The sequence below is a fragment of the Hyaena hyaena genome, unplaced genomic scaffold (assembly GCF_003009895.1).
Source record: "Hyaena hyaena isolate Hyena2069 unplaced genomic scaffold, ASM300989v1 scaffold_2017, whole genome shotgun sequence".
Lineage (NCBI taxonomy): Eukaryota > Metazoa > Chordata > Mammalia > Carnivora > Hyaenidae > Hyaena > Hyaena hyaena.
The window spans coordinates 61,475-128,423 of record NW_024082655.1 but is presented as its reverse complement, the minus strand read 5'-3'; the positions used below and the strand labels follow the sequence as shown (position 1 = coordinate 128,423).

General features: G+C 34.3%; 1 pseudogene; it reads right to left on the bottom strand.

The window, feature by feature from the left end:
- Positions 1-19,809: 19,809 nt before the first annotated feature.
- On the bottom strand, positions 19,810-52,201 carry LOC120227150 (annotated as a pseudogene).
- Between the last annotated feature and the right edge of the window lie 14,748 nt (positions 52,202-66,949).

Sequence of the window (66,949 nt, the reverse complement as noted above, 5' to 3'; positions counted from 1 at the left end):
AAAGCAATATCCTTGTTAACAATGTGTTTCAATGAAGTGATAGTTTTTCCTTTTAAAAATAATGTAGTCAGGAGCAATGATTTTTTCATACTTTGGGTATAGATACTTTTAATTCTATATCTTAGGTATTTTTTATTTTTATTTTTTAAGTTGTATTTATTTATTTTGAGAGAGAGAGAGAGCAGGAGCAGAGGAGGGGCAGAGAGGAGGAGAGAGAGAGAGAATCCCAAGCAGGTTCCCCACTGTCAGTGCAGAGTCCTTTGCAGGGCTCAAACTCACAAACGATGAGATCATGACCTGAGCTGAAACCAGGAGTCTGAGGCTTAACCTACTGAGCTACCCAGGTGCCCCAGGCAGTATTTACTATTAAGAATTCATGGGGTGCCTGGGTGGCTCAGTCAGTTGCGCATCCGACTTCAGCTCAGGTCATGATCTCACAGCTCGTGGGTTCGAGCCCCATGTCAGGCTATGTGCTGAAGCCAGCTCAGAGCCTGGAGCCTGCTTCGGATTCTGTGTCTCCCTCTCTCTCTGACCCTCCCCTGCTCACACACACTCTTTCTCTCTCTCAGAAATAAAGAAAACATTTAAAAAAAAAGAAGAATTCATTACCTCAATTCTTGACCTCTTTGAGGAAAAGGTGAAAAATAAAAGCTACTGTTTTCTTCATTCGTCCACTCATTCATTTATTTTTAAAAGTATGTACATATTTTTATGGGTCCTGCTTCTAAAAGAGTACTGTTTATGAAGTTTGTCACAGTTTCCACTTAAAGAAACTCATGACTTTGGAAACACTGCTGAAGAGAAAATTCTTCCACTTCATTTTCAATTTTAAGAGACATAAATGATTACATTATATTTACAAATTCTTATTGTTTGAATTTAATTTGCATATGTTGTATATTTAATAAGGTTGATTCAAAGAAAGAGTATTTAGGGATTTGGTAGTACAAAGATTGCTTATTTCTGCATGGAATTTTTAATATAAGTATACAAACAAACATAAGAAATGTTTACACCAAGGCATTGCAACAGTTATTAAGCAAAAATAAATTGATTGCATTTTTATATCCTCCAGCTCAGTCAGAAGTATCATTAGATTGCAGTTAAAGATGAGATAAATTGATTCATTTGCAAATGAAAAGAAGAAAACATTGAATAAGAGAGAATTTAAAAATTGCAAACTGTTTGATCTCTGTAAATAGTTTTTTTTTTCTTCCCAGTCAGTATTATAATAGTTTAATGTTGGAAAAATTCCAGATATAACAACAATGTATAAATTACTGTACATTTTAAATTTTAATAAATTTTAGAAATATATGTTTGAAGGCCATATATTTTGAAAAATTTTGCTTTTGTTTATCTTTACTCTCACTTTTCCCTTCCTTTATATAATTTTTTCTTGCATTTAACACTAGAATAGAAACTATTCTTGTCATTTACTCTTAGAATTTTTCCCTTTCATTTGAAACAAGGCCCAGAGGGATTTTCCAAAAAAATAGATGCAAAAGTATATTAAAATGGGGAAACCACATTTGTTTTTGCTGTTGTCATGAAAGGCTGAAAACAAATGGGAGAGGCAAAAACTCCTACTTGCCAGTATGACTTACTTAAGTGTCCATATAGGACTTGCAAATGAGGTTTTATGGTCCTTAGACCCACAACCAACTGTAAGCATAAAAACATTTCAGGTAAAGATGCCAAATAAGTAACAGTATATTTGAGTAGCTTGTGTCTATGTGTGTGTGTACACGCCTACATTGTTTAAACCTTTGGGTGTGTATGTTTTCTTTCTTCCTTTCTACTTTGTCTTGCTTTAAGCAGATGATTGTGTGTAATCTGTATTAAAAATAACATTATTATTACACAGAATAGAGGGAGTAAAATATATTTTTTATTTTCAAACTGTAAACAATTCAGTTTAAAATATGTAACGACTTAGAGTTGCTGGAGTAAACAGTATCCCCGGGTAAAAGAGCTGGGATTGTGTACTTGTATTTACCAGGTTGTGTATGCTCAGAGTACACGAATACAGTCATAATTACTGCCTCCATCCAATAAACTTACAGAAATTGAGTTTCTGAATTTATCATTCTATTTCCACTTTTACCAGTCAACACAGACAGTATAAGACCAACACTTAGGCAAAGTACCCATTAAAGAAGCTTACTACTTTGAGATATATATACACACATATATATATATATATATACACACACACACACACACACATATATAAATATGTATATATATGATATATACGTATATATATATACACATATATCTATATATATACACACATATATCTATCAAATGTATATATCAAAGTATGTATATATACTATTTTTTCTGCCCTGGTCCTCTCCTCCTCCCTACAATCCAAGCCACCCTGCTTTGTCATCCAGAGTCAACTCTATTAAAATCAACCAACCAGCCAACTGATCTATTTCACAAAGAAACACACAGCCAAACTCCCTGTGTCACTTATGATAAAGTTAGCTGTGGCAGCAAAATTAACTCTAAACCTTGTAATAGCAAAAATACAATTCATGTTTATTTGTTGTCAATATAATGGTATCAAGTAACCAAATTGGTGGGATAGTTGTCTTCCATGAAATGATTCAAAGGCCCAGTGTGACAAAAAGCTCTGTCATGTTCACTAAGTGGATTCAAATGTACATAGATGGTATCTTCACTCCAGTGAGATTGCCAGAAAATGAAAACATCGTGGACAAATAAGCACAGGGGATGTCATCTGCCAAGCCCGGAAAGACATATGACTTCACCTCCAATTCTCATGCTAGAACTATGATTCTGTGCAATCCTTTATTGCAAATCTACCGAGTAAATCCAATCGTGGATTTATGATTATGTGGACAGCTCATTCCCTGCAATAAGTTGACATAGGAAAATTGATAGAAAAATCACATTCTCAGAGAGATTCCCCCATTTTCCTCACTTTAACTGAATTCTGACTTCCCAATGAAGACACCATTTCATTTTGACACTTTCTAGGGATAGAGTGCAAAACTTTGTCAATTATTTCACCACAGAATCAAGAGGTAAGTCTTGGTCCTCATTGTTCATTGTTTCTTTAAGGCAATTACTATTCTATAGGGTTTTATTTTAATATATGTAAAACAATAGCCCAAAGAAACTTTATGTTCAACTTTATGTTTAACTATGATGTTCAGCATCACTAATCATCAGGGAAATGAAAATTAAAATCAAAATAAGATACAAGTTTACACCTGTCAGATGTCTCAAACCAAAAAAAAAAAAAAACAAGTAATAACAAGAGTTGGAAAGGATGTAAGAAAAATGGAGCTCTCCTGCACTTTTGGTGGGGATGCAAATTGTTCAGCCACAATGGGAAACAGCATGGAGGTTCCACAAAAAATTGTAATTAGAGTTTGTAAATACTCCAGTAATTCCACTACTGAGTATTTACCTTAGAACAAGAAAACACTAATTTGAAAGAGTAAATGAATCCCTATGTTTACTGCAGCATCACTTATTATAGACAAGATTTGGAAGCTATCCAAGTGCCTCATCAACAGATGAATGGATAAGATATGATATATTTATACACTGGAATATTATTCAGTCATAAATAAAAGAATGAGATCTTGTCATTTGTAATAGCATGGATGGACCTAAAGTTTATAATGCTACGTATAATTCGTCAGAGAAAGACAAATATCATATACTTTAACATATATGCAGAATTAAAGATACAAAACAAATTAACAAATTATTAAAAAGACAAAAAATAGACTATTAAATAAAGAGAGCAAACTTGTGTTTGCCAGAGGGGAGATTAGGGGAGATGATTGAAACAGATAAAGAGGATTAAGAGTCCACTTATTGTGGTGAGCACTGAAAGATGTATAAATCTGTTGAATCATTATATTGCACATCTGAAGCTAATCGTGTACGTTAATTACATTTCAATAAAACCATAGCAGAAAAAAAATTAAAACTCACCTCTAAAAAACATATATGTAAAGCAATAAATGAACAAATAATAAAGTAAAAGTAATGAAGCAATACTTAAGCAAGTAGTAAAGCAATAAATTCATAAAACATCCTTTCTTTCCCCAGAATCTAACCACTTGACGCTATTATCTTTTTCCTCTTCGTATGTTTTTTTATATGTTCATCTTGTAACAACTTACCTTCTTACTGTCATTTTTACTCCTTACCAAAATTGTTGATATTGTCAACGGTAAATCAACTAAAACCTTGAACCCAGTTACTTTGATTGTTTTGACTATTTGGGCTTGAGTATCCTTATCCTTTACTTTATCAAATTCATCCTGAAGCAAAAATCATCTGACCTACAAACCACTCAATCAAAAAATTTATTTTCTGCTCACAATCTAGTGTCCTCTCAGCTGGCTTGTTTAAACACTCTTGCAGTTCACTACTACAACAAAATTATTATGTATACATATATAATTATATACACATATATTTATTGTATACATATGTATTTGTATGAATGTATGATCTATATGTATGCAAATATATAAAATTTACATATGATAGTAATTTATGCATAAATTTCCTTGCCATTAATCTTATTGTTTTTCTTCCATTTTGTGATTTATTCATTCCATTCAAACTATAAATCTATATTAATCCTCTTAGCCACCACCTCTGTGGTAAAACTGCCATAAGGCAATCATGGGAAAAGACAGATTAGTGTTACTACAAATTTACTAAATTTCAATTCTGCTTTAAATAAACTCTAAAGATTTTACCCATTGCCATAACAATTACAAAACTTCTCCAAAATGCTCAATATCTGTACCTTTCCAGTTAACTATTCTTTTACTTTAAGCAAACACTTCCATCCCTTACCTAACAGAGAGAATGGAATATAAGGAGATGCATTATTTTTCTTGCTGTTCCAAACAAAGACACATATAATTTTTAATTCATTTTCTTTTAGTTTCTTCCATTTTCAATGAAGGAAATATAATTTGCCCACCCTCTACTTCTATAAAGATTCTTACACAATCAATTACTCCTTCTCATACGTTTGAAAGATTATCTGCTGCATGATGCTACCTATCAAAACCCAAACAGGATTAAATACTTACTGCACATGCAATAAGAGTAAAGGCAAAAACAGTAAAAAAAAATTGTCATACCTATTCTCAATTTAGCTAAAATATTATCTCTCTTTGTTCATAGGCAATTTTAAATATACCTGTTTACACTGAAATTTTTCAAAATGCCTTCATGTCTTGCCCACTCATAAGTCCTTCCCAAGGTCGTGACTCCCCTCATCAATATCTGAGTACAGCATTGGTGAGTGTATCTATATTGTCCATGTCAATAAAGCCAACAGACTTTCATATTTTTTTATGTTATTTGATTTTTCAGCAGCATTTGAAACGGTGTTCTCCTTTTTGAAACACATGATTCTCGGCTTGCTTGATATTATTATTCTGTTGTTTTTATCTTTTCTCCTCACTTGACTAGGGAGGGCAGATGTACACCCAAGTTATATGACGTTGTATTGATGATACTGCTTCAGATCTTAGTCACTCTTACACCAAGTAACATAATGTCCAGAAATGAGAATGAAAAACAGGCAAGAGTTGTCAAGGCAACTATTGTGAAAGTCAAGGAACAGATGAAGAAAGAAGAAATCATCTTATTAGAGAAAAGAAGCTTAAGATGTGTACAGAAGATAATTAAGTTCCTAAATTGATTTCATATGCATCTTTGATATCTTTATTATAATTCCGAGTTTCCCACCCATAATGACCTAGAAGTAAATGTGCAATTACATTTTAGCTGGCTGAAAACAGTTGATGCCTATAACCTACCTTGGAGTTTCTATTCAGTGGATTTAGAATAAGGTCTAAGAATAGATATTTTAAACCAGTTCTGTGAGTGATTTTTATGAAAATGGTTTGAGAACTGGTGTGTGGGGTTTGTGTTTTGTTTTGTTGTTTTAGAACTGGGTGTGTATAACTTGCAAAAGATTATTGGAACATTGTGATACATTTCTCAATTACTTGAAAGTCTATGTTATGGGAAAAATAATAGCCTAATCATGTATTTCCAGGTGTATTATAGCAAATCTTACTAGTAATGAAAAGGTATATTTTGAGATTATTATAAGAAAGAGACTCCTAAGATCAGAGACAGAAAGCAATGAAAGTGGGTCATTTAAAAAAACTGAGATACCTTGGGGTGCTTGTGTGGCTCCGTCTGTTAAGTGTCCAGCTATTGCCTTCGGCTCAGGTCATGATCTCATGGTTCCTGACACTGAGCCCTGCAATGGGCTCTGTGCAGACAGCGCAAAGCCTGCTTGGGATTCTCTCCCTCTGTCTCTACCCCTACCCCTTTGTGTACATTCCTTCTAAACAAATAAATAAACTTTAAAAAATTGAAAATAGAGATATCTTTAAGATCTAATAAATTAGGATAGACATAAAGAAACATAAGAAAGTGATTACAGTCAAAGTGGTGTTTGCATTTGAAGAGAGGAGAAGGGCTGTCATTAGGATAGAGCACATGACTTAGACTTAGAAGTGTCTGTCATAGATTTATTTCTTCATCTAGGTAGTGGTTACAAGGGTAGGAATCTTTGTTTCTTCCTTATAATAATTCTTTAAGTTTATATTTGTTTAATATGGTTCCATACATATTAAATATATTTGTCTTAAGACAGAATGACTGACCATTGGTAAGAGCTATAGTAGAAAGATCCAGGATGCATATCTAAGGAAACTTTTAACTCAGATCTTGTAATCCTGATAATCAAAATGCATGCTTAAAATTTTGAAACTGTAAGGTACCTTGAGAGAAACATATTGACTAAAGACAGAACCCCTACCCGCCAAGCCCTGACCCACAGAGTTTATTCATTGTGCTTTCAGTTATGGTCAGTGCCTGATTTCATAAATTGTATTTTCTCACATACAGAATTTTGTTTTTTGAAGACTGCATTATGTCTTCAAAGTCAACAGGTTCTATTCAAAAGGATTTTAAAAGTGTCTTAATATTTTCAATAATTTATATGAATGAAAACATAATACTTTAAGTCATTAACATCTATAAGAGAATAAAGAAAATGGTCTAAGGAGAACCATCTCTGGAAATATAAGTTATCACATGAATTTAACATTGGTAATGAGAAATATTTTATAAATGCCAGCAATTAGCAAATTTATTTACAGCCTTTGACTTTGGGAGACCTATTCAGACTAGTAATTAAATTGTATCTATTCTTAGAAAAGTATTCAAGAAATGTTACTCTGTGTGTGGAAATAAAATGTAAATAAAAGACTAGATTGAAAGAAATCTTAATGCTGAGGACCCTTTTGAGTAATTGAGAATCTTTGTATATTGATTGAAGAGCAAATTAAGACACTATGAACAGATGAGTTCCTTTAAAACAGTCTGTTCCCAATTTTGGTATTCCTTGAACTTGATTGTCTGTATTATATTGCACATTGGTTTACAGAGCCTAATATCAGAATAAAGTAAATTGCATTGAATTCTGAAGCACTTTCCTTGTAGACTTAAAGATTAAGTTTCTCTCTTATGTCTGTAGAATGAGTATTGCATCTTCAGCTGGTTAATCCTTATAATCTATTGGCCAATCTCAATTCCCACAAAAAATAAAAAGCTTGTTAAAAGAAGATAAGAAATTATCATCTCACTGAGGAGTAATTCTTGGTTTCTGAAAAAAGTCATACTCTAGTGAAATTCTCACGTAAATTAAATTAAAGGTAAAAATGCACTTAATAAAGACAAGATAGTTCTAAGGAGATTAGTAGTGAATTGAGATCACCACTATGTCCCAGTTAACTCAGCTGGAGAATGTCATTTATGAGGCCAAGGTCACATACAGTTGTAGCTCCCCACGGGCTAATTTTGTGCAGAGAAAAGTTGTTTCTTCTTAACTGACTTCAATAGAGTTAACAGTTGAATAAACATGAATCATTTATTACAAATAGGAGGAGAAATAGTTTTAATAGATTTCTCTATATAGGTGATTTTTAAATCGTTTGGGGTAACAGAGGTCAAAATATGATCTGACAAATATGTGATTTTGTGCCTAGAAAATCAAATTACACTAAATAATGCATTCAATTTCATAAAATCCACAGAACTCTGGAGTCCATCCATAGGCTGCCTGCTGTTTAAGGTTCAGAGTAAAAATATACTGGAAAAAATCCACACAATAGAGGAAAAAATATATGAAACAAAATTAGAATATCTATTAAGTTTGGAGTAGTTTTATTTTCATGTATAGAAAAGGGCATATTAATCCATATTATTTATTTTAAAAGTACCACAAAGGCTATTGAAGAGTTACAACACTTTCTTGAAGATCAATTGAAAAACTACCCAAAGTGGCAATTTATTCATTTTGATTTATTTCATTCAACAATTTCCCTTAGGCTTTAACACTTGAACAGATTTTAATAAGAAATAACTTTCTTGAAATTAAACAGTTGGAAACCAAAACAGTGATATGAATTCCCCAAGTATCCTCACAAAAAACAGTATCCTGACCTATATGGTGCTTACCTCATGAGAGTATGTCTGCAATTTGTTCTCTGTTATTCACACATCACCTTACCTCTGGCCTATCAGAAAATCAACTCTTAATCAGGAGTTCTTTTTATTTGATAATTAATACTTCATTTTCCTAATTAGTAGGTAAGTATGATAGAATGGCACACCAAAGTCTATTTCAACTTCCAAATGTACCGTCATGGACTACAAAGGCTAGAAATCCATTAGCGGTATTTCAGACCCTCTTCAACTTGGGGTTTAGATTATCTCCTTGCAACTCAGGCTCTGGATGCTTTTTGACCATCAGCACAATTTATATGAACCGTGAGTTCAGAACTTAGTTAAACAGTATGTTAAATCTAGGCCTCCAAAAGGGAAACAAAAGCAAAAAAAAAAAAAAAAGAACTATTGGGACTTTATCAAGATAAAAAGCTTCTGCACAGTGACAGAAACAATCAACAAACCTAAGAAGCAGCCTACAGAATGGGAGAAGATATTTGCAAATGACATATTGGATAAAGGATTAGTATCCAAAATCTATAAAGAACTTATTAAACTCAACACCACCACCTCCCCCAAAAAAACCCACAAATAATCTAGTTAAGAAATGGGCAGAAGACATGAATAGACATTTTCCCAAAGAAGACATCCAGATGTTTAATAGCCATATGAAAAGATTCTCAACATCACTAACCATCAGGGAAATACAGATCAAAACCAGATGAGACCACCTCACACTCTGTCAGAGTGGCTAAAATTAACAACACAGGAAACAGCGGATGTTGGCAAGGATGTGGAGAATGGGGAACCCTCTTGTACCATTGGTGGAAATGCAAACTGGTGCAGTCAGTCTGGAAAACAGTATAGAAATTCCTCAGTATGTTAAGAATAGAACTACCCTGTGATGCAGCAATTGTAACACTAGGTATTTATGCAAAGGATACAAAAATACAGATTTGAAAGAGTACATGCTCTTAATGTTTATAGCAGCATGTTTATAGACCTGAACGTCCATCAACTAATGTATGAATAAAGAAGATGTGGTATATATGCATAATAGAACATTACTCATCCATCAAAAAGAATGACATCTTAAAAAATAAAAGTATGGAATCTATGGGCACCTGGGTGACTCAGTCAGCTAAGCATTGACTATGATCAGGTTATGATCTCATGTTTTGTAGGTTTGAGTCATGCATTGGGCTCTGTACTGATAGCTCAGAACCTGAAGCCTGCTTTGGATTCTGAATCTCCCTCTCTCTGTCCCTCCCCTGCTTGCACTCTGTCTGTCTCTCGTTCAAAAGTGAATAAACATTAGAAAATAAAAAAAAAAAAGAATGAAATCTGGCCATTTACAACAAGGTTGATGGTGCTAGAGTATGTGATGCTAAGTAGAATAAGTCAGTCAAAGAAAAATAAATACCATATAATTTCACTCATGTGGAATTTAAGAAACAAAACAGCATTTATAATGATGGGCACTGCGTGTTGTATGCAAGTGATGAATCACCCAATTCAACTCCTGTAACCAATACTGCACTGTATGTTAACTAACTAGAAATTAAATAAAAATTAGAAAAGTAAAACTAAATAAATCTAGGCCTCCAGATTGTAAATGAGATTCTTAGGGGTTCCAGCATAGTTTTGGAGCTAACGGAATTCAACAAGAAGGCTGGGATTTCCTGAATCCAGATTATAGACTACAGATCGCTAAGGCAGAGCAACCTTGGAGCCAGCAGCCATGATGGCTCTTGTGTCTCTGGTTTTCAGATTCTCTGGTGTCTGAATGGCTCAAAAATAGCAGCTCCCCTGGCAGAACAATTCTACATGCTGTTCAAAATGTATCTATACATTCCAGCCTGGAGTCTCTTTTCTCTGTCCATTCCAATATCTATGTAGGTGTCTACATCTTTGCATTAGCTTCATGTCCAGTAAATTTACCAGTTTATATTCTCTTATGTTCATCAAGCACTGACTGATACATATGACCTAGAAGCAAAAGAAAACAAACTAGTGATAGCATAATAAAGAATGTTGACATTCCCAGCCTGCCCTAACAGAATACCAAGGATTGTGTGGCTTAGGCATCATTTTCTTTTCTCATAGTTCTGCAAGTTGGAAGTCCACGATTAAGAAGCTTGTAGGTTTGGTTTCTAGTGAGATATCTCTTCCTGGCTTGCACAGACTGTTTTCTCTGTATTCTCAAATTTTCTTTGTGCATATGGAAAGAGAGAGAGAGAGAGAGAGAGAGAGAGAGGTTTCTGATGTCTCTTCCTCTTCTCATAAGGACATCAATACTTTCAGATAAGGGACCCATACTTATGAATGTATTTTATCTTTTTATCTGATTTACTAACATAAAAGCCTTATTTCAAATGCAGTCACATTGGAGATTGGGGCTTCACTATATGAATTTGGGAGAGGCCCAATTCAACAGCTTGTTTTCATATTTTATACCATATGATGCTTTAAACGTGCACACACACTCTCTCTCTCTCAACCTAAAGTGTACAAAAGTAGAGACCACTAGCCTCTTTCATGAATGTCAATCATTGTTTAGTACCCTTGACACTGGAGGGAGTGAATTTTCTCTAGATGGTTCTTTGCTATAAACTCTGATGCCTAGAAGTGCACCTGGTATTTAATATATGCTCAACAATATTTGTTAATATTGATTGTCAAATCCCCATCTTCCTATCTAAACTATTTTCCTTCTATATCTTTCAACAACTTTCTTGTTTCTTCATATTAAGAATCTGTCAACACTGTAGCACCAACATAGTTAAAAATAAAGCAATCATATTACATTCACTTTTATCATAGCCACCTTTGGGATAAATATCAAGACTTAACATTGCCTCTTTCTTTTTATGCAAGAACCTGACAATCTGTTCACAAATTGCATCTCAGTCCTCTTTTCCAGTTGCTTTTGGAGCTAAAACTAAACAAAAACTTTAGTATCACTTAGCCTATCTGACAATTTTGTTGCCTCTACTTTGAAAACATTTGTAATTTATCACTTCTAACTACTTTTTCAACCACCCTGTTTAAACCCCTATACCTTCTCTGTTGTCAATGCAACAATCCCCAAAAAAGTTCTCCCTGTTTCAGCTTGTCTTCCAATTTTCTTATCAAGAATAATACCATTAAAATTAAGTCCAAACACATAACAACTTTCCAAAAATGTCATATTAATTACCTTTCTCACTCGTATTAAAAGCCAAATCCTTACTGCACTCTCCCACCCTTCCACTATGCGGCCCTGTTAATACTCTGACTCCAGCCTGATTTACTGCCTATACCCTTAACTCTTTGCACCTAGTCATCATGGGCTCCTTGAAGTCTGTAAACGACTCACAGTTACTGTGATTGTTGATTCCATTACTTACAAGTTTCTACTTGAATAGCAACTTTATATTCTTCACGGTTTGTTTGAAAGCCATCAGTCATTAATAGTCTTTATCCCTGTAAGACTTCATTGTTATAAGGAAATTTTGCTTACTTCCTGTTTATTATTTATATTATTTGAATGCTATTTAAGATGGTCCAACTACATCTATGTCTCCAATTGTTTTGTGTAAAATTTTAAATATCTAAAATGATAATATTAATGTTAATTTTCTTCTATATTTATATAAAACATGTTATATTTCTATAGTAATAATTATACAAAGAATACAGTACTTACTTTCCATTTATCTAGAGATAACTTTTTGCTAAGCTAACATAATTGTATTAACTTTAGATTTGTTTTTATGGTTAAAGTCTATATATTTTATTTTAAAGTACAAGTAGGGTTACTTTATATTTTCTTTTATTTCTCATCATGGGTGTCATAAAACAAGTTAATCCAAATATAATCCATTAAAATGAGCAATAAAACAAGTTTGGGATGGGCCATGTGCAAAAACATGACTACAGAAACTCAAAATGCCAATAAATCCCACTTACATCCTAATATTCATTGAATAAAAGCATGTGGAGAATGGAACCTTTGTCTTAAAGAATTTAAACAAAATTTCCCTGTCATTAAAATGTCCTATGGAATATGAGAGACTTATGATGGATCCAGTAATAAAGAATGTCATTTAAATGTTTGTATCTATTGAATATAGATATTTTATATCTCAAATCACTTGTTTGGTTAATGTTGAATATGTGGTGTGTTTAAAACCAGTTAAATAATATTCAGCATCTTAAATAAGGATGCCTATGTGGAAGTTGATTTCTGAAAGGACAATTTTCTGACTTGTTCTTTATCATTTGTATGATTTGAATTCTATGTAAGATTGTGTAACTAATAATAGCTATCATTACCTTGGGTTTTGCAAAATTTTAGAATAATGTAATGTACATGAGGATTAGAGTGTATAAAATAGAAATGTTCATAAAAAATACTTGTATTAATATTTGACAATCTACATTTTAGTAAAGGATTCTGCGTAGGAAAAGAATAAAATTATTTTGATCATTTTATAGTAGTAACATCCGTGAAAATTAAAACAGAGTTACTATTAGGTGGATTTGTTTTTCACTCAGTTATATATCTTACAGAAATATGCCATCATGTTTGTTCAAAATGAGGCGGCATTTTAATGCATTTTGAAAATCTTACATGCTAATTGTCCTATATAAATTATGCATTTCTGATTGGCCAAATGACTCCTTGCATCCTGCAGTAAAAGAACGTATTACATTAATTGGATTATTATTGCTAATGTTTCCCCTAGTCCAAGACACAACAATCATATAGCATGTCCTTCCCTTAACGAGGGCCCAGAGTTGAAATAAGATAGAAAACAGATAGGGGATAACTTTTGGTGTTGAAGCCCAAAGGAGGTAAAATAATAGAAATATCTTTTATGGAAAATTTGCCAAGGGAAATAAATCTGAAGATGTAATGTGTTATAATTACTTGGCATTAAGGACACACACACACACACACACACACACACACACACACTATTTATTTTAGTTTGTCTGTTCTCCACCAATTTACTGCTGGTTTGAAATGTGAACCTGGATACAGTATAAGAACTGACAATACACACTAAAGACTAAAGAAAATAATAGAGAAGAAGAATAGAGACACTAGAGAATTTAAATGTTTAAGGATTATTAAAAGAGGGAGAATACAGGGTTCTACAAAAACAAATACATCCTACCAATAAGAGGAAAAGCCATAATCTGGAAAGAAGGACCTGAGAAAAAATACTCTTACTGACTTAGGAGTCAGGGCAAAAATGGGACTAAATCAATGAACCAATCCAATATACTGACTCTTATTTGAAACTCTATACATTCGAAAATGTAATTCACATCAATAGAAAGGAGTGTTTTTGTACGTTTTTCTGGATTCTGCCCATGAGGAATCAGCTAACAGTAACTGCCAGTAATTGTATTATCTCATCATCTTGTGTTATAACCAAAGAGTGATTATCGTGAAACAAAGCGTCCCATCACTCAAGGTAAAATCCCTCAGGAGTGTTTCTTCTGACATCCATGGTAGTGGAGGAAGTTAATCCTACTGAAAGAGATTGAAGAGCATTGGGTAATAGAGATAGGTTTAATGGACTTTAAGCACAAATCCTATTATTTAATTGGCAAGCTGTTTTGTTATATTCTCATGCATCTGACTTTCCTTTGCCTCTAATTCCTAAAGCTTAGTTATGGTCAAGACAAACCTACTTACAACTCCAAATCACTTCCTCTGCCTGTTAACTATTGGGCAGCTACATTACAGTTTAATTCTGACCTCTCAACAAGAATCTTAGTTCAATTCGAGAGTCACTCAATATATAGCTGCTTCACTTAGCACTTGTGTAAAAGCATAATTAGTCACTGGTACAGAAAACTAGAATTGTTTATGCTGCTCCCATGAAATGATTACCTTAAAAATATATAGAGAGAAATAATAAATGCATAGTTTATTGACATAACCTTAAACCTATATTTCACAGAAAATCTAAAAATAACATTGTAGAGAAGTGTGACACTTTTACACCCTTTTAAATTTGCTACCAAGATTTCATGTTACAATTGATTAAGGAAAAAAGAGGAAAAAAATAAAGATTTCTCTTCAACTGAAGTATTCTGCTTCATAGGTTATACTGAGAAGCCACATTGAAACTCAATAAAAACCTTTATGAAAAGCTCTGGAGATAATTCTTAAACTGTACTGATTGTATTAACAGATAAAAGTAACTTCAGAATGAAGTCTCTTCAGTAAGGGTTTCATAGGTATGTGGAGCCCATTATAGGTGAGATACCAGAAAACAAAAACCTTTAGTTCTGCCATTAAATATCAGGATGACATGATAGAAAAAAGTCTATTGCAACAAATCAATCCCAGATATCTTTCAAAGAAAAACTGGTATCTCAAAACAGAAAGAAAACCCTCATATTAGATACTAAAGTATGGACTACCTGTTCAAATAGAAACATTTTATTCCTTTTTAATGGCATACACATACCTGGTTATTTCTACAAAAATGAACTATTCGACTATTAAGGTCAGAGTGTGATGGGTGCATTTTTATGGTTACACCAAGAGTATGGGACAATCATCTACATGGTTACACCCAGCTAGATGTCTGGCTGGTGCTAGAACATTCATGATAGTCTCTCAATCTCTCTGGCTCTGTGTTTTCCCTCTTAATTCAGTGGTAAATCCTACAACTGATTTCTAAAAGGGAACATTCCTAGAGAACACACCCCAATGTGCCAGCGCTTATCATAAATGTGCCTATTTACGCTTTCTAATTTCCCAGTGACCAAAGCAGGGAAAATCGCCAAACTTAATCATTGTGGGAAATGACTAACCAAAGGCAGGATAATGGGAGGTATGGTACATTGGCTTAAGGAATGTAAGTAGTTAATCGCAATGTATTTATTTTAATTTAATTTAATTTGCAATGTTTTCATTACTTTCTGTTGTAAATTGTTAACATGCTTAATTCATATTCAGTTATAAAATTCACTGTCAGGCTTCTTTTTTGAGTGTGATTCAATGTTTTGTTGTTTCTGATATTGTTTCCTTATATGTTTTGTGATTTTTTTTAATGTTTATTTTTGAGAGTGAGACAGAGAGGAAGTGGGGGAGGGGCAGAGAGAGGGAGACACAGGATCCTAAGCAGGCTCCAGGCTCCAAGCAGTCAGCATAGAGTCTGACGCGGAGCTCGAACACAGGAACCATGAAGTCATGATGTGACCCGAAGTCAGAGGCTTAACGGAGTGAGCCACCCAGGTGCCCCTATGTTTCGTGATTTTTAACTGGGAGCCTATTTCCCATGGAACTTTATATGTGGAAATTCATTTGAGAATGCAGACTTCCTTCAAATGACTTTTATTTCCTCTGGATCTTATTATTTTTTTCAACCAACCAGATGATCTGAATTCAGCATGAAGAATTATTAAAGCTAGTTTATCATTATTAATTCTCAGCAAAAGTTTTTTTCTTCATACCTAGCTCTTCATTTTGAGAAAGGCATGTTTTCTTTTTTTTTTTTTTTTTTAATCTAGCATGGGGTGCAAGAAAGTGACCTTATATTTAGTGCACGCTTACCCTGCAGTCATAATTTCAAGTCCCAACTGTATTTAGAAGTTCCACTAAAAGGCTTTCTATCCTGAGCCAGTCCCAGAAATACATAAAAAGTAAACCCCAATTTCCTTAGGTTTTATTTTACAATGTCCTCAGGGCAAATAGCTTGTTCTAGTAAAATGCCATTTATCTTCCTTCTTCCTTGTTTTAAATTAGTTTTTGGTCTCAGGATTCCCTATTTCCTTGCTAGCTCCTTAATGCAATTGCAGGGTTGGTCCACATTTATTTATTTATTATTTAATTTAAACATTTTTATGTGATATTTTTAATCCATTTCAGCAAAAGGGTGGTCATGTATATATTCTAGCCTGAGGCTGGAAATAGAGGATAAGATTACTTCTTTTAAAAAATGTTTCTAAATTGGGCACCTGGGTGGCTCAATTGGTTAAGCATCCAACTTCCACTTGGGTCATGAGCTCACAGTTCATGAGCTCAAGCCCCACATCGGGCTCTGTGCTGACAGCTCAGAACCTGGAGCCTGCTTTGGATTCGGTGTCTCCCTCTCTTTCTGTCCCTCCCCCAGTCACACTGTGTCTCTCTCTCTTTCTCAAAAATAAATAAGCATGACAAGTGTTTTGAAATTATTTTTTTAGAGTAAAGATATATAAAAGAAGAAAGAATAATTTTCTGTAGAGTCTTACTGAGATTCAATCATTATAAACATTTTACAATATTGCTTCATCTCCTCACATTTTCTGAAGTATTTTCATTTAATTTTTACTTTATTTTCAGACATAGTGAGAGAGTATATGCATGAGTGGAGCGGGGGCAGAAGGAGAAAGAAAGAGAGAGAGTCTCAAGCAGGTTCCAAGCCCAGCAAGGAGCCTGAGATGGGGCTTCATCTCATGAATGTGAGATCATGACCTGAGCTGCTATCAAGAGTTGGAGAAGCACCTAGGTGGCTCAATCAGTTAAGTCTCCAATTTTGGCTCAGTTCTTGATCTCATAGTTCGTGAGTTCGAGCCCTGCATTGGGCTCTGTGCTGACAGCTCAGAGCCTAGAGCCTGCTTCTGATTCTGTGTCTTCCTCTCTCTGCCCCTCCTCTGCTCAAGCTCTGTCTCTCTCAGGAATAAATAAGCATTAAAAACTGTCTAAAAAAAGAGTTGGATGCTTAACCAACTGAACCACCAGATGCCCCCAAAATATTTAAAGAAAATCCCTTACCACATATCACTTTACCATATATATTTTTATAAGCATCTTGTAAAAATAAGGGCTTTCCTTGAAACATAACAGTCCTCTCTGTAACAATATTAAAATTGACTACTTTGTATTATCTAATATCATGTTTATTTTCAAATACCCTCCCTTACCTCAAAAAATGACTTTTTGTAGTTTTTTCAAAACAATCAGTGTTCACGTTATTTGCATTATAGCTCTTATGTCTTTTAATCTAAAACTGCCTCCATCTTCCACATTTTTCTTCTTTGTCTTGTTAAAGATAGATATTTTTCTATTAAAAAAATTACTATTTTTGTTCATGCACTTTTTAAACAACTTTAATCCTGCATTTGTGTTTCTCCATATCTGTTCGTACAGAAATTGCCATGGATCACATTTTGCCAATCCATGGAGGTTTCTACTTCCCCATCTTGCCTGACCTCTGAAGAGTGAATGCACATTTATGGAGAGACTGATCAGCGATCACCCCCGTAGTGTAGGCTGACATTGAGTGAGAAGTGTGAGGTGAGTGTGAAGATCAGAAATTACAAAACAGAAAATATACTGAAAACAAAGAATACAATTTTCTCAGCTAAATATGATGCTGTGCAAACATATAACACCCCATGAAACCAATTCAAAATGCATATTGCAAAAAAAATCTGATCTATGAAAATCACCAGTTTAAATATGTAGCTTTGTGTTAATCTGTGTGAAATATACGATGTTACATACATGTGAGACATTGGTAGAGGTTAATTCATTTGAACTATTTATAAAGAGCTTAGTTGTACATAAAACTCAGTATTGATGATAATAGAAGTCATCATTTATTGGAAACTACTAATAGATTCACTGATGGTGATGAATAATCCAACAATGTAATAACCATTTCCTCCTTTCCAAAGTCCAAAATGTTAATGACTATATAGTGCATTATATGCATATATATATGCATATAATGAATATATTGCACAGACACTGAGTGGAGGACATAACATTTAAACCTTGGCTGGACTGCAGTATGTCTTTACTATTTTCTGAGGACCTTGTTCTTACAAAAGCATTCTAATTAGAAGAAAATACCAATAATTTCTTGCAGTACAGAAGAATTTTTTTTTTATTTTTTGAAGAGCAGTTAAGTGGTGCCTGGGTGGCTCAGTTGGTTGAGCAATCTTCTTGGGCTCAGGTCATGATCTTGTGGTTTGTGGGTTCAAGCCCCACATGGGCTCTGGGCTGACAGCTCAGAGCTTGGAGCCTGCTTTAGATTTTGTGTCTCCCTCTGTCTCTGCCCCTCCCCTGCTCATGCCCAATCTCTCTGTCTCAAAAATAAATAAACTATAAAAAATTTTTTAAAAAGAAAAGCAATTAATTTCCAAAATATCTTTTTTAATTTTTTTAAATTTTAAAAAAAATTTAATGTTTGTTTTTTATATTAGAGAGAGAGAGACAGAGAGACAAAGCATGAGCCGGGGAAGTTGCAGAGAGGTAGAGTCCGAAGCAGGCTCCAGGTTCTGAGCTGTGAGCTGTCAGCACAGAGGCCAATGCAGGGCTCAATCCCTCAAGCACTGAGTTCATGTCCTAAGCTGAGCCACCCAGGCAACCCCAAAATATCTTTCTAATTTATCCAGTGTTTCTTAAATAGTTACTGAAGAGAAAACTTTTCATTTTCTGTTATCAGTTTTGCAATCTGGCAGGTAAAATAAACTAGTTAGATTTGAGTAAATTAGCCTGGGAACAGCATCATTCTTAAAGAGTGTAGAGGTAATGCACAATAATTTTTGTTTAAATGTGAGGCTTCAATAACATTAAATTTAGCGATCACAAAAGTAAATGAGTCTAAATCATCTATTTCCAAACAAAATTTTCTTCTAAACTGAGCTAAGAGACAAGAATCCTCTCTTTTTTGTTGATGGCTTCGTGAACATAATGTCCACCTTATGTGTGCCATTCTTTCAATTACAGCTGCCTTTCTTCCTCCTGACCTCTTCCCCAGTGAAAGGAACATGTAATACAGCAATGAACTTGTTCCAACTTTAACTGTCTTTACTTCCTTTGAACCAAAAGTGATTTGGGAATAAAGAGTTTTTGACATGAAAGTTAAATCCATCCTAGATAAGTGAATTGACTAGGCATAAATTGTTTTAGGAAAAATCAAGGTCAATGAAAATGGGAAGCACATTAGAAATATTTGAAAGGAACATTCCCCATCATTTGTTCTATATAAACGTCACTTGTTAAATGCATTTCTTACACCTTAAACAAAAGAAGTGTATTTGATTTGAAATAAGCAAAAATGCTTACACAGCTCACCAGGTCACTTGGAAACAAACTTGCCTGACTGTGTTACTGAGCAGAAACAATGAGGAGGAACAAACTTCCTTCTTTTTTGACATGTGCTTGGAGATTGATAGCAAGACACGACTTGGTTTTTTAAAACCTGACCTTCCCTTGAGGCCTGGTCATTGAAGCATAAACAATGTGGATGAATCCACCGTTACCAGTTGTCATATCCTACGGATGTCACCTCTATATTCTGAGATGACACATATACCTGGGCAGGGTTGCTATATCCAGTTACATTTGAGTTCTTGGCAGGCAGGACTGAGGAAGCATAATTTGGAACAAGTTTTACATCCTAATTAGAACAAATCCCTAGTATTCTGTAAATGACAGGCTGCAATAGAAAGATACAACCTGGAATGTATCGTTTTCTCTTTGGTTCGGTTTTAGTTTGTGTGTGTGATGCATGTAACTGATTCATTTGCTTATAGTACAATCCTGCCACAAAGCATTAAAGCACAAGATATCTATTACTCCTTCAACATCTTCATTTTTTCACGTCTTATATTCTACTATGTCCCTAGTATGTCAGCAGTTATTGAATAATAAAAAATAGTAGTAAATGGGTATAACTTTTCTAAAAATGCAGATGTCTATAACTGTAATAGTACTAGGTGGGAAAGAGATAATGAGGAAAGAGATAAAGCCAACACATTCATGTGTAGGGAATGTGGTTTAAGTCTTTGGATTTAAAAACAATTGGGAAACCTGGGTGGCTCATTCGGTTAAATGGCTGACTTCAGCTCAGGTCATGATCTCGTGGTTCCTGAGTTCTAGCTCCCTGTTGGGTTCTGTGCTGACAGCTCAGAGCCTGGAGCCTGCTTTGGATTCTGTGTCTCCCTCTCTCTCTGCCGCTCCCCTGCTTGCTCACTCTCTCTCTCTCTCTCTCTCTCTCAAAAATAAACATTAAAAAAATTATAAACAATATCACAGGGGCACCTGGATGGCTCTGTGGGTTAAGCGTCTGCCTTTGGCTCAGGTCATGATCTCATGGTCTTGACTTTGAGTCCACATCTATCTCTCTGCTGTCAGCACAGAGCCTGCTTGGAATCCTCTGTCCCCTATCTCTCTGCCCTTCCCCTGCTCACATGTGCATGTGTCTGTGCGTGCGTGCTCTCTCTCTGTTCTTTCTCTCTCTCTCTCTCAAAAATAAACCTTTAAAGAATCTTTAAAAACAATTTCCCCAGAGAAATGGGCTATTAACAAAATGTCCAGCAAACTTCCTTTACCCCCAGAAAGGGACCTGAAAAGCCCAATCCAAACTCTTGAAAGCTACAGATATGTGATGTTGTAAATGACGATAAGAGCAGTTGTGGGGAGAAGGATGAATGTGTCTTCCATATGGCTAGTTTGTAACATAGCCACTTTAGCTGTTGGTGGATCTGTAAAAATCACTGAAGCACCAGAAGTGCTTTGAAGGACAGGGGCAGAGAAGTTATGAAACAATATAGCACCTGTCTATATCTGTAACAGTGCTTCATGGCTGGGAAAATTTCCAGAACAGTGAAATGCCTCTCTCCATCATTGAATGTGGTAGAATTAAAAACAAATTTACAAGTTGATGTAGTGAAAACAGAAAATTACAAGACAGAGAACACAAGAGAATCAAAAAGATGATTTAGGTTCACCGGTATTCCATGAGTCTAGAAAATAGGTTAACTCGTAAGCCCTGGCAAAATAGCACTCTTATTTATAAATCATTTATTTATCATATGACCACATGTTGAATACTTTCTCTCCACATACCATAGAATCCTACATTCAGCCTTTCTGCATTCTGCATTTCTTTGACAATCTTGTTCCAGTCCATTTGGTGCAGGTAGCTAGAAGCTGCTGGCTAAGACCTTGAATGTGGGGTCTGACATTGATAGTTTTCAATAATTGCTGCCTGATACCCACTTTCTGCATGCTCTATGATTTTAATAAACTCCTTGGTGGGGTGCCTGAGTGGCTCAGTTGGCTAAGTGTTCAACTCTTGGTTTTGGCTCAGGTCATGATCTCACAGTTTGTGAGTTCAAACCTGGGTCTGGCTCTGCACTGGTAGCACTGAGCCTTCTTGGGACCTTTTATATCCCTCTCTCTCTGCTTCTCTCCAACTACCACTGTCTCTGTCTTTCTCAGGATAAATAATTAAACTTAAAAACAAAACAAAACAAAACAAAACCTCCTTGGTAGTTTGGACTTCATTCAAAACAATTACTGAATCCTGTACCTCTTTATGACTGACCAACTGAACGTGGCCACCTTCCTAATAGTGAACTTGAATTTAAAGTACTCCAGGCAGCTGCACTGTAGGAGGTATGATGGAGAAACTCCACTGTGATCTCCAGCGAGCATTCCAGAAGTTTGTAGGCTGAAACTAGTGGCTTTCACTACAGGCAATAATGGTCTATTACCCAAGTATAGTTTTAGCATAAACAGTACAGAAGGCTGTTGGAATAATGCTCTCTCACATAAGCCCTTAAACCACTGTCACAGGATTCTCTTCAAGACTTTATACCTCTCTCTGGTCCTCTGGGGTGGGAGGTTGTCACTTGTTTCTTTCTGTAAGTGATCAAACCTTAAGGAAATTTTGTTTCTTGGATCTAAATCTCTGCGATTAGGTTACTGTGTTCTGTAATTAAGACCTGATCTTCATATCCTTCTACCTTCACAGGCCCGAAAGGATCTACATTACACTGGGCAAATGCATGTGCCCCCACCCTTCCCTGAGAGACTACATGGCCCAGAATGTGCTCTGTGTATCTGAGGACAGAGAAACGACTAAAGGGCAGTCTCTGGCATGGCAGAATTTATTTCAATTCAAAGAAATTTTAGGGGTGCCTGTGTGGCTCAGTGGGTTAAGCATCCAACTCTTGGTTTCAACTCAGGTCATGATCTCAGTTTGTGAGTTAGAGCTCCATGTCAGGCTCCACACTGACAGCGCAGAGCCTGCTTGTGATTCTTTTCCTCTTTCTCTCTGCCTTTCTCCCGTTAATTCTCTCTCTCTCTCAAAATAAATAACTTTTTTTAAAAAAAAGAAATTTTACTGATAATGATGATGATTATGTAGCAAAAGTCTTCTTGAATGTTTATAAAGTACTTGAATGACTTAAGGATAAGTGAAAATATTCAGTTGAATATTATAGTTTGCAGTGAAGATTTATTTCTGTAATAGATATAAGGGGAAGGAGATATATTCTTCAAAAATAATCTTGATTTTAAAAAAAGTCTTAATGTTTATTTATGTTTGAAGGAGATAGAGACAAAGACAGTGACAGAGACAGAACAAGAGAGGATCAGAGAGATGGGGAGACACAGAATCCAAATCAGGCTCCAGGCTCCGAGCTGCCAGCACAGAGCTTGACGTGGGCCTCAAACCCACGAACTGGAGATCATGACCTGAGTTGAAGTCAGATGCTTAACCGATTGAGCCACCCAAGCAAACTCCCCTTGATTTTATTTGCTACAATAACTTTTATAAAACATCTATGTGTTATTATATTTGTGTTTAATTGCTATCATTCTCATTCTCCTCAACTGTATATAATTTTATGCATGATGCTGAAATCTCTAGAGTATATTTCCTGGTTATATTTGAAAGATTGTGTATGAGAGTGTGTGTGTGTGTGTGTGTGTGTGTGTGTGTGTTTGTGTGTGTGTGAAAGAGAGAGAGACAGAGAGACAAAGAAACAGAGGAGAGTAGAGGAAGTTGACAAACTGATTAGTTTTATATATTTGACAGTTCTATCCAGAAAGACAGGAAAACCTATAAAAGAGCTCTTGAATAACAAAGGCAACATTTAGCGCAAAGCAAGTCCCACTAAGAATTTCTTTAGGGTAGATAAACATCTTATAAAATACTATTTTCATACAAAACTGCAATTAAATGGCACAAACATTTCAAAGAAGAAGGCCTAGCATCTCCTATATTGTGAGTGGATTTAAAATCAATCTGAAATCCAAAAGTGTGGATGACACTAGTTTGTTATGGCAAAGAGGAAAAAAATAAAAATAACACTTCAGCTTGTATAGTATTTCATTTTTTATTGTCCTAATCTCTATATTATTGTATCATGTTGCTTTAATATTTTATATTCCTGAATTCTAATCCAAGCTTCAGAAAATATTATTATTTATTCCATAGGATTATGAAAAAATGAATAATATCATGTGTTGTTAGAGTCCATTTCAAGAATTAGAATCAATAAGTTATCTTTAAGCTTATTTTTTTAAATTAAATAAATTGGGAATATTTTTGAAAATAGCAAAAGTGTGAATATTTATATCTAAAGTTTTAAATATTTTAAAGTCATTTAATGTTTAAATCTTTAATGTTTATTAAGCCACAAAGTATTCCGTAATTGCCTTTAAAATATTATGTTGGGGCGCCTGGGTGGCTTAGTCGGTTAAGCGTCCGACTTTCGCTTAGGTCATGATCTCGCGGTTCGTGGGTTCGAGCCCCGCGTCGGGCTCTGTGCAGACTGCCAGCTCAGAGCCTGGAGCCTGTTTCAGTCTGTGACTCCCTCTCTCTCTGACCCTCCCCTGCTCACGCTGTCTCTCTCTCCTAGAAATAAATAAAATATTAAAAAAAAATATTATGTAATAATATTTTTCAAAAAGGAGATGAAATTATAGCATCTTCTACTACTCTTGAAGAAGGACTTTATTTTTTATTATTGTAATTAGAAACCACACACATAAAGACAAAAATATCTTTTTAACAATCTCTATTGGTGACTCATATTATTTGATTACTAGACAATTATCACTATAATGAGTAAATTTCAAGAATACACTGCTAGTCAAGAACATCTGAACAATTTTTTTGACGAGGAAAGATACTCTGCATTTCATTACTGAGCTTGTACACAAAAGACATGCTCTGCTCTCACATGCAAGAGAGAATACGATCACAAAATATTTTCTCACATTTTAAATTCACAACTCCTTGGATGTATGTGTGATTCTGCTTTTACAGATGACGACTTTGAAACTTTGGGATGACTGGTATGGGAAGAGGGCAAAAGTTGAGACTTTTAGAGCTAATTTTACTTAAACACGCAAGAAATGAAATTGGGAGGTCTCCGTTCCACTTAAATTTTAAAATAAATGAGTGAATGGATGGATAAATAATGAATGCGTAATGAATACGTAAGTAAACAAATAAAAGAGAACTGTCTTGACATCAGCAAGAACCACACCAAATGCCTAGAAGATAAGAGCTTACATTTGGCCACAGCAGGAAACAGATGGGGCACCCAACGTTGGGAGCATCCAAGCAGAATGTATTTACAAAAGACTTTTTTGCAAAGTCTTGGCTGTGCAATAAATAAGCAGCTACTACTCTTAGGCCCAAAGGAACAGTGTAGAGAAAATCACATCAGGAAGCCCCCTTTGATGGGTACATCTGTCAAGGACAGAGCCACAGAGTGGCAACCCTGAGTGGTACTGGAGACAAGGACTCTGATCTCACTCTGCTTTCTCCCTGGTACCTCTGCCAGGGCACCAATTGACAACCCAATGGAAGCAGAGGGAGGGTGTAGTCCATAGAGTTTAGCTTCATGAGCCAGGAAGCTGAGTTTATAAACTGAGGTGTGGATCTGGTGGGACAAACAACAGATAGCCCAGAATATACAAGTGTATTTTGAACGGATGAATAAGTGATTGGTGATAAATGACAGGTTCTCGCTGTTTGTAGAGGGTTTGTTACCAAATACTGTGGGGAAACGAGTCACTTATCTCTCAAGGTAAATAAATGCCTTAGATGTTTTATTTCTGTATCAGAAATCAGCATATTTGTTTCAGTGGAATTTTAACACTATTAATATTGAAGCATTTTTAGGAATATAAATAAATGCTATGATTATACCCTTAGGGTTTTAGATAAATAAGTTCCTAAAGTTTCTAACCTAATTTCATTTTTTTCTATTTCTTTTGACTAACTGGCAAGATCTTTGCCTGTTGTTTAAGATAAAACAATAAAATTGCTTCACAAAGCAAGCGACTTTATCATAACAGTGCTAATTAGGAATAATGCTTTTAAAAATGTCAAACAATGAACAATGTGACTTCCCAAATTAAAAATCAATTGGATATTTTGCAAACATATACAATTTGTAGCAATTTGTTTTCTCTGAGTCTGTCAATATTGGTCCAACCTGCCAAAGTATAGCACACTTTAATATGCAGCTAATTATAATCACGACAAAGCTAAAAGTAAACTAATGAAAGAAATATATGAGTAATGTAAATTAATGGAAGATGGAAAAATTAATTATTATTGAAAATGATACAAATTTCTCAAATCTATATAATTATGGCTTCAGATAGTTGTGAAGGCAGATATCAGGATGAAATCAATGTGCATGATAAAACATCAACACAAGATTTTCAAAGATGTAGGATCTAATTCGAAGTGATAGACTATAAAATAAAAGATATTATAAAATATACTAGTCATACTGGCATATGTCTGGTATGTGATATATGTCACATTTTGCTTTTAAGAAGCTCATTCTGGTCTACTTTTAACTGGCACAAGTATCGAATAAAATGGAAAATTACACTGTAACTTTTAACTTGTTTGATAGAAGTGGGAATTTTTTTAAATTTCTACAAGAGATTCTCAAACCAAGGAGAGAATATTAATTTGAATTACATTCTGTGCAGTGCATCAGAAATTTCAATAAAGTAAGTTCCCTTCAAAGTCAAGGAAGTCATTTCTTGAGAGTCATAATACTGACTTCTTCAGCTCTTACCATAAGGGTCAGTTCTTTCAATTGTAAAAGCAGAAATATTTTGTGTCAGTCTTAATTAGAGTAATTTGAGTTAATTTAGCCCCTGATCCTTTTGAAAGTTTGTTTAGCATCATGCATTTTACCCATTCCAAAAGTAATCCTCTCTGTTATTAAATATTATACAAGTCATTTAGATAACAAATTCAGTAATATGTTGGCAAAATATCTAATTCCAAATTTATTAACTTTCTAATTGAGGAAGAAAAATATGTAATGAATGAAATCACACTGGCCAACATTTTCTATACCCAGAAGAACTGAAGAGCGTGTTTCTTTAAACTCTGCTGATTTACATCCAACAGTTTGATAATTTGAGTATTGAACAATGAACATTTTTTAAAATAAATTATTTCTGTTGTATTTCAATCAAATTTTGCCTATATATTTCTCTTTGTAATTAACTCTATCTTGGTCAAATTAAACTATTAGAGTAATTTTCTAAGCATAAAATAAGTTAATTACTATAAAGTACAAAATTGTGGGTTTTCCTTAATGTTTATGTTTTAAAATATTTTTCCATTTTTAAAATTTATTTTTGAGAGACAGAGAGAGACAGAGTATGAGGGGGGAGGGACAGAGAGAGAAGGAGACACAGAATCTGAAGCAGGCTCCAGGCTCTGAACTGTCAGCACAGAGCCCGAGGCAGGGCTCGAACCAATGAACCATGAGATCATGACCTGGGCCGAAGTTGGATGCTCAATGGACTGAGCCACCCAGGTGCCCCAATGTTTATTTATGTGGGAGAGAAAGAGAGTGCGTGCATGTGCACACGCTCTCATGGGTGAGGGGAGGGGCAGAGAGAGGGCAACAGAGAATCCAAAGTAGACTCTGCACTGACAGCAGAAAGCCAGACACAGCGCTCAAACCCACAAACTGTGAGATCACGGACGTCTGATACTTATCTGACTGATCCACCCAGGTGCCCTCCAAACTGTGTTTTAATAGCACATTAACAGTTTGATGGAAAATATTATCAAGCATGCAGTTACAACAGCTTGGCTTGATAAAGAAATGAATACAGAAACATTCATAATTATCTGAACATTTTGATTCAATTTTCATCTTTACATAGGAGAACTGGAATATTTAATAACAATTGCCTATTACCACACCATGACCACTAGATTTATTGCATGTGCTTTCACCTAAGGCCAATTAAATATGCTGAGAATTTTTATATCAATAGCATTGTATAAATCTCTCTCCTCTCTGAGCTTAAACACTAAGCCATTTAAGATTTTTATTGGTGGCAGGAAAGGCTGTATTAGCAGTACACACTTCTTAATGCTTGTTGGGTTTTGTTTGTTTGTTTTCTTTTCGTATTCCATTATCATTGTTACACTATTGTTGTTTGCTTCCACTTGTGATTTTACATTATTCATTTGAACAATCAATTGTGGACTCCACGGGCTGCAATTTTGAAATGTCTTAGAGATTCTGTTTCTAGATAGTCCTGGGATTCATTTAGTTTAAATAACAGAATTTTACATATTACTAACATAAGACCATAGTGGTTTTCTTGTGAACTTGCTCAATTAGTAAGATCTGCTTAACTAGCTACTACTTTCTAAAATGAATGTGGGGGAGGTAGGGGGTGGGAAGGAACACCTGAATGCAGCATTCTTAAAAAGAGAATATAAAACAGAAGCATCAGGGATTTTTCCTACAGAAATGTTCCTTATCTGATGGAAGTACCAACCATAACAGACTGCAATACTCAGAAATTCTTTAGTCAACAAATCTACATATGCCTAATATGGATGTCATCCTAGAAAGTGAGGAAGTATTAAGTATAATAGTTTCCTTGACTGCTGTCTTTGTGGAGTCTATCATCTAAAACAAGTGACAGACATTTGTAAATAGTAACTAGACAAATACATGTAAAATAACATGCTGTGATAATTGCTCTAAAACAAAATCATGGGGTGTTATGATTGTATACATCAAGGAAACTGCCAAACAAATTTCAGAAGTAATTTTCCTAGGAAGTGATGTCGGCAGTAGGTTCTGATAAACGTGTAAGAATGAGGTAAATGAGGCCACAGGAAATGGTCCAGGAAGAAGAGCTGGCTTTACAAAGAAGGTGGATGAACGAAAATTAAAGGATGGGGAAAAGGAGGCTGAAGAGGTCTTAGCAGGGAGAGAATGTAAATTAAGAATCTCTCTCTTTATAACAGAAAGTTTTTAAATTTTATCATGGGCACTTTAAATACATTTAATTTTCTCAAAACCTTATAAGTTTCAAATACCTTAGAAAGCCCTATGAGCATTTCAACCAAGAAAATGGTGTGTCATGAGATTTGCATTTTGAAATATCGCTGATCAGAGTATGTAGCTCATATTACTGGGGACAAAAAAGAAATGCCTATGGTTTGAACAAAGATGGTAGACTATTATTAAAAAAAAAAACAAACAAAAAACAGACTGTAATCACAGTTTGGGAACCTAGATAAGAAAATATTTCTGAGTTTCTAATGCTTAAAGTAGGCAATCTATTTTTTAAAAAATACACATTTTCCTCACTAAGAGGAATGGGATTAAATATATAGACCTATTTTTAAAATATGTTTATCCATTTTGAATAGTTTGAATTTACAGATAATAGTAATGTGTTTAAGGAGATTAATTTAGGTACTAAGGGCTAAAATCTTTGGGAAACAAAACTGAAATGGAGAATTATGACTAAGACCATGATACAGTATACAAAAGTAATCCAGGATATGAAGAAATAAAATTTTACACATTAGGAACACTAAATCAAAATATAGCACATGAGAAAAACATTTTGAAGTAAACGAAGAAAAACAAATCCGTTTTGAAAAAAACATTGGTATGGAATATTTTAAAGTATATACAAGAAGAAAAAAGAATGCAATGAACTCCCATGAACCTACCACTCAGTTTCAATACTATTCAACCCAATGTTGTTTTATCTGTGTACCACTTACTAACTTCTGGGCAAGTTTGAAGCAAATGACAACAGGATATTAATTTATGTGTGAGTAAATGCAGTGGTGTCTCTAAAGTACAAGACTCCCCATGGCTAGCTTTGGAAATTTACTCCCCAACTCCAAAATACGAATCTCTTTTTAAAATTTATTTATTTATTTTCTTGATGTTATTGTTTATTTTATTCATTTATTTATTTATCCTACTTTTAACCTTGGTTTTTAATTTTATCATAAGCACTTCACATACATTTAATTTTCACAAATACCTTAATAGTAAAAATAGGATTTCCATTTTACAGATGTGAAAACAGAGGCTTAGAGATGCCTCATGACTTTCCCAAGGTCCTTTGGTTCCACCCAGACAGTCTGATTCCAGAGACCTTCTGCTTATCCATTACCCTGTTACCTGCTCCGGGTTTAACATCCACAAAATGCTCTATCAACCAATAGGGATGGACTTTTCTTTTCTTTTCTTTTTTTCTTTTCTTTTCTTTTCTAAATATAATTAATTGTCAACTTAGTTAATGTATGTGTATACAGTATGCTCTTGGCTTCAGGAGTAGAATTTGAGGCATCCTTTTTTTCTTCTTCTTCTTTTTTTTAATATTACATGTCCAGTCATGTTCATATTATTTATTTAACTGAAACGTATAAGTTTATTTTCTGTGTTAGTCTCTCTTTCAGTCTGAATTGTAGCTCCAAACTTCCATACACTATTCTAGATGCTTCCAGGGAATTTTTCTTTTACTTTGAGTTTACTTATTTTACTAGGATATGTATTAGTGTTGGAAATACTTGCTTATCTTCCCAAGGAAATGACAGTGCTTTGTCATTATGTGGTTTCAACTCTCTTTTATTTGTTTATCTCAGGAAATTTTCTTGGATTATACTTTTTAGTATTGGTTCTATTCCATTTATTTAGTTTTCCTTTCCAGAGAGATTGACTATGTATATTTTATTTTATCTTCATTCTAATTCTTAACTAAGATTATTTACTTTGTTTTCATATTTTTCTTTTTTCCAATCATTCGTTTCTGGTCATTTATAAATACTGATTTATGTTGTTGGCTCATAACTCATGTCATCTCCTTTATTTCTCTTAACTCATCTTAATTTTTCTTAAGTTTATTTATTTATTATGAAAGAGGCAGAGAGAGAGAGAGCGAGCGAGCATGAGTTGGGGAGGGGCAGAGAGAGAGAATCCCAAGCACTCAGGAACCCTGAGATGATGACCTGAGCCAAAATCAAGAGCCCTCCACTTAACCAGTGGGGCCCCTCCCTTAGCTCATTTTAAAATATCAGTCTATAATGTCTTTCTTCTTTTGTTTCTGTAACTTTTATTTTTTTTAAATGTTTTATTTATTTTTGAGAGTGAGAGATCACGAGTGAGAGAGAGACAGACAGACAGAGAGAGACACAGAATTAGAAGCAGGATCCAGGCTCCAAGCTAGCTGTCAGCACAAAGCCTGACGCGGGGCTTGAACTTACAAGCCACGAGATCATGACCCGAGCCGAAGTCAGACGCCCAACCAACTGAGCCACCCAGGCACCCCTGTAACTTTTATTTTTTAAATTTTATGTATTTAAGTAATCTCTACACTCTACATGGAGCTCCAAGTCGTGCACGCTCCTTCAACTGAGCCAGCCAGGCACCCCTTTTCTCTGTAACTTTAAACAGACAAAGCCATAATCTTTTTCTGTGGTTCAGTTTGAAGTGAAATGAATTTTCATGTACTTCAAGTTAAAAGGAATGGACCAATATCACATTCTCTTTCTTCTCCTTTCATGCAGATTAAAACACAAGGATTCCACTTCTAGAGGTCTCCACCTTTTTACCCAAACAATTCTAATTCTATCCTATCCAGCTCTTTGGGGATATCCCTCAGCTTTGACTCTGGAGAGCACCATGGTTTGTTAGTCCCCAGGGTTCATGCTCACAGACACCACTACTACCTGAGCACTAGTGACCTTCCTATATCTCCCTGCACTCATTGGGAATGGAAGCCTCAAATGCTAGCAACCTCCACAACCACCAATCTCAGATGCTGTGTTAGACAGCCCTGCATCTTCCTATGAGGGAGCCATTGGATGATGGAGCCGTCATTGAAGTAAGGATCTGCAGATGGATTTAGAGTAAAAAGTCATATACAAGTCTCTATATTCTCGTCCCTGGTTAGATATTTGTAAAACCAATAGATACCTTCAATTTGGTGTAATATGTAGTATTGAGCAACTATTATACTGCCAAACTCCTTTTGGGCAGAATAAATGTTAATATGATCAAACATGCTTATTTAAAGACTTGAGAGGAAAGAAACATTACACAACCAGTTCAAAAATACAGATAAATATTCCTTAACCTAGAAATGTGTCAACTCCATATTTCTAAGGAAAAACAAAATCTGTACAAAATACTCTATAAAGAATGATCTCATTTTAACAAGACAACAAATATATGGATGTAAATATAGATGAATGTTTGCCAAGATAGTAAATACTAATAATCTCTGAATGATGGGATTGGACATTTTTAAATAATTTTATCATGCTTTCGTAATACATTGTTATACTTTGTTGACTAGTTTTCTGCAATGAGCAAGCATCACATTTAACATTAAAATTAAGCTCTTCCTATTTTTACAGACTATGAAACATTGGAAAATCAGTGAAAAATCTTCTTGTATATCTAACAAATTAAGTAAAATGAATTTGTGACCAAGATAGTATAGACAGTCTGTTCAAGATATACAAGAATAGATTACTAGCCTACGGATACATTTAAGTCCTATTGTGAATAAGGAGGAAAAAGAAGAGGAGGTAAAGAAGGAGGAAATAAGAAGACAACTTAAGCCATGTGCTCAGGCTCAAGTCCTATCATCACAAATGCATCAGTCTGTACTAGAAGCTACAATACTATGAATCCAACCATCTTGCTGCCTCCTGCTGTTACCAATAAGCTTAAGTGTCAAGTACAGTTTTTATTTTGGCTGATATTATTGTCACTTTTGCTACTAGTTAAGATTTGTGTACCAGGCTAGTCATCATCAAAGGGCCCACTGAATCTATTGTTAGGCTTGAATGTGCATTCTTTTCAAACTCTCTTACTGATGTTGCCAAGATGGGCTACTGGCTCCCAGGTCCCTTCCAGGGCTTACAGCTATACTGTATTCCTCAACTCTACTGGCATCCTTATAGGGTGACAGAAATTTGTGACAATTTTCACTATTGGAATGTGAGTAGAAATTATCACTTCCATTCTGGGACGGTTTAAGAGAGGATGTGTCTTCATCTGTTTCTCTTTCTCTCTATCTGCTATCTCTCCCTCTCAAGCTTCTCCCTAGGCAGCTACCTAGACAATGCAGGCCTGACTTCAAAGTCTTCTGATGAACATAGAAGAGTCACAGTCTAGGTGGGACATAACATCCATTCCTGAATGACTTTATGAAACTAATCCTACCTGCCAACTTCACTTGAATATGCTATCGAACGACTTTCACTGAGTTTGGGGAAATGATCTGCTAAGCAATTAAGAATGCTATTTTCAGGGACACCTGGGTGGCTCAGTCAGTTAAGCATCTGACTCTTGATTTCTGCTCAGGTCATGATTTCATGGTTTGTGGGTTTGCCCCAAATCACTGACAGAGTGGAGCCTGCTTGGGATTCTCTCTGTCTCCCTCTCTCTGCTCCTCCCCAGCTCCCCCACCCCCAAAATAAATACATAAACTTCAAAAAATACCAATTTCAGAATCATCTTTCAGATACCTGGCTGCATTTTTCTTGTACTTAATAAAGAATAATTAGCAGCATAAGAGGTGAATCCACCATTGATTCCTGTTTTTCATTGATCGAGCTAATTATTTTAACTTGATAAACCTTGCTTCTAAGAAATACATACTTTAAAGAAAATGGAAATAATATATGTTTAGTTTCTGTAACATTCTCATGGATTAAATAATTTTCTTAATGTTACTTTTTCATTCCCCATAGGGTTACAATATAACTGTGATTTTGCACCTTTGATTTTTTCAGTAAATTCTGCATAAATTCTTCACCTTTAACATAATGGGACTAGTATAAAATACTGAGTTAAAGGTGCTGGAAGATATTCAAATATAGTTTATGCTTTGTATAAATTTAGAAGATAGATGTGGCCTTTCTTGCTCCATGTGGTTCTTTTAATTCAGAGATTAAAATGGTTTGAAAAGTTCTTTAATTTACATAAACCTTAAATCTGCTAGCTAAAAATTACCCTATTTTATTTTTGGGAAACAAATTAACTTTTCAGCCTAAGAGCTTAAAGGTTTTAAAAAATACATTTGTATCAGTTTTAGGGTTCTGTTACTATCAACATTTTTCCTACAGAGGGCAGCACTGATGGAAATACAGTGGCCCTATTAATAGGTCAAAGAAAAACTTAATTTAGCACATCTGTTATGACCAAGGTACTGTTATCTCCATAACCCAGTAACAGACAGCTTGGAAAGAGAGGAGAACCAGACAACTTTCTATCTTGCACTAATTATCCAATTTGTGCCTATACAAATTCAATTCAGAACAAATTCTTCATTTGAAAATATAAGCACCTAACATTCCATGTAGACAACTCTCAATTTCTATAGCTAGTTTTTTTTTTTCTTTTTCTTCTCTTCAGTTGTGACGATTAATTTTATATTTCAACTTGATTGGGCTCTGAGGTATCCAGGTATTTCATCAAACGTTTCTCTAGGTATGACTGTGAGCATGTTTTTGGATGAGGCTAACATTTGAATGGGTAGTAAAGCAGATTGGCTTTCCTAATATGGGTGGCTTTGACTCAGTCAATTGAAACTTGAATAGAAAAAAATGGCTGACCCTCCCCCGAAATAGAGGGCAACTCCTTCTGCCTGACTGCTAAGCTGTGACATTGCTATTTTTTTCTTTTTTAAGAATTTTTTATTAAACACATTTATTAAAAGTTTACTGGGAGAGAGAGAGGAGAGAGAGAGAGAGAGAGAGAGAATGAGTGGGGAAGCTGAATCCCACAAACTGCGAGATCATGACCTAAGCCAAAATCAAGAATCAGACACTCAACCGACTGAGCTACCTAGGCACCTCTAAGACTTTTTTTTTTAACAGAAATTTTAGTTTCAGAGCAAAATTGTGAAGAATGTAGAGCGATTTCCTATATAACTCCGTCCCCACACAGTTTCCCACATTTCAGTATCTCCAACTGGTACATTTGTTACAACTGATAAACTGACATGGAAACATAACCATCCAGAGGTTATAGTTTACATTCCAATTCACTCTCCGTGTTGTACATTCTGTGGGTTTGGACAAACATACAATGATATGTATCCATCATTATGGTGTTATGCACAGTATTCTCACTGTCCTCAGGATCCTATATGTTCCACCTCATTATCCCCACTTTCTACTTGCAACCCTGGTAACCACAGAACTATTCACTGCCTCCATAGTTTTGCCTTATTCAGAATATCCATAGTTGGAACCACGCAGAATGTCACATTTTGGGTTGACTTCTTTCACTTAGTAATATGCATTTAAGATTCCTCCATGTCTGGGAAAGGCTTTGTAATTCTATTTCAGTATCCATTAGCAATTGTGGGTCTTTTGGCTTTTCAAATAAACTTTAGGATCAGTTTGTTGATATCCACAAAATAGCTTGCTGGGATAGGACATAGAATTGTATTCAAGTTTTCAATTAAGAACTGTTATCTCCACAATATTGAATATTCCTATCTATGAACATGGAATACTTCTTTATGTGTTTAGTTCTTTATTTTGTTCATTAGAGTTTTGAAGTATTCCTCATATAGATTTTGAACATATTTTCTTGGATATAAACTTAACTATTTCACTTCGGGGATGTGTATGTAAGGGGTACTGTTTTTTGTTTTTGTTGCTGTTGTTGTTTTATTTCTAATCCTCTTGGTCATCGTTTCTAGTTTATTGAGAGTTTCCATCATGTGTGGGTGTTGGATTTTCTCAAATATTTTTTTGGCCTCTACTAATATGATCATGTGATTTTTTTATTTTTTAGCCTGTTGATGTGATACAGAAGGTTAATTGATTTTCAAGTGATGAATCAGCCTGGGAAAAATCCCACACAGTCATGATGTATAATTCTTTTTATATATTACTAAATTTGAATTGTTAATATTTTGTTTACAAGTTTTGTTTGTATGTTAATGAGACATATTGATCTGAAGTTTTCTTGTAGTGTCTTTGTCTGATTTGGGTATTAAGGTAATGCTGGTCTCTTAAAATGAGTTAAAAAGTTCCCTCTGTTTCTAACTTCTGAGAGAGATTATAAATAATTGGTATAATTTTTTCCTTAAGAATTTATCAGTGAGCCCTCTGGAACTGGTGCTTTCTGTTTTGAAAGGTTAATTACTGATTCCATTTCTTTAATATATAGGCCTATTCAGATCACCTATTTTGTCTTGTGTGAATTTTGACAGATTATGTCTTTCAAATAATAGGTTGATTTCATCTAAGTTATGAAATTTGGTAACAAATATTTTCTATTTAGTTTGTCCAATGTCTTTTTTTTCTCCTTCACTTTTGAATGAAATATTTATAGTATATAGAATTCTAAAGTGCTTAGATTGTTTTGTTTTGTTTTGTTTTGTTTTCTCTTAGCACTTTAAATACTTCACTCCACTGTCTTTTTACTTGCACTGTTTCTGAGAAATTAGATCAAATTCTTATCTTTGTTCCTTTCAAGGTAAGGTGTATTTTTCCCTCTGGCTTTTCTCAGAATCTTTTCTTTAGCTTTGACTTTCTATAATATGAAAATAATGTGCCTTAATGTAATTTTTTGGGATTTGTCTTAGTTGGTACTCTCTGAGTTTCCTTAATCTATAGTTGGTGTCTAACATTAATGGGGAAGCTTTTAGTCATTATTATTTCAAATATTCCTCTGTGCCTGTCCCTCTTTCTTTTCCTTCTGGTCATTCCCATTGTTTGTATGTTTGTATGCTATACATGCTATACCATTTATAGTTGTCTCACACTCCTTGGATATTCTATTCTGTGGGGTTTTTTTTTTCTTTTTCTTTTTTTCTTTTTGTGTTCTGTTTTCTTTCAGTCTTTGTTCTCTTGGCTCTTTGGCTTTTGAAGATCCTATTATGTTCTCTGCTCAGAGATTCTTTTCTCAGCCCTCTATAGTCTGCAAGTAACCTATCAAAGACATTCTTCATTTACATTAGTGTGTTTAATCTCTACCATTTCTTTCTGATTATTTCTTTGGATTTCCATGTTTCTCCGGCATCCAGCCATTTGTTGTGGCATATTGTCTACTTTATTCATCAGAGCCCTTAGGATATTAATCATAATTGTTTTACCCTACTTATGATTCTCATGCTTACTCTGAAGTCTTCAATTCATTTTTAGTTTTAGTTTTTGCCCTTCTGTGTGCCCCACAATTTTCATTAGATTGTGGGGCATGAGGTACCTGGTAAAATGTTGGGCTTGTAAATATGCCTTTAGTAATGGGGTGCTGACATAGAAGGAAAGTTTTCCACAGTCCTATGATTAAGCCTTAATTTTTTTAGTTAAAATTTGCCTCTGCACTGGAGACTTCATAAATGTTTCTTAATTTATTCCCCCTCTTTCTCATGTGGGAAGGGATGACTAGAGCCAGTAGGAACTGGGTATTTTCTTCCTCAGGTCAGTTAGGCTCTGAAAATACCTCAGCAAATTAATCTTTTGTTAATTAGTGTTCCCTGAGGGCAAGCCTTATGTAAAGAAATGCAGAGCACTCTGGCACATTCTAGAACTTTCTTTTCCACCCCCCACATTCCCCCACTGGAAGTCTGAGAGAATTTTCCTCCAGCACTGTGAACATTGTAACTTTCACAGTATTGTGTGGGCTCCTTTAGGAGTGAGTTCCTCTGGAGTTTTTAACTCTCAGACTTGTTTTCATTGAGCCTCCAGCAATGTGTCAAGTCTTTACTACTCTGGCACTGGCTCCCATGGCATTTTCCACATGTGAGTATCCGCGGAAGGAAACTGGGACTCCCTGTATTCACTTCTCTGGCTCTCCTATTTTGGTAACTGTGACTTACCTTGTGTATGCCCCTTTCTTACCCATTCAAGAAGAGTTGATTTTCTGTGTGTTCATTTATTCTTTACTGGTTGTTAAGATGGAGTGGCACCTTCCAAACCCCTTACATGTAGAAACCAGAAGTCCAGAATGATTTTTTTCCTGTCTTCAGAGTTAACCTGAAAAATGGGCTCTTCTTGGGACACAAGCCTGTGGACTTTCAGACTAGAAATTACATCAGTTTTTCTGGCTCTCAGTCTTTGAACTTGGACTGAACTATACCATCCTTCTCTCCTGGGTCTCCCTCCAGCTTACCTACTGCAAACCTTGAGACTTCTCAGCTTCCATTATTACATGAGCCAACCCTCTATAATAAATCTCTTTAGAGACATATCTCTGAAGGTACACATATATATATATACTTATCAATATATGCTTAACAATGGGATAAGTATATATAAATATATATATATTTATATATATAAATAAGTATATATATGTAAGTATATGTATGTATATATATGTATATACTTACATATATATACATACATATATGTATACTTATCCCATTGTTTCTGTTTCTTTGGAATACCCTGACTAATACAACAGTCTTTCCTGTTTTCCTCTCTGATAGCTAATTGAAGATAAATGAAGTAAGTAACTTCTTTTTACATTCTAATTAAGAAAAGAATTCCAGAAATACCTATAGCAGATGTTAGAACAAACCTTTCTTCAATAATTAGTGCAAATAGAGTCTCTCTCTCTCTCTCTTAAAAAAAATATGTGTCTCACTTTTCTCACACACCAGGTGGCAAAATAGTGAGTGGAAAATTTGTAAGAACAGCGGGGGTGTACAGACAATAATAGTAATACCTTCCCCTGCATTGTAATTCTCCAAAGCATTTCCATGTAGGCTGGAGTCAGACAAAATATCAAGAGGGAGGAGAGAGTAAATATTTTCATTTTTTACAGGTGAAAAAATGGAGGCATAGTGGAGCAAAACTAAGTGGCAGACCTAGGTTTTCTACCTGCATCTTCTGACAGTAAATCAGGTGTTCTTACACCTCAATGACTCTGCTCATAGACAGAGCTGCATTAATTATATTTTTCAAGAAGGAGTTGACAGTCGCTCAAAAGAGAAATGACAAATACGACCTAGTGAATTTCTGCTCCAAAAGGCAAGAGTGACGATTTAAACTCAGAGAAACTTATGTAAAAAGAAAAAAAATGTTTGGCAGGGTGAGCTGTAGGGCAGTGTGCATAGGTACTCACATATATTCTAAATAAAGGAAAGGGAGTTTAAACAAGCATACCAATGCAAAAGCTTACACTTACTGAACACATGTTGAATTTGAAGACTCTTCCAAGAATTTTTGGTAGTTCTAAAAATAATTTAGCAAGAGAAAAGCTATTCCTTCAATTTAATATAGCTAGTAAAACTGAGGCTGAAGGATTAAATAAATTCTTAAAAGTCATGACATCAAGATACAGTATACCAAAAATGAAGAGTTGTTCCTAAAATGAAAGGAAAACAACTGGCAAAACTTTTCAAAAAGTCTAGAATTATTAAACAAAATGCAAAGTACTTAGTCTCTTTCCCTCCAAGAAAAGTTGATGAAAATGACCATAAATTGTTTTCAAAACAGCAAACAAACAAAAACGTTCTCCAGGCGCCTGGGTGGCTCAGCTGACTCTGGATTTCAGCTCAGGTCTTGATCTCGTGGTTTGTGATAATGAGCCCTGCACTGGGGTCTGTGCTGACAGCCCCATGAGCCTGCTTGGGATTCTCTCTCCTTTTCTCTCTATCCAAATGAATAAACTTAAAAAAAATGTTATGATCTTAGGGATTAACACAGAAACCAAAACCAACCATACAAACAAAAACATTCACTTGTAATGATGATAAAATTCAAATGTATAGCTTCCCACAGTATAATGACTATAGCATAGCTGTTAAAGAATCCAGGCTGTGGAGCCAGAGTACCTGAAATAAATCCTGGTTCCTTCTCTTACTAGCTCTGTGACCCCGGGGAAGGTATTTAAACTCTGTGAGTCCTCAGTTTCTTCATCTGTAAAATAATACTAATAATACTCCCTACCTCATTAACCTCATTAGTTGTGGGAATTAAAACACTTACTACATGCCAAGTGCTAAGAATAGTGCCTAGCATAACACATTATTTGTGCTAGCTGTTATTACTGCTATTATCGCCGGTGCTATCATTATTGATTTCTTTTAGAATTCAGAATAACCTTGCATTCATAGGTACTGAACCTAACTTACATAGATACAAAAATACTCTTAAAATTTTTGTCAGAAGTTTAGTTTCCAAACAGCTATTTCATATAGTGAGCCTAACAGATTTAGTAGAATAATGGGCTATTTTATTTAAAAATAATTGTTTTAATAAAAATTAATTTTAATAATAAATGTCAATAAACTATAATTCATATTTATCTTTAACTTTCTATGTTCATCCTAGTCCAGGACACAATGGAAAAAGATATTTTCTAAATAGAGAAGAAATAAAAACTAAGGCAGAAAGAAAAAAAAAAGCAAAGACAGTCACAGTAGAAACAAAAAGACTAGAGTTTTGATGACTTGGGGCCATCCTCCACTATACCTGGCCATGTCCTCATCTGTGTTTTCCCAGGCCCTTGACTTTCCTTTAATATACCACTTAGTGCATTCTACCCAGATTCATCTGCATGCCTTTGTCTTTTTAATTTGACTAGTTGTTCTTTGAATCCAGACATTGCTTACTCAATAGTGTTACTTTTGTGCTAAGATGCTTGCTTGGCACTGAGTGTCAGTTCAGTAACTATTTGCTGAATGAATGAGCAAGTAAACTATAAGAGTGTAGGATTCATTCCTGCTTAGATATATGGTTCTTTTGGTGAATAGTTGTTTATCTAATTAATCTTCCACAAAATTTACAATGTCAGTGATTGTTAGAGGAGGTAATAAAAGACTGACTTACAACTATATAGACATGCCAAATTCTAAGTATTCTCTTTCTTTGAGTGGCTTTTGGAAGCAGTTTTACTGAATTCCTTGGGAACAAATGATGTCACAAATCCAGGGCATTGTCATGAAAGGATAGTCTCAAAGCTATTGACTTTCTAACACAGTTTTTAATTTGAAGGAAGACTCATCTAGCAACATGAATCTTCAAAAATCGTACGGGCAACATTTCCCCTGTCATCTGTGACAGCTTTAATAAAGGCAGTTTAGACACCGAGATCCAAGGTAAAATTAAGAAAGTAACTGTCATGATTTGATTATTAATGTATATACCAATCATCAGGAGTACTATTCTTTACTTTTTTTTTTAATTTCTTAAATGTCTATTTATTGTTAAGAGACAGAGACAGAGACAAAATATGAGCTGGGGAACAGCAGAGAGAGAGAGAGAGAGAGAGACAGAATCTGAAGCATGCTCCAGTCTTTGAGCTGTCAGCACAGAGCCCAACATGGAATTTGAACTCCAGGACTGTGAGATCATGACCTGAGCCAAAGTCAGATGCTCAACTGACTGAGCCACCCACGTGCACCAGGAGTATTATTCTTGGTCTAAGAAATGTCCAGTATGAATGTGAAATCGAATACATACCTTATTCATTGTATCTTCCTTATATAAAGCAGCTCCATAAATATAATTTCCTGTTTTGTTTATTTTAATATGTCTTTCTAGAAATCAAAAAACAAATCTCTTTAACATATACTTAAGGGGGCTACCGCTGTCCTTCTGCTTTGGCATATCAGAGACAATACCCTCTGTGAAAATAATGAAAATGAATGTAAGTATGTATCTGGCTTTGGGTAATTCTCTGAGAAACTCATTCCTCAAAGTGATGTTTATAGGACTAAATGGAGGTTAAATATATAGCCAACATCTTGGGGACTTTATGTCTTGGTAATTAGTTGGTCTAATAAAGATTTTAAAAAAAAATTTCCTTTCCCATTTTTGAAGCCAATCAGTAAAGTAATTTTGCTTTAGAAATCACAATATCACAAAGCAAATGTAACTTAAGTTAGAAAAAGGGAATGATAGGGGTGCCTGTGTGGCTCAGTTGGTTAAGCATCTTACTCATGATTTTGGCCTCAAGTCATTATTTCAAGGCAAGTGAGTTGGGCTCCATGCTGATGATGGAGAACCTACTTGGGATACATTCTCTCTCCCTCATTCTCTCTGGCTACCCCCACTCTCATGCAAGCTATGCCTCCTTCAAAAATAAATAAACTTAAAAAAAAAAAAAGAAAAAGGGACTGATTATGTGTTTTAGTGGAGGACACACTGTCTCAGATTAATAGTTTTTCTTGTATTGTTTTATTTCGTTTTTCTTTGTTTTGTTTTGTTTTCAAATTCTCTGCTAGGTGTGTGACTTTACACAACTTAATCAGGCTTTATGGTCATCAGTTGCCTTACTAATATATACATTCCTTGCTTAAGAGCAAAGAACTACAGCTTAAAATTACAAATTCACCTCCAGATTCAAATTATATTAATTTGAAGTACACCAGTAAAGTTAGTTACAACAAAAACTACTAAGAATTTACTCCATCACTAATATATTTATTATATTCCTCCCTCAGCTTAATTTCCCAAAAGATACTAAAAAATTATCAATAAAGAATAACTCTAGGGGTGCCTTGGTGGCTCAGTCAGCTAAGTGTCTGATGCTTGATTTCGGCTCAGGCCACAATCTCATGGTCTGTGGGTTCAGTCAAGCGCCCCATCATGCCTCCCATCAAGCCCCATGTTGGGCTGTGCACTGACAGTGTGGATCTTGCTTAGGATTCTCTTTCTCTCTCTGACTCCCGCTCCAACTCTCTTTCTCCCTTTCTCTCTTAAAATAAATACATACATTTAAAAAAATGAAGTAGTCTTTTCATCAGTTTCTCCATCTTGAAGTCTTGGAGTTATTCTTGATTGTCTTCTTATCTCCAACTCCACATCCAATTCAATAGAAAAAAATTGTCAACTCTATCTTCAAAATAGCTAAGATCTTCTCTTACCACTTTCAATTCCAACTACATTCAAACATATGTGACATCAAGTATTTTAGTGGCATTTTAAATGGTCAATTTACACTCCCACCCTCCCAGTACATTCACATCATGGCAAAGACAATGGTTCTCTGAAAAACAACTTGTTGTTACGCCATCTCTCTGCTAAACGCACAGAACAGTAGATGTGTAACTCATAATAGAAGTCAATATCCATGCTATGACTACTTAGCCCTGCATGTCATGGCATTCTCTCACTTTCTCACCTTATTCCCTAGCACTCTCCCTGGGTTCACTTCACTTCAGCCACCCCCGGGTGCCTTCCTGGTCCTCAAAGAGCCATATTCTTGTCTAGAGACGTTTACTCTTACAATCGCTTCTGTGGATATCTCCAGAGTTCTTTCTTCACTTCTTTAAGGTCTCTCCTCAAAGAGAAGGTCTTTACTTAATCTGAGAAGGTGTCTCTTGCCACTTGATGTAAAAATAGAGCAATGCCCACCATTCATTTATATTGTACTCATCTTTTTTTTTTTTTTGTATGGATTAACTTAATATTACACACACTTACATACACATACACACACAAATTTGTTTTTTGTCACCATCTCCCTTTTACACTAGATTGTAAGTCCCATACTAGCAGCAAATTTATCTGCTAGGGACTGAGGGACTAAAACAGCATTTGTGGTGCAGCATTTGTGGCATGCAATATGTATTTTGCTGAGGGAAAAACTGAACGGAAGTAACAAGAAGGGAAAAAGAAAATTGGAGGTAAACAAAAATGGAAACAGAAAAAATAAACAGAAAGAAGTTAAATAAGACACATCTATTGGAAACCTGTATTAACAGATGGTATTGGGAAATGAGATATTCATTTGTTAAAAAAATAAATAAACTTGATTGCTTCTCCTATACCTCATAAAAATTAACTAAAATATGATCAAAGTTTAAAAATAAAACTTAAAACTATAAAACTTTTATAAGAAAGCAGGGTAAAAAGTTTATGACTTGGATTTGACAATAATTTCTTGGATATGACACCAAGAGTAAGCAATATAAGAGAAAATAGACAAGTTGATGTCACTAAAATTAAAAGCTTTTGTGCAATTTTTATTTTGAATACACCATCAACAGAGCAAAAATGGAGCTAACAGAATGGAATAAAATATTTGTCTAATCTATTATATCTAATAAGAGAGTCTTACCCAGAGCATATAAAAAATGCCTATAACTCAACAATGACAACAAAGAAAAACAGAAAATTCAATTAAAATGACAAAAGGACTTGAATGGTTATTTTTCTAAAGAAGATATAAAAATGTCCAAAGAACACATGAAAATATACTCAATACCACCAATCATTAGGGAAGTACAAATCAAAAACCACAAAGGGATGCCATATTGTACCCATTAGAATGGCCATTATTAAATATGATTTTACTTAAAGAAATATATATAAAAAATTAGGAAGTGTTGGAAAGGATAGGGACAAATTGGAACCCTTGTGTCTTGCTGGTGGGAATATAAATGGTGCAGCCACTATAGAAAACCATAAGACTATTCCAGAAAGAAAGAAAGAAAGAAAGAAAGAAAGAAAGAAAGAAAGAAAGAAAGAAAGAAAGAGGAAAGTAGGAAAGGAGAAAGGAAGGAAGGAAGTCAGATCTTTTTCTTAGCTATCTAATATAGGCCTCCTCTCATGTGATTTTAAGTTAATATAAGAAATATATTTTTCCTTCACTTTGAGTGATTCTCCAAAAATGCCGTATAATTTGTTACAACAAATATGTTAATGTGTATAATCAAGAGTCTGGATAGGTGAAACTTTAGAGTATTGTACTTTTTCATATTGATTCCAAAATAGTGTTTGTGAATATGCATATGGTCTCAGATGTTAAGAATTCCTTTAATGAAAATTTTAAAAAATATGTTCCAAAGTTTATGAAAACATATAAATAGATCCTGTAATTAGGATATAAATATTTTATATTCTAAAAATTGCCAGTTAGATAGTGAAAGCAGATATGCCAAGGATTAACCCTGTGTGAATCATTAAAATAAGAATGCATTGTTAATAAATGCCACATATTGAAGGAACTTGAAAATATTTATAATACTAGTTTTGTATATATTTTGTTATTCCTATTATTTCTTTATTTTGTAATTAAAACTTCTCTAACAATCTATAGCATTTTAAATATAAATGTATATATGTGTATATATATAAAAACAAGTATATATATATATATATATACACATATATATATCCATTTTGTTACATGTAATAATCTTTAGCCAAACAATATTCTTGAATTCTGGAGTAGCAATGAATTAAGAAACCCCAGGCTGGAGCCATAGAGAGCCAATGTGGTTTAGAAGACTTGAACCATAGGACTCAAATTCAGCCAGCCAAGTAAATGTTCCAGGATGAGTCACATATTAAAAATGTTTTCATTCCATGGATCACTCCCAGTTCTTTATGCTAACCACTCTCTCTCCAGAACTGCATTTTCCTTATCCACACTGGCACCATGGTTGATTATTTCAATTTCTTAGTCATCACTATTTTCATTATCGTCTTTACCATCATCATCATCATGATTTTCAAAATGAACCACTTCCTATGTGTCAAGAACTGTACTAAATGTTTTATATGATCTTATCAGTAGGAAATTATCGTTCCCTTTTGCTGTTGTAGAGAGCTTAAACAGATTGTTTCAAGTTAGGCAGATGGTAAATAGTGGGACTGACATTTGAAAACCAGTTCTCACTGACTTATTACAATGTCCTCCTCAGAAACTGCCATTCGCTCATTTCCTTGCTTATGGGTGTGACCTAATTACAAAACCAATTTACCACTGAGGCTAGTGCAGCCATTTTATTTCTCTATGTTTCTTTTTATTTTGGAAAAAAAGAGCCTCAATTTCATTCTTCCCTATGCTAAACACCACTGACTATCTATGAAGGATATGTACTTCCAACTTCAGAAAGCTAATCTCTCGAAGTGAGTCCTTGGTCACCTGCTTTCCACCTCCTTTGTGTCATTTCTCCAGTTGACTTCTTTACTGTCTTCTGCTGCTTACTTCCACTGATGTCTTTCTCGGTTCCCAAAGATTGAGATTTTCCTGATTAATATATCACTACTGGCATTTCTTATGCACCCTATGGCAAAGACTTTTCTCTAAACTCCACCTAAATAGCTTTAGAAAAATATCATAAGTATATTCCTAATTTTCAGGTCATTTGGCCTGTTTTTTGATTGTCATCTCTGTCATTTCTATGTTTTCATGATTCTTGATCACAGGAGCGTAATGATTACCTTTCTCCTCTAAAAGAATAATCCTTTGCTTTCCTTCATGTAATTACCTTTAGGTTTTCTGGATTTTGTGTGTGTGTGTGTGTGTGTGTGTGTGTGTGTGTATGTGTGTGTTCTTAAAATGATACATATTTTAACATCAACAATTTAAATGCTGGCGGACAACGTGGACATATACTCATTATCAATATGCCCTCCATGGACCTATCATCCCTTCTTATGAATTTTAAAATCCTGTATAATGGAAAATTTTCAAATGATAACAAAGTTAACTCTCCTGTACAATTTAACATGAGATAGGTACTATAATCTCCATGCTATAAATGAGAAATCCAAGGCATAGAGATCGTAAGTTATTGACATAAAGTCCAACACTAGTAGGAGGTAAAGTCAATGAGGTTTATAAACAAAACAAAAGAAATAAAAGAACACAGATTGCCTCGTTCTAAACCCAATATCTGCCATATCTTTTCATGTTAAATCAGCCATTCCAAGATTGAAATTTTCAAATTTACTTCAGTTCTTTTCTTTACCATGAAATGCCAAGATCAACTACTAATTATAACCAAGTATTTATTTGTTGTCTCTCAGGTGCACATTCACCCTTGATATACTGTTCTTTGTTGCTAGGGCTGAGCTTCTGAAGACTGAATTCCTCACACTCCTTCATCCCCTGACTTCCTGTTAGGTCTTGCAAAGTGGAAGCCATAGAAGATGGATGGAATATGTCAAATGGGGAGGAGATTCTTTTTTCATAGTCCCTGTTGGCCTCAGTGTAATAGCAGCAGAGAATAGACTCAACCTTCTTTGAACCTTCTTTGAACGCTCTTTGTACTAGATTTGCTGAATCCCCTAAGATGGACAACTAGGGAGGACCCTCCTCAGAGGCCCAAGTACACCTAGTACTGAAATCTTCCCTGAAAGAATGAATGCCGCCTTGAAGGGCTTGTCATCAAAATCCTTGCTTCTGATTATTCTGTTCTTTAACCATTGAGGGGAAATCTGCTTCTTGAGATTCTAGAGTCTATTCTTTTTTACTTTTATACCTTACCAACCTCTAGTAACCAATGGCAAATCTTAATTTCTTAGGGCTTGAAATATTTAGTATGTTTCCTGTTTTCCTGATTGAATCCTGACTGACACCTTAACAGTGTCATGACCTCAGAATCATTCTCATTGCTGCTGCCCACTTATGATATTAAAGGCCCATCAACTATGCCTGGATGGTATTTCTACAATCTGTCCTACCCTCTAACTTCTTCAGTCACTGCTTTAGTTTATATCATTTCTGATCAATTCCTCTAGAATTTTATCAGTCCTCTCACTGGAGATTTCCCATTACCCTCATATCAATTAAGAATATGCTTCATGCCTCATTCCATATTGCAAATAAAAAGAAAAATAATGATAAAGCCATAATTACCATTGACTCCTCCTGATCCTCAGCATAAATGTAAATCTTAGTAGGGAATGTGAGGTCTTTCCCCAGCAGCTGCTTCTGATATCTATCCCTCCCGCTGTGTGTGCCAGCCATACTAGGTTTCTCTCTAAAATACTTTCTATTTTTGGCTAGCATATAGACTAATCCTTTGAGATCTAACAGAAATGTCCCATCAAAAGAGTAAGTTTGAAGATTCTCTCTGCTTCCACAGAACCATATGTCTACCTTTGCACTTATTACTTTTGTATTTTTCAATCCATATTTCACTACTGTCTATGACAGAGGGAGCTCACATGTATTCTATCTCTGTAATCCTGAGACTTCATAGCATATTGTAAGTACTGGAAGATGTTCAGAGAATAACTTAATGACTTTTAATGGTTGTTTGATTCACTAACCATGGATACAAAAATAAAGAATGAGTGAGGAAAATTGTGATAACTTGACTTGGTTTATATACACCAGCATTCATTTATTCCTGCTAATAAACACATTTTTTAACAATGAGTAACCATTGATACCTGGAAAATGTCCAAACCTTACCTGATCTAGTATTTTCCATTAGGTATCTCTGCTTCCCTTTCAGTTGCACTTTTAACCACACAAATTACAAGACTTGACACCAATACAATTTTTGCTTTTGTTACATCTCGATCATCTTTATATCTTTTGAGTGACTGGTATTACTGTCTTGAACTGTAGATTATGTTAGGTTAGCTAATGGCTAAAATTAACAGAATGACACTCTAAGCATGAAAATACCATAGACAAATTAAGTCTATAAAAAAGGAGCAGTATTTACATATACACACAAATCTAAAGACACTGATCAATTAGTTAAATACATAGAGATTCTAAACTGATACAGGAGCAGAACATGAAATAGATGTTAGTGAGCTGAAGATCAGAAGAGTGAGTGTCCAAAAAGTACGAATGGAACTCATTACCTATTATATTTTGTCAGATTTTCCATTGTTACTCTATACCATTCTGAAACTTTGAAGCAAAGTTAAACAAGAAAAAGTGTGGTTTGCCTCTTGACCGTTTAGATGTAAGTGCAAATTTTCTGCAACACTTAACAGCTCACTGAATATTAGAGTTGATTCAACTGATAAGGGTTTCTAGAAGGAAATTTTCTTCTTCCCTCTTCACCATTACCTGGATTTATTCTCCTAAGAGACCAAAAGGCAATTTCAGATTTGCATTTCATCCCCATAATTTTCAGGCTGATTTAATATTTTTCCCTCTCCAAGTTTGTTATCCCAAGTTAAAAGTGTCAGATTCAGTGGCAACTTTTTACTCTGGCCAGGCTGCTTTCAAAGTCTGCAGTTGGTCTAGTTAATAAATAAAATAGTTGTAATTTTTTCAACTACTATATCATAATGGAATTTAGATACTAAAGTATAACTACAATGCTAAAAATCTAAATTGAATACTAGACAAAAGCCTGCAGATACATACATCTCACATACAAGCACCCAGTTTTGTGTGTATACAATTATCGTTAGATCCCAAGAAATGCACCTCATGAACATCCTGCTATATAACTGTAAATTCAGTTACTTGAACTACTTCATTGTTTACTATTATTAGAAGAAAGACATTTTAGTATTTTGAGCCCATGAATGTGTTCAGTTATTTGAATACATTTAAATTTTCCATATTTATTTACATTATAGCTCTATGATGTATGTACTCAGTGAATAAAAATACTCTTTTTCTTCATCTCAATGATGAATTTCATTGTAGGGTAATTAGTTGCAGCATATTCTAACATTTTGTCAACCGTAAAGACCTCAGAAAATTATCTGTAAGGTTTCACATTATATCCCTGGAGTCAAAATTTATTAAATGTAATCAGTGCAAGCAAATAATTATATCAAGAGATGAATGGCGGCAAAACTCCCTGAATGTATAGATAGATTCTTTGGAACATCTATATTTGAGTATACTAACATATTTCAGCATATTTTAGTCAATAAATAATGGTATCTTTAGGATAATTTGTGTTTTTCCCCACAAATTTAAGAAGGATGCATTTTATATACTTTAAAATTCTGATAGAGGAAGATTGTAAATTACATACATATTCTAACTTTAATTATTTGACAAGTTCAAAGGACATGTACTCATGAAGTTCACATGTAGGTTATATCTTTGATATTTAATTTATAATTTATCGTGGGGCCTTTGTAAATATTGAATCACTGTCTTACTTAACCACTTAAAGGGAGATTTGCAGCTTCCTGAATCTGATAATTTTAGGAGCTTCCAAACTTCCAATGATTTTACAAAATCAAAAGCTAGTTGAAACCAGATGATTTCAAATGTGTTAAAACAGTATTTAGTACATGTTTCAGTGTTGAAAATTTAGCTTCCTTCCTGACAGATATGGTCATCTGTTTTTCTAAGTCAATGAGTGCTACATGAATATAGATCTGTTTACATAAAAAGTGAGAGACTAAGAAGCAGAGTGTTGTTTCTAGGGTTGGTTTTGTCTGTTGTCTGTTATAATTCTCCTTTCTGATATTTATCCCAACAACATTATTTTGATACATCCCACAGTATTTGTTCATAATAGATCATAGTTACAGTGCTTAATAATTTGTCAGACAATATTCTGAATTTTTTACATATATTAACTTCTTTAATAATTAATTGCAAATAACTATTAGACAGCAACTGTCCTAATCCTTATCTTACAAACTAGAAATTGAAGTACAGAGATGTTAAGTTATTGTCTAAGATCACACAGCTAATATATGTAGGAGGGGATAGGGGTGGCCTAGTAATTAAATGCAGATAATCTGATTCTGGGATCTCTGTTCTCAGATATCATGCTGCTCTCTTAACGAATATTAAATTTTAGTCCTGGAAAAAAATATAACAATTGTTTCAACCCAAAGAAAAGTAATTTCAACCAAAATCAGAGTCTTATATGCTTAAAAACAGTAAAATACCAACAAATGGGTTTCAACATTATATTTTTATGTTTCAATTCACAGTAAATAGAATTTGAACAAAAGAGAATATTTCTACAAGAAAATCACCATGTGGGATATGTATTGAGCACTTGTTGAGAATGTGAATACAGGTTTGAATCTTACATTCTTTCAGAATCTAAAACATGGTTACCAGATTCCTCAACTCACAGGTACCTTATCCGCAGAACCCTTGTGTTGCAGCATTTTAAAAGTACGTGAAGTTTTGCCAAATTAACTTGAGAAAGCCATAGAAGTGTTCTGCAGCACCACACTTAGTGTTGTTAAGTGAGCAATTTGTGTTTGGAAGTGATGGTTTTATGACACAAAGTGAAAATGATAAGCAAGATTCACTTACCCCTTCCTCACCTCCTTTTCATTACATAAGGCTTATTATTACATAAGGCTTATGTACCTTTCTACATCTAGAATTTTCAGTAAATGAATAAAACTTTCTAGATAATAAGTCAAAATATCTGAAGGAAATAAGTATCTAAGTAGAAAATGATGGAATTTTCCACTTGTTTAAATTTTAAGTGCTATACAAATACTCATAAGAAGCTCAATCTTCCCAAATACCCTTGACATGAAAATTAAGACTCCAAAAGTTATAATTGAAAGAAACGGAATGTCTCTTTGCACAGATACCATTTTGTGCAGTGGCCATGATCATGATTTTGTCCTAAGGCATCTAGCCAATCTTGCTATTTGCTTCTGCTGAGTCCTGGAATTTTGGCATGACATTTAGTTCTGGCAACTGTTAGAGCCCAAAAACTGCATGAATGTTCAGAGAGAAAAATGTATCACACATAGGATAGATGTATAGAGGAGAGAGCTAACTGCAAGATTAGAAAAGCAGTAACGGAATTCTAGGACCAGATAACTTCTTAATAAGACCTAAAGGAATATCTAACTTTCATTTTTCATAAAATGATCCCAAATATTTCATTAAATTAAAAAAAAATAAAAAATTTAGGGGTGCGTGGATGGCTCGCATGTTCAGGCATCTGACTCTTGATTTTGGCTCAAGATGCCACTGACTGTGTGAAGCCTGCTTGGGATTATCTCTCTTTCTCTCCCCCTTTCTCTGTCTCTCCTCTCACACATGCATGCACCCTCTCACTCTCTCTCAAAATAAATAAATAAACATTAAAAATTTCTTCAGACATGAAGACCTTCTTGACTGCTTTTATGTAAATACACCATCCTTTGTCCTGTTTCTAGTTAATGATAAGAATCAGGAAAATGGAATCTATGCTTTAAAAACATGAGATTTTGAGGCATAGTGACTTGAACTTAAAGTTCGGAATCAGCAGTTAGAATATAATTGCCATCTCTTTTACTTACAAACTATGAATTTTAGAAAGAATAAGTAATTTGAATGTACATATCAGTGAAGGGATATTAAAATTTTCCCAGTATTCTGTTCACATTGCAAAATGATACAATACTTGCTTTATGTGGCATGTTATATGATAGTCAGCATTTGGGGGAAATATTGTATTTGAAAGTGCTTTGATAAACTAGTAAGAAGTATACAGATGCAGGTGATTATTAGTACTCATTTGCGGTATTTTATATTAAAAAATGAAATTATACTTATATAGAAGACCCACTTTAAACTGTAAAAGCACCATTTCTCTCATGATTTGAAATGGATTGTATTTATGATCCTCAATCACCTCTCTATAATTGTATTAGATTTCCAGGGCTGCTGTAACAAAGTACCACAAACCAGGTGGCTTAAAAGCAGAAATTGATTGTCTCGCGATTCTGGAGGCTAAGAATCTGAAATCAAGGGGTCAGTAGGTTCATACTCCCTCTGAAACCTGCAGGTGTGAATCCTTTCTTGCTTCTAATAGCTTCTGATAGTTGTCAGCAATCCATGGCTCTCCTCGGTCTGGCATCACCCCAGAGTCTGCCTCTGCCCTCACGTGGCCGTCTTCTCCCTGTATGTCTCCTGTCTCCGCCTTTGCATTGTGTTTTCCTCTTATTATAAGGCTATTATAAGGATTAGGGACCATTCTAATAAATTCGTGTTCATTTGATTATGTCTGCAAGAATCTTATTTTTAAATAAGGTCAGATCCTCAGACACGGGGGTTAAAACTTCAGTATACCTTTTGGAAGATATTTAAAACTAAGCATTGGAAATACATTCAGACGGGTTAAGGGCAATCCAATGAAATGGGAAAAAGCTTGAACTTGATTCCAAAAGTACTCGGGGAGTAATTACAGATAATGCTACAGGACAGTAGCATGATGCAAAAATATTTTTGAGGGCACTGGATATAAATGTGGATTAGGAGTTAAAACTCAGACAGAAAGTACAACAAGGAGACGATTTCATTAATCTACTGATACAATATAACTGCAAACTGTGTGCTGGGTTTCGTGGAGCACTATGGTGAATTCCCAGAGGGGAGCAGGATATTTCAAATTTCAAGAGAAACACAGGGACACATGTAAGAAATCTAGCAAACAACTAGGTGTAGAATGTATTGAGTCATTTCTTGAACAGAGCTATCATGTTTTTGCTTAGGACAGCTGTAAAAAATTACTTAAACACTAGGATAGTGATAGTTTAGAAATCTATAGCATATTAATTAATTTTTAAAGGCATGTAGTTTTACTTCTTGATTTGTATCTGAGTATGATTGTATATACTCTTCAATATCTTCCTTATCTTCTCCATATAGATTATTCTTAACTGTAAGTCCACATTATTTTATGGTGTACTGGTATAAAACTAGTCATTTCTCTTTTTCTGTTTTCAAGTGTTTTTCAGGAAGACTAGGGAAATAAGATTTTGCCCAAATGTGGTCATTTCTATGTTTTATGAATTATATGCATTTTATTTCAATGCCATAATGTCATTTTGGCATTTTGCAAAGATATCAACCGTTCCAATAGTATCATTGTTACTTTTATATTTTAAGTTTTCCCATTAGCTCTCAATTTTCTAATTTAATATATATATTGCATATTATTGTCAGATCTACTTGATTCCTGGGTCACCTCTTAACACACATACTTATGTTAATAGTGAACATGCTAATGATAAATAGAGGTTTGTTTATAACCTATGCATCTTTACAACAATTCTAATGGATTAAATATGTATAATCCCCCAAAATTATTGATTCCTAGATTAACAGGCGACCGTCTAAATAAGTCTACATCAATAAAAGTAGGGAGGTGAGGATGAATTTTCACCTTTTCAAAACCCAGGATAGATTTCAAAAAAAAAAAATCTTTGTTCATTATAATATATAGAAATATGTCTCCATTGTTTCCCCTTTAGTAAGGCAACTGACCAAATGTAGGTTCTCACAATGTCTGTCTATAATATTTTTAAATAGTTTCCTCTTTGAGCTTCTTGTTTCTCCTTATCAATATTTGCAATGCTTGTCTGTAGATACCTTTCACCCCTGCCATCAGAAAAAGCAACAGTAATAGCAGAATCAACAGCTATATAAAACAACAAACATCAATAGCTGAATTTACAATCTTGCACCAACCTACCTACTAGTATGTTTTCCATATATTTGCATACATTTCTACTATATATGGAGCTCGAACTAAAATCAAGTTGAAGTGCCTGTCATTCCCGATATCTCCCAGCCACAATTGTTCAGTTCTTCTTCCATTTACATTGTTTGCTATGTCTGGTTTCCTCCACTTATACCCATCAATGCTCAATCAAATCCCTCTTCACCAAGACCATCCTTACACCAGGGCAAGAGCGGCTCTGCTCTGGATCCCCTGAATTCAAAGGGACCAGCTCTGGACCTCTGGCAGGGAAGCATTTCACATCATCGGTAGGAAAGTGCATGAATCTAAGGAGATGAATTCAGCATGGTCCCCAGCACACATCTAGACTGCATAGATGACGACAGGATAATAAGGATGAAGATATACTCAAGGCCAAGAATTTGCCAAGGCCAAGAAGGTCCCTGAACTCTGTTTAAGCAAAAATCCTAGTTATGCTTCAGAAAGAAAAGATAATAGATAACAAATACCATTATAAAGTCTACATACACTCATTTAATCCTCACATCTCTGTGCTATAGGTATAGTTATTGTCTTCATTGTGCAGAAGAAAATGGAAAGCAAAATTAAACTTGCCAAAGACATACACAGATTTTCATTCAGCAAGTGTGGCTTTCTAGCAAGAATGAATCAATATGGTCTCTAGAAATAATACTTAGAAAAAAAGAAATATAGATCTCTGTTTCCTCGTTTGGCTGGAGCATAAAGTAGCAGGAAAGGAAACAGAAGGAAACGTAACATAAGGAACAAGATCACTATAAGGGAAAAAGTACAAATTATTACATTTTCTAAAACTGACATTAATTTACCTATCTTGGTTTCCAAGAATTATAGCAGTATATTTTTTGCAATAGTGTGCTTGTCAACTATATAATTAGGAGTATGATTTCAGGGAAAAAAATGACTTAGCCTCCAGGTTTATTCTTTTACTAAAATGCCCCACAAGGAACTAGAATTGTGCATTGTTCTTTACCTCCTTCAGCAGTAGGATTTCCTTTGAAGTTTTTGTTCCGGTGTTTGATTTTCTTTTTAATCTCACAAATAAAAACAAAAAATCCAAAAGTAAATATCATTTTGAATCTTTCCACTTTTGTCAAAGTAATAATGATGATGATGATAAATTATTATTGGTAATTTATATGTGTATATATATAACATTATATTATTATTATCATTATTATTTCCTCTGGATATATTCTGGTTATTTAAGTATTTTATCTGAAAAAAAAAACACTTTTAATCAAGCTCCTTTGATGGCCATTTAATCAAAGCCATATATTACAAAATAGTAGAAATCCTTCTTTTATGATTTCTGGATGAGAAAGTTATAGGGTTAACCAAATTTTATTTGAATGATGAAAATCATTATTCCAGAGAAAGATTTGCTTCTCCTTTTATATCACATCTTTATTAAATAATGAACATTTTCTGTATCTGCTTTTGTTTCAAAATTGCATAAGCTCTACTGTCACAAGAGATAAATTAAGGTGTCTTTTAACCAGGCCCTTATGACTTCCAGATTCTCTAAAATCTAGTTCTGATTTAGAACATATAAAATTACTGTGGCAGAAAGTTCCCTCACTCTTGTTTCTAGAAATATAGGTCAAGAATTTAATCATCAAATAACCATGGGTATTTAACAGCCTTATATTTTTTTATAATAGAAAACCCTAGAGTTGTTTTCTTTTGGGGTTTTTTTTTTTTTTTTTTTATTAGAACACGTTATGTCATTCCTGGTTCATGGTAAATGTTTGTAAAATGTTATGGTATTCAGAATATGTGAATTCTTGTTGGAAAGGGGACCTTATGTTTGACTACTGATAATTGCCTTTATATTTCTTTGTAGTTATTTGTTTGTTTGTTTAAATACTATTTATTTTTGAGGGAGAGAAAGAGCACAGAAGCACAAGCTGGAGAGAGGCAGAGAGAGAGCAGGAGAGAAGAGAATCCCAAGTGGGCTCTGCACTGTCAGTGCAGACCCCAGTGTGGGGCTTGAACTCACAAATCATGAGATCATGACCTGAAATGAAATCAAGAGTCACATGCTTAACCAACTGAGCCATCCAGGTGCCCCTTTATATTTTTATATTTTAAACCAAATTCATAACATGAATATGTTGCTAACGGATATAGGAACACACACCATCAAACTGGATTTTGGCTAGGCAGAATTCTTGATTTCTCCTCCTGCCTTTTTTTTTTTTAATTTCAAGTTTTAATTTATTACAAAATCAATTTGTACTGGATAAGCTACCACTAATATTGATTTGCTATTTTCTGCTAAATATATTCTATTCACATGCCTTTTGGTTAAAACTTTGCTGAAATAATGAAAAGCATTCTTTTAAACTAAAGGATGAATAGTGCTTTCTCTTTTTTGATGAATGCTTCAAATTATGATATAAAAGCTTGCCAAATTTTTCCACTGTAAGTTAATTTTTCTAATTAGCAAGAGTTTGTTTTGTAATAATTATATAAAACATTTGCTGGGAAATGACAATGTTTCTGAATATTCTATTGTGTCACAAACACTCATTCTAATATGTAAACATACATTCATACACGATACACTATCTCCTCTGATTTTGCTCCCTCTCGCTCTCCTCCTTGCTCTTTACCCTCAGGCCCCTGTTGTTCTTCAAGCTACTTTATAAACGTGAAGTAAAGCCTTTGATTAATGAGAAATTTTCTTTATACTCATAAGAAATTCTTCTCTATTTGGATGAGAACTTTGTCATTTATTTTAGGTCATTGTTTAAATGTCACCTCATCAGTGAAATCTTCTCTGACAATACTATTACAATATACACCCAACAATTCATTGTCTATCTTCCTACCTTATGTTACTTTTACTTCACAACTTTTATCACCTCCTCTGACAAACCATTTTTCACAACTAGAAGACAATCTCCTCTGAAAGAGAATAACGCTGACTTTGTTCTGCTTAGGAAGATGCCAGGAATACAGTTGTCTCAATAAATATTTGTTGAATAAATGGATACAGGGGTGTATAATCTGCTTTCTATATCAGGAGAATAGTAGATACAAAAGATAAGATTTATGTAATATTTCAGCCATAGTCATTAACATCACGTCCACCACCACCACCAACACCACCACCACCACCACCACCACCACACCTCATCTGAAATTCATAGAATGCTTGCTGACCTGTAGAAACTCATAGGATCACTACAGTCCCTAGTAGTGGAGAATGCAGGATGTTTAAAAATGCACGTTTTTCCATAAAAAACAGTAAGCAGATACCAACTTGGAGCTGAGTGCTTTCTCCTCTTATGAAGAATTATGAAAGCAGTAGGGGTTCATTAGAGTTGCCTGTGATATCAAGAGACAGAGAAAAAGGAGCTAGAACTCAGTATGCATTTGGTGTGGAAAGAATGAGTGAAATTCCCATGGGCAAAATGGATGCCCACAGAACGTGGCATGACCTGAACCACCTTGAAGGGAATTTCCTCAACAGGGTAAGAATATCTGAATTAAATACAAAGTGGAAATTTTTAAAAAATATTTAAAAATATATTTAAAAAAATTTTTTTTAATTAAAAAATATTTATTTATTTATTTTTAACTTTTTAAATGTTTATTTATTCTTGAAGGAGAGAGACAGAGCATGAGCAGGGGAGGAGCAGATACAGAGTGAGACACAGAATCTGAAATGGACTCCAGGCTCTGAGCTGTCATCACAAAGCCCAAGGTGGGTCTCAAACTCAAGAACCACAAGATCATGACCTGAGCTGAAGTCGGATACTCAACTGACTGAGTCCCTCAGGCATCCCTCAAAGTGGAAGGTTTTAAGTTGGAATTTAGCAGACTTGAAAACACTTGAAAGTAAGTTGTTATTACCATAAAGAAATATTCTAATTGTAAATGATTAGAAGAATACAGGTTCTGTCCATGGTCCTGTCTGGGGGAAGGTCAGTTGCCAGAACATGTATGCAGGAAGTGATGGGAGAAAAATATAGGGATTGAGATATTCTGGATTGAATAAATTCAATAAACACTTTTATAGGCATGTCACATACCATGCATCAAAAAGCATTTGAGTCTGAAATATGTCTTTAAAAAGGTAAGTAATAGTTAATGTTAAAGAAAACAGCAAGATCCACTGATATATATGCACAAACACACTGGCCTTTGAAAAGCTGAAATCTTATACTCAAAAGAATATATTTTAATACACACTACTAAATGAACTATTTTAAGTGAAAGTTTATAAAATAGTAATTGGAATTATCTGTCACTGTCATGAATAAAAACCAAACTATATTTGACAATTCCTGTTTCAGGCTGCATAGCGATCTTGGGTGATTATTATAATTAAAAGAAAAGGAACAATATGTTAATTTTACTAATAGATTATTTATTCAAATGAATCATTTCTCTATTGATTTGACTTATGCCAGAGATACACTGCAATTAGAACATTTAGCTCTTGATAGAGTTGATGGAAGAATTTTCAAAAGTGAAGTAATTATCATTTTAAGGGAAATTCTCAGCTTAAAGCAGAAAAAAAATAAAGCTCTAAAAACAGATCTTCTAAAATCACCCCTCAAAAAATAGATCTTCTCTTGTTGTTTAAATTAGACTCCTTAGTAAACTAAGAAATCAATATCAAACATATTACATTTGTAGCTCTTTATATAATTATAACAAGTCATATATTCTTATAAAGTGGCAGAATTATTTACTCTCATAATCTAAAAATACACTCAAACTACTGAAAATATCTAGATTAGTATGGTAGTGCCAACAGAGGAGACAAATATTGGAAATGAGTTTTACTGAACTAAAGTTATGGATAGGAAATTTTTTTTATAGTATATTAAGATTATTTGTTGAAAAGCATAGTGTAAATTTAATTATTAGAAAATTATTTTGGGGGAACCTGGGTGGCTCAGTAGGTTGAGTGTCTAATTTCAGCTCAGGTCATATCTCGCGGTTTGTGGATTCGAGCCCCACATCAGGCTCTGAGATAGCAGTGCAGAGCCTGCTTTGAATTCCGTGTCTCTGTCTCTCTCTCTGCCCCTCCTCCACTCGTGTATGTACGCACTCTCTCTCTTTCAAAGTAAAATAAAAACTTAGAAAAAGAAGACTATTTCTATGACTATGTATTTATTCCTACCTATTTATTTCATATTCTTAAGAATTTATTAGTAGATTCTACTTCTACAGATGAAATGAGAAGTTAGAAACATTATATAATTTATACTAAATTATATTAGTTCTCAATTATTTCAATAAGAAACCAATGCAGTGAACTCAATGTGTTTTCATTTTTTAAACCAAGCATTTAATTTCCATAGTCAATGTACACAAAGTTAAATTTAGCAAGCAAATATGTATGTTTAATGTTTATTTTTGACAATAATAAATTCACATAGGAAATATTTTTAAAACATGCAATATGTAAAGATCCCACAGTAAATAATTTGGATATTATCCGATTTTCAATTCATTCTGAGATGTGTCCCCAATAAATTTATAATATTGGTAGAAAGACAAGTTATTCACATACATATTAAAATGCAATACAAATGGACATCATGTGAAAATATGGGAAGTCCGAAAAGTAAGGTAGTGAATACATTATAAGGCGAGATAGTGCAAATATTTCTAAAAATGCCATATTTTCCTCTTAAGATGCTTCTGGTTGCCATTCTTTACTAGGTTGGTTTCTAATCATTTATACCATCTGTCTTAAATATTCAGACTTCCCCATTGTTAAGAATTTGATGGTTTCCCAGGACCCTGAGAGTTTCTATGCCAAAAGTGAATATCTAACATGAACCTGTCCTTCATTCTGCACCTTCTCTAGCCACTACAATCTATCTTTTCTTTTCTTGTTAGAGTATTTTACTTTTATGTGTAACTCAAACTTCCCTGTTACTGTTGAACTATTGTGGCTCCTGTCCTTCAGAACCCACTGAAACTATTTCACATAAATTTGCTATGAAGATTTCAAACCTGTCACTTTAGTTTGTTTAATTAAAAAAAATAAAGTTTGTTTGTCTAAGATCAACAAGTAATGTTTTTATACTAAATCCAGAGTATCAAGACATGTCTTTTTTGACTTTCTACAATATATTTGACAGTATTGATCCGATCTTATTTTGGAAACAGTCTGCCCTGGGCTTCAGTATCAAAACCTCTGTTTTGTTTGGTCTTTCTTTTACCTTTTGGTTATTTCTTATTCATCTCTCTTTTTTGTTTAATTTCTAAAATTTATTTCTGAGAGAGAGAGAGAGACAGCATGAGCAAGGGAGGGTCAGAGAGAGGGAGATACAGATTCCAAAACAGGCTCCAGGCTCTGAACAAGAGTTTAGCACAGAGCCCGATGCGGGGCTCAAACCCACAAACCATGAGGTCATGACCTGAGCCGAGGTCAGACACTTAACCGACTGAGCCACCCAGGCGCCCCTCATCTCTTTAATTCACCTTTTTGCTAACCCTGTCTCCAGCACTAGCAATGTCACACTCCCTGCCCATTTCTTCCAAAACATTTTCTATTGGGAAGAATTTTTTTTTTCTTCAAAATAGAAGAAAAGTACTGTGGAGCCAGTTGTCAGTTAAACGTCTTTGGGTTCTTTCAAAATCCTTTCCTTCACAGTACTAGACACTAGTCTTTCACATCAGCTGTGTAGCCTCATCTGTAATGAAAGACATATACTTAAGGTAGCTTACGTTAGCTCAGTTCATATTCATGTATGATTCCAAGCATGGCCTGACGAATTGTCTGATTAATAGTTGAGCAATAGTCTTTTTTCCCCCAAATATGGAGTCCTTTGTTATTTCATTTTCTTTGCCATAAGATGATGCTAGTGGGAAAGGCAGAAAATAAAACTGAGACATATTAAAAAGGGCTGTCAAGACCCTGAAGCTTTAATTTTATGTATAAATATGTGACACCATATTGCTGCTTAAAAAATTAGCCCAGAATTTAGAATTGTATGTTGTTTGCTGAAGACAGAAAGGGTTCTTATTATTGCAACTCATTGCAGCTTTACTAAAACCTCATCTAGGCAATTTAATGTTCTGTCTCATTAAATATCCTCACACACACACACATACACACACAGATATTCTCACTCACCACAAAGGCCCGCAAGTCTAAACATACACACAAATTATAATTAGCATATTGAAAAGATCTGCTCCCTAAGCTCTTTCATTTAAAACCAAGGGTTATTTCAGCTAGAAGGCAAGGCCAGGAACTAAACAATGTTTGCTCTATTAATGACGCTTTCTGGTATCCTAAAAATATCTTTATTTTGGTCAGTTAATATATTTTATTGGAATTATTCTTTATTATTAGAATAGTTATTCTTCTATTTTAGTAACCATATCTCATTCCCTTTCAGTACTATTCAAAGTTGTTGATAAATCTGATGGTATCATCATATTTACCAACAGTTACAATTATAGCATTTTCTTTTTTAATTCAGTAATTTTTTCCCTTTCTTTTTCTTCTATTCAACTGTTTTTTTCTTTGGTCTAGAATTTTTTTTCTCCCATAGTTATGTATATTTTGTATATTTTTGGTGGTTTTATTTCTGGGCAAGGAGCCCAGATTGGTATAATTGTTGTTTGTTCCTCACATAGTGTCCCAGATTCTGTTTTGAGAGGAGCATTATAAATTAATAGTATGATTAGAGTGTTACTTCCAGTACTTATTTTCTGTAGAATCTAGCACATTAAGGTATATTATTCACAGTACTTAGCTCTGAATAAGGATACAGTCTGTTTAGTTTCTAGGCATTGCACTTACAATTATTTTCTCTTTAGTATAGCAATCATATCGATGATGTACTTTAGGTAAGTAAACAGAACCGGTGAGTATTTCTAAATTCTGTAGTCACTAAAGTTCTTTATGATTCAGGTCATGAAATGTTCCTTCATTAGGAATAATACTTTCCATTCGTGTCTCTGCTGAATGACTGGAGGTGCCTAAAATGAAGCCCTTTGTGGATCAGTGTGGAACACTGAGACATCTAGCACAATCAAAATCAGGGCATCTGAGATACAGTTTTGCATTGTCTGCCGAGGTACTGAAGGCCTTAGAGAAATTAAGTTGACGAATCTGGGCCTAGAAAACACTGGTAACACTTTAAAACATATTCTCAAAATCCAATGTTCCCTATTCCTTTCACATTAAACCCAAAATGATTTGATATCTCTACTTCAGGGACTATAGAAGCTAGCTAGGCTTCCTAATATAGGAATTTAGTCCCTCCTGAACCATCTTGTTGTTTACAAACAAAACTAAATTCTAGCTTTCCATTAATGACTGATAAGTATATTGCTTAACTTAGTAATCTGCTTAGCGATGACTAGATCTTTTTTGATTTGGTCACATGCCCTAATATATGCCTTCATTTAATATGCATCTGGATTATCTATGATTATGATTATTATTAAGATTATGTTTCAACTGTGTTCTACCTGATCCTTCAAGTTTATTGAGTTTAACAAAGTGATTCTGATCATTCCAAGTCTTCTGGGGGTCAGTTGCTTCATTTTGAATTTCACACTGTGAACTGGAACCCAAAGGTTTCCAAAATTTCCAAAATTTGTCTCTTTTCTCTCAACAGAAAAGAAAAATACTCTTAGCAGCCTGAAGCTTTGTTGAGAAATTATCCTAGTGATACAAATGTGATAAAAATGTACAAAGAAGGAGAAAGGAGGTGAAAAAGTATGGGTGTTAAAACACTCATTCATGTGAAATGACTGTTCAATGCACTTAGCAAAAGATCCATAGCACAGGGCAGAACTATTTGGATTGTTTTCCAGTTGTTTCCTAGCAGTTATAGGCCTGATAGTAAGTTTCATTCATCCATCATTGCTACACTCTTTTGTTTAAATCTCTTTATACACAAAATGTCACCTGTATAGAAAAGTTACAATCAAAATTGCATACTAAGTGAAGCATTTTAAAATGGAATCACTTAAAAAATGTCAACATTGAACTTTAGGGGGTTTAGTTCCCCCTAGTGGTAACTAAATAATCAGAATTCAGTGAAATTATATAAAGGTCTCAAAAAGCAGGTTCAAGTCATGTTAGAAATCATTGAGTAATACCATCAATTTACAAATTATGAAATGGCATCATATAATCTGTAAAGTTTAAAAAGTTGCATTAAAGCAGAAAGAATTGTTCCTATTTTCAGATACTGTTTTGGAGAAAAAATAGAATTATTTTAGCTTATTTATTAATTCAAGTAAATACAATAAAGTGTTTTAATATCGTAATTTTAGTAAATTTGTTACTGTATTATAAAAGTTAAAATTATAGTAATAATAGTTTTAAAAATTATATCAATAGATTCTATTGTTAAAAAATGGGTAAATGTCAAAAGTATGTCAAAAGCAAAATAATAGTATGTTAGCTTAATAAAAGAAACACTTGAATTCTTCTAAGACTGTTTTCCCAAACACGAACATAAAAATTTCATGTCCTTAAGATTAAATGGCAAAATAATCAAAGAAATTCTAAAATAATTTTATTAAAATATTTGAGATTTTCAACTCTCATTTCTTCTTTTTTTTCTGTTTTTATAGAAAAGTCTGTTGGTACCATTTGGGGTAGACAGAGACTAGGAGAAGAAGGCAATGTGAAAACTGAATTTGATGACTTTTCTTACTGTCACAAACGATCCACAGATTTCATTATCACTTGATGACTTAAATCCTCAGGCAATGGAATCGTGAGGAGAGAATAGCTTAAACCTAAATATTTGAAATAAACATAGCTATGTTATGTTATATAACTATGATTGTTGAAGAAAAGGAGACAAAATCACTATCTAAATTTAAAGTTATAGCTATTGAGTTTTGTGCAAATGCCATTACAGTTATTATTTTAGTTAGTTTAGCATGTGCACCCGAAATTATTTTGAAGCTGTCTATCTTTTGAGAAATTTCTACACTTCTGCATGCATTGCTGTTTTTATCAAGACTCCACTGTTTTCTCCTTTGTAACAACTACTATGCCCAAATGTATTTTACTTTTGACCTGTTTATAAGTGCCATATTGAGACAAAGACATGTTACACTGATATATTTTACAAGGATATAAAAATATTTTAAGAAGAAAAAAATCAAATATAAAACCTTTATTTTAAAATGTTTTTTAATGTTTATTTATTTTGAGAGAGAGAGAGAGGGAGAGAGGGAGAGAGGGAGAGAAAGAGAGGGAGGGAGGGAGGGAGGGAGGGAGAGAGAGAGAGAGAGAGAGAGAATCCCAAGCGGGCTCCATGCTATCAGTATAGAGCCCAATGCAGGGCTCAGTCTCATGAACTGTGAGATCATGACCTGAGCAAAAATGAAGAGTTTGATGCTTAACAGAATGAGCCACAAAGGCACCCCTATTTGAAAATTCGTTATTTTATGTATATAATAGTTGAAAAGTGATGTTCAGGTATATATACTACATAGTTAAAAGATTTTCTCTGAGGAAAACAAAAGATTTTAATTAGAGAGTATAAGACTACTTTTATTTAATGTTTAATTTTGGGAGAGAGAGAGAGAGAGAGAGAGAAACAGAGTGCAAGCAAGGGAGGGGCAGAGAGAGAGGGAGACACAGAATCTGAAGCAGGCTCTAGGCTCTGAGCTATTGTTGCTGAGTGTGAACTCATGAACCAGGAGATCATGACCTGAGCTGAAGTCAGATGCTGTCTGACCAACTGAGCTACCCAGGCACCCCAGAACTATTATGTTTGTAATTTTGATTGTGATAAAGACTACTGTATTTTAGGAAGAGTACTGTAGTTTAGGAGGCCATATTTTATGAGTAATCAAATAACTAACTAGATTCTTTAGTAAAAATCAATATTATCTCATACATACTATTTATTCATAAATTTAAAAAATTAAATCAGATTAATTAACTAGATTTTAAGAATCCTGAAACTGAATATCTACAACACTAAGAAAATTAGAGCATTTACCTCAAATCATCCTTATGAGTTTCTATGTTCTAAACTGCATTTTCCCAATGTGATGGTATTTAAGCATAGGGTCTTTGGGATATAGGTTTAGGTAAGGTTATGAGCTCTAGTTTCTTCCTGGTGAGATTAGTACATTCATAAGAAGGTACAGCTGAGAGCTTGCTCTGTCTCTTCCTCCCTGCTATTATGAAAACACAGTAAGAAGATGCCATCTAAAAAGCCAAGAAGATAATCTGCACTGGAAAGTAACAATGCTGGCACCCTTGACTTTGACTTCTAGCCTCTAGAACTGTGAGGAAATAAATGTCTGTTGTTTAAATCACCCAGCCTATGGTATTTTGTTATGGCAGCACAAACTCACTGAGACACTAATCCGTCATCCTGTTATTACACAATATTTTGGTTCTGTCTTATTTTCCTCAACTCTCAAAATAAATAGAATTAAAGAAAAACTTACAAACTAAATTAAAATTAAAATGGAACTGCAAGGAACCTAGAGTAGTGAGATCAATAATAAAAAAAGAACAAATTAAGAAAACTAACACTGTCTGATTATAGACATTACAAACCCACAATAAATAAGGTAATGTAATGTTGGCATAAAGATAAACAAACTGGTTAACAGGACATCATGGAGACCCTAGAAATAAGTCCAATTATAGATATGCAGCTGATTTTTGACAAATGCGAAGACAATTATTAGAAAAAGGCTGTTCTTTGCAATAGAGTACTAGAAAAAGAAATTGTGCCTACACCTCGCACCAAATACCAAAATCAACTTAAAGTAGATCACAGATTTAAATAGAAAACCTATACCACTAAGCCATCTGGAACAAAACATAAGACAAAATGTGATCTTGGGTAAAGCAGAGATGCCTAAGATATGACATCAAAAGTATATACCGGTATCTTTCTTTATAAATATACCAACTGATATGGTTGATAAATTATTTCCAACCACATATTACAATAATAATTTGTATTCAGAATACATACAAAAACTTCAGATTCCATGATAAGAAAATAGTCCAATGAATACTGGGGAAATATTTAAATGGATTTTCATCAAAGAAGCTATGTTGAACCATATAAACACAAGAAAATATGCCCAGTAACATTAGTCATTGGGGAAATATGAAATAAAACCAAAACTAGATAATTTTTTTTTACCTCCATTAAAATAGCAAAAACCAAAAAGACCAATCATACTAAGTGTTGACATGGATTGGAGGAACTTGAACTCTTATAAGGCTGCTGGTGGGAATATAGAATTGTACAATCACTTTGCAAAACAGTTAAACACAGATTTACCATGTGATGCACCTATTCTACGCTTTGACATTTAACCAAGAGAAAAGAAAGTATGTGTCTTTACAAAGTCTCAATGAATGTTCAGAGCAATTTCATTTGTCATAGCCAAAATCTGGAGACATAAATGTCTCTCAACAGACACGTAGTTTATAAAACCCCAAAAGTGTATGCAATGATACTTGTCAATAAAAAATAATAAACTGTTGGTATATGTTGATATGGATAAAATGAAAGATAATCATGCTAAAGGAAAATAGCTAGACAAAAAACAGCCAATGCTATACTATTCTATTTGTAAAATTTCTAGGCATATAAAGTAATCTATAATATCATACATCAGATAAAGAGACAGAAGGCAGAGAGGAGTGTTAAGGAGGGATAACAAAATAGAAAGAGGAAACTTTCCAGATGGTGGTAATGTCAAATACCTTGGTGTTTCTTATGATTCATATCATATATTTCTTTAAATACCATATTAATTTTTATTCTAATTAGTTGTAGATTTTTAAAAATATTTTTATTTATTTCTAGGAGACAGAGAGAGAGAGACAGCGTGAGCAGGGGAGGGTCAGAGAGAGAGGAAGACACAGACTCTGAAATAGGCTCCAGGCTCTGAGCTGGCAGTCAGCACAGAGCCCGACGCGGGGCTCGAACCCACAAACCGCGAGATCATGACCTAAGCGAAAGTCGGATGGTCAACCGACTAAGCCACCCAGGCGCCCCTAGTTGTAGATTTTATATATCAATTATACCTCAACAATAAAGTTAAAATTATTAACACTTACCTGAAAATATGATACTTGATAATCCTTTATATCTTTTTCTTCTGGTATTTCCCATCATTCTTGCTTGTATTATTGTTTAATTAAGATCTCCTAGATCTCAGTCTTAAGAAAACAATACCTGTCTACAATAATGCACACGTGTCACTAGCTGAAGATGAATT